The sequence below is a fragment of the Momordica charantia genome (assembly GCF_013281855.1).
Source record: "Momordica charantia cultivar OHB3-1 chromosome 7 unlocalized genomic scaffold, Mcharantia_2.0 BLBB01000007.1, whole genome shotgun sequence".
In the NCBI taxonomy this organism is placed as follows: domain Eukaryota; kingdom Viridiplantae; phylum Streptophyta; class Magnoliopsida; order Cucurbitales; family Cucurbitaceae; genus Momordica; species Momordica charantia.
Window position 1 is genome coordinate 7904451 of NW_028275165.1, and position 72089 is coordinate 7976539.

Here is a 72089-nt window from a genome sequence, read left to right on the forward strand (position 1 = left end):
GACCAAAAATATAGAACAAAAACGGTGGATGGAAATTACACCCAACAACAATTCACAAAAATAAAAACTAAAAGAATTTGAAAATAATTTTAAAACTAAAGTCCCCGGCAACGACGCCAAAAACTTGACTGGGTTATGCTGAACGCACGCACTAAGCGTGGTAACAATTCTATAGATGCAAATGCACACCTGTCAGAGTAATATAAAATGGAGTATCCAAGTATCGATCCTCAAGGACTTCTAAATAATTTCCAAACTCTAAAGTTTTAATGAATAGTGAACGTTGAAATGAGTGATTCTCGTAAAATGGGAAGTGGTCACAAATAATGGTTTTGGATTTGGGATTTGGTCTTATAATGGTAAAACCTAGCCCGAATTACTTCAAGTTAGCCAACAAAGAATCAAGGATACGCTAAGGACGATATGTATTTTACTTTAGGAACCAACGACTACCCTTTTCACTTGACTTATGTCTAAGCAAGTTCAAAGTCCTAAGACATTCCCTAATATGTCTATTATGAGAGATATCTTAGTTTTAGAATGGAAATAGTCGCAACCTCGGGTTAAGGTCCTATGTCTAGGCTACTTAACCGGAACCCTTATGTCTAAGGCGCTCCTCTCCTCGGTTTAACCACTCAACAATGCAAATAAGCAACCTTTTCAGTATTGACTTGTTAAGACTTACAGTGGCCTTCTCTAAATCCTAACTTTTTTGGGAAAACATGTTGAGCAATGAGTGGAAAGCAAAAACACTACTTCTCAGCAACCTTTTTTAGAAATAAAAGGTTAACTATCCATAACCGGGCTAGAGACTGGAATTTAGAAAGACATATTGAAGAAAAAATAGCAAGTAAAAAGGTTGAAATTGAAATGCATTTGTGAAAAACAAAAGTTAACTAACGGAGAGTTTTGCTCGGGATTGAGAGCTTCGCCCTTCTCTTTCAAGCAAGGGGGAGTGTCACGTGCTCTTTCCTCCAAAAACACAATTCTCTTAACTAAAAATAAAGTAAAGGCAAAATAAAGATAAGCTAAGTGCTGGATTTTTATAAATTTGAATAGGTAGAAAATAACTAAGTAACAACGGAAACAAAACAAAGCTCAATAAAGGAATGTAAAGTGCTCGGGATTTAAAAACTAAAAGCAACTAATGAAAGCAACTCAAAAGTACTTAGAAAGCAACAAAGAAACACTAAGAATGATCAAGAGAAGGAAGCAAGGCTTGATGAATTTGGTGGAAAAGCTGCTGGAATTTATAGTTGTGCAGAATTGGTTAGGTAGGTCCTAAAACGCTGGTGAATCACCCATTTCCAACTCCTTTGACTGACTAAATCGTGCTCAAACTGATAGTGGAACACTTCTTCTACACGTATGCATCGGTTGGAACCACCAAAACGCATTGGAAGACGCGTTTCATTAAGGGCAAAGTTGGAAGAAAATTAGGAATTCTGCAGCCTCCCAGGCGCCTGTCGCCTCCCATGTGGTTTTTCTGTCTTTTTGTTTCATTTGATTAATTTGCACTCCCAAATGGTCCTAAAATGTCATAAATACAATATAAGCCAACCACAAACCATCATATATGAATTTTAAATGAATTGGAACTCAAACGACCGAGAAAAAGTCCGAAACAAAGTTAAAACATAGTAAAAACAGCATCTAAAACCTTCTTTTTACGCATGTAGACAAGCGTAATCACTCGTCCTCGGAAGTTTGCACTGCCGGACTTGAACGTTTTTCCGCTTTTTCTTGGGCGTAGACTGCTGATCCATTTAAAGGTGAGGTATAACATTCACGGGACGCTTTCTGTTCTTCTTGGTGCAAAGTCGATGGGATGGCATGCAGTGAATGAATTATAGGCCGTCAGAATATGGCGTTGTAGGCAGACTTACCATCTATCACCACGAAATCGGCCATCTTAGTGATTTGAGTATCGCCTTGGCCGATGGTGATGGGAAAATCTGTGCAACCTTCCGGGGTGACAGACTCACCTGCAAATCCCACTAAAAGGGTTGGGCTCTTCTTCAGCTGTGCCCTGGTCCATCCTAATGTCAGGTACGTGGTGAGAGACAAGATGTTGGCAGAGGTGTCCCCATCCACCAGAACCCTTCTGACCTGGACATGGTCTATCATCGGTGAGATCACCAGAGCATCATTGTGGGGCAAGTGTACCCCTTCCAGGTCGGAGTTGGAGAAGGAGATTGTGCAGGTCGGCTTTTCCTCTTCAATGGTGTAGACTTCTCGTCGAGCCTCCCTAGCGAGCTCCTTTTTTTTGTTCCCCAACTGGCCTCCACTAGGGCCACCAAAGATGGTGTTGATGATCGTAGGTCGGTCATCCTTCTGAGGTGGCGTCCTTGAACGCTTTCTCTCTTCTTTCTTCCCTGCTGAGCTTGCACCCAGCTTGCCTACATATTTCTTGAAGTAGCCATCTTGAATCAGGTCTTCAATTTGGCGCTTCAACTCCCAACAATTCGAGGTATCATGACCATGATCGCGATGAAAACGGTAGTACCTCTCTTAGTTGCGTTTTTCTGGGTCTCCTCTAAGCTTATCAGGCCTCTTGAGGAGTTTATCCAAGCCATTCTCCTCGATATTGGTTAGAATCTCGGACCTCCTATAGTTAGTTCGTCCTTGAGAAGATGACCCATTGTCTTTAGGCTTAGAGTCAAACTTCCTTTTTTCTTGGCCTCTTGACTTCTTGTCGGACCTTTTGTCTGCTCGGCCTAGCTTGGTTCTGAGCAGCTCCTGCCCGTCTATAACCTTCTTGGCCTTCTGCAAGACCTCAGCGAAGGTTGATGGCGCTGTCTCGCCCAGCTTGACTGTCAAAGTCTCATCAACCAGGCTGGTGAGAAGTAGCACATGGCCGAGTCATCGGAGCAATGTGCGACCTTGAGTTGCTCCTCCTGGAAGCGAGTCACATACTCGCTTAAAGTCTCGCCTTCTTTCTGTCAGATGGTGGTGAGGTGAGTGACAGTCTTCCTATCATAATGTCGAGAAGAGAATTGGCTAATAAATTCTTTCCTCAACTGGCTGTAGGTCGAGATCGACCTTGCCGGCAACCTTCTGTACCAAAGTCGAGCGCTCCCTGTGAGAGCAATCTGGAAAGCTCGGCACTTTATGGCGTCTGAGGGCGCTTGGAAATCCATGAGGCATTCGAAGACCTCCACATAGTCCTTTGGATCGTTAGACCCATCATAAGGCTTCATGGCAGGTGTTTTGAACTTTGGAGGAATTGGAGCCTCCAAGATGTCCGAGGTAAATGGTGACTCACCCATCTCGTCATCATCGAACGGGCTCTCCTTTTTCTCGCATTTAGCTTTCAATGTCTCGACCTGCTCATCAAACCTATGCTTCATTAGGTCGAACTCCTCCCTCGTAATCACGGCATCCGTGTCAAAGGCGTGTACTTCGACTGAGCGTTGAGGTCGGAGTTTGAGTATCCCTGAGAGCAAGACGAAGAGACCCCGAGGCCTCGTGAGGCCTTCCTCTTTTTGTTGACCAGGTGCTTCCTGAGGTCGTGATCTCTCAGGCTGTAGTCAATCCCTTCGTTATTGGCGATTGACTCGCGATCATCAGGGTGGAGGGGTGGATCTTGATCCTTTCCGTCTTCAGGCATGTCGTCTCCGCCTGGAACTTTGGAGGGAGATCTTGTCTGGTTGGCTCGTGTCTTTTCAGTATACATCTCTTCCATAGTGCGCACTCGATTGTGCATGTCATCTAACTCTCGTTGGAAGGTAGCCAGGACATCAGGGTCCGCGACTGAAGCTGCCCTTCGGGAGGTCTTTCTTGAGGTCTCACCTCGACCTCGGTTGGTTTTAGCAGGTCTGGGGTGGGTAGGAGGTAACTCCTGGTTCACGTGACGAGTAGATCTCCGTGGTAGATCTTCCTCCTGTCCGGCTCGGGCTTGGTCTTCGACAGTTTTGACCTCGACCTCACGTTGAGTGCCGTTGTTACCACTCAGACCTCTCCGTCCTATCGTATTAGCAGAGTTCGCTGGTTGCACCATTCTTGGATCAAATTCTAACTACTGGGACGACTTGAAATGTCCTTTCCCATAGACGGCGTCAAATGTTTATGCAAAAATTTGTACAACGATTCTTTAGCTCGAACCAAGTCCTCACTCCGACCCGAAAGACGATGGGAAGACCTGCACAAGAGGGCAAAATCTCTTACGCTTTAGTTAGTAAGCAGCTCAGACTCAATATTAAGTTCGAGGAGAAAATCGATACCTGATGGTGAAATGAAGCCCTATATTTATAGGTTTATGTCCCGACAGGGGTCACGACAGGTGGTTATCCTGGTCGGTTTTGAGATCAGACATGTCGGGTTAAAGTAAATCGAACTCGGATACTTTCGAGGTTTGTAGTTCAATTAGGAGTAATGAACTTCCGTCCTCGGAAGGTTCCGAGGAGGAGCTTTGCTGAACAATTCTTTCAAACAATCTTTTCTGACAGCCAATCCTTGTTCTCCACGTGGCAATCAGATATTTTATCCCCGAACAAACCTAAATAAAATAGGAAACCTTTAAAATAAAATAAACTATAATTTTTAACACTCCCCCTCAAGCTGGTGAATGAATATTTTTCATTCCCAGCTTGTTAACCAAATGCTCAAAGTTGTTGTTCAATCCTTTTGTAAGAATATCGGCTATTTGATTGTTTCTTGGTACAAATGGAGTACATATGAGGCCGCTATCTAACTTCTCTTTAATGAAGTGTCTATCAACTTCAACATGCTTGGTTCTATCATGTTGAACCGGATTATGTGCAATACTGATGGCAGACTTGTTATCACAATAAAGTTTCATAGGCCCTTCCCATGGAATCTTCAAATCTTCTCAAATAATCTTTATCTAGAGTAATTCACATATACCTAATGCCATTGCTCTAAATTCTGCTTCTGAACTTGATCTTGCAACTACATTCTGCTTTTTGCTTCTCCATGTCACTAAGTTTCCATCTAAGAAAGTACAGTAGTCAGAAGTTGATTTTCTATCATCTATCGATCCTGAATAATTTGTATCTGTATAAACTTCTAGATTGAGTTTATCGCTTTTCTTAAGTAGTAATCCTCTTCCAATAGAGTTTTTCAAATAGTGAATTATTCGTTATACTGCTTGAAGGTGGACTTCTTTTGGATTATGCATAAATTGACTCACCATTCCTACAACTATGCAATATTTGGTATTGTATGAGAAAGATGTATTATTCCAACTAATCTCTGGTAAGTTTCCTTATTTACTTTGGAGCTCTGTTTAGTTGCACACAGTCTATGGTTTTGATCAATTGGTGTTCCCATTGGTCTGCTGCCAAGCTTTCCTGTTTCATAAAGTAAGTCAATCACATATTTCTATTGTGATAAGAATATGCCTTGTTTAGAATAGGCTACTTCTATCCCAAGAAAATATTTCAATCTTCCCAGTTCTTTAACTTCAAACTCTTAGATTAAACAATTTCTCAGTTTATCTTGCTCATTATTATCATTGCCAGTGACGATAATATCGTCCACATAAACAATCAATGTTGTCACTCCCCTTGTAGCATAATGTTTTATAAACAATGTATGATCTCCTTGACCTTTTTTATAGCCCATCTTTCTCATAACCTGAGAAAATCTACCAAATCATTCAATGGAAGATTGTTTTAATCCATACAACGCTTTTCTCAATTTACAAACTTTATTTCCTGCTTGCTCATACCCCAGTGGAATGTCCATATAAATTTCTTCTTCTAGATCGTCATGCAAAAAAGCATTTTTAACATCATATTGTAACATGTCTCATCCATGATTGATAGCAAGAGATAGAAGTATTCACACTGTGTTCATCTTGGCACCAGGTGCAAATGTTTCATTATAATCAACTCCATATGTTTGAGTATATCCTTTAGCAACTAACTGTGCTTTATACCTCTCAAGTGTTCCATCTGCTTTATACTTCACAGTAAATACCCATCGACAACCTACTGCTTTCTTATCTTTAGACATAGTAACCAACTCCCATATTCTATTTTTCTCTAAGGCCTGCATTTCAAGATTCATTGTCTGTCTCCATTCTTCATGTTGTATTGCCTCCATATATGTTTTTGGAATATTTACCTGAGTAAGATTTACCATAAAACTTCTATACTGACTTGAGAGTTTGTCATAGGATACAAAGTGAGATAATGGATATTGAGTACAAGTTCGTTTTTCGTTCCTTAAAGCAATAGGCAAATTCATATATGATTCATCATTAGTGGATACTATTATGTCAGACTCATTACTGACATTTTTCTCCTCAATTTCAGTTCCAGAGATATATTCAGACTCTTGGACTTGCTTATCTTTTTCAGTGTTCCTTCTTGAATAAACCTGTAATGGCATAGTAGTACGAGGATTAGATGATCTGTCTACAGATGAAGAAGGTTGGTTGGGGTCAATTCCAGAAGGGTTTGGTATAGGTGATGGTAAAGAGTTTGAAGGAAAAATGAGATTAGGGATAGGTAAATTCTTATCTTCCAACAATATTTCCTCCCCCTTAAGATAAGGTGAATTAAAGAAGCTAGCATCTTCATAAAAGGTAACATCGGCGGAGATGAAATACCTTTTAGAAAAAGGATGGTAGCATTTATATCCCTTTTGAGTGTTCGAGTATCCAACAAAAATACATTTTGAGTGCTCGTGGATCAAGTTTACCTCGTTGATGACTATGAACGTGAACAAAAACTACACAACCAAATACTCTAGGAATCAAGTTATTTGTTATGGGCGGAAGTTAGGGTAAAATTTTGATAGGATATTCATGGGAGTTTTTTGATCTAGATTAGCAGATGGTAACCGATTGATTAAGTAAGTGGCTGTTAATACAGCTTCCCCCGAGAAGGATTTTGGAACATTTCTTTGAAAAAGAAGGGCACGGGTCACAGAAAGGATGTGACCAATTTTTCTTTTGGCCACCCCATTTTGTTGAGGAGTTTCCACACAAGACGACTCATGAATAACTCCATGTTTTTTAAAGAATGATGCTAAGGCTTGGTTGAAGTAATCTCGAGCATTGTCAGAACGAAATCGTTTGGGTTGGATTCCAAATTGATTTTTGATCATATGGAAGAATGTTTGAATGGTAGAACCAACATCAGATTTTTGTTTTAAAAGATAAACCCATGAAACTCTAGTACAGTCATCGATGAATACAATAAACCAACGAAATTTGGAAGTATTTGGCACGTTGGAGGGGCCCCAAACATCACTATGAAAAAGAGAGAAATGAACTAAAATTCGTTTATTATTGCTAGGAAATGGAACACGCTTGTGTTTAGCAAATTCACAAATGTCACACTGAATTGAATCAAAATTAAAATTCCGAAACAAATCTGGAAATAAACTCTTAAGAGATCTAAATGAGGGATGTCCTTTATTTGCACTACCTTTATTCGACCAATTCTTGGAATTTGAATTCTGATAGTTTGCAGGTTTTCCATGTAGCTTCCAACATTTATCCTTGGTGTAGATTTCTTCCAATAAGTGCATATTACACAGTCTCTATTTCCTGATTTTCGTCCATCCCAATTGTTAGCTCCTGTATGGTACTATTTTCTACCTCAGTCATTTTAGTACCTCCTGTTTTCATGACCGATCCTTCTGTTTGTGGTTCCAGCATAGTACTAGACGAGATTCTTCACTTCTAATTATGCCAATAACCTCATTTAGGGATGAGGGATCTTTGCCCAAAATTTGTATTCGAACAGCATCAAATTCTACATTGAGACCTGCAAGAAAAGTATAAATTCGGTCTTTTTTCGACAAACTTTTTTATAGTAGCAGCATCCTCAGTACATTTCATGTCAATACATTGATAGTGATCCAGTTCTTGCCATAAGCTTTGAAGAATTGTAGAATATTCTGTCACTATTAGATTACTTTGTTTTGTTCCAAAGATACGAGTTTTGATATCAAATATTTGTGCATCGTCTTTTACTTTGGAATAAGTTTGTTTCATTGTTTCCCATATGTCCTTTGCAGTCTTACGAAACATACATGTATCACTAACAGTCAGAGTCATCAAATTCCATAACCAAGACATGATCATTGAATCTTCTTCATCCCACACATCGAACTTTGGATCTTCTGGTTTGGGTCCATTCCCAGTAATGTGGTTCAATTTTCCTTTTCCTTTTAAGAACGTTTGAACAAGTTGTGACCATTTTAAATAATATTTTCCATCCAACCAATAACTAGGGTGGATGTATTGTAGGTCTCCCGTAGAAGATTTATAATTTTCTTCCATAATAGTTTCCTCTTAGACTATGATTTTAGGAAAAACTAAGCAAAACCAAACCAAACTAAGCAAAATCGGACCACACCAAGTAGAATCAGACTAGAAAAAGGCTAAACCGGACCAAAATTAGATCAAATCGGGCTGAAACTGAACCAATACGAATCGGATCGAGCAAAACCGAATCGAACCAAAAATCCGTGTAACGCCCCGCGTTACTCAGGTTAGCTTGCCTCGAGTTCCGGGAAATATTTATTTATTTATTTTATTTTATTTTATTTTATTTTATTTGATTCATCAGTTATCTTTATTTGATTTAAGTGTGGCATCTCGGTTACTGTGTATTGCTATAGAATTAGTGGTGAATTAGTGGTGAGTTAGCAGCAGGTGCGGCATCGGATGCAGCTGGCGGGAGCGTCAGGCAGCAGCAGGAGGCGGCGGCGCGTGGCGGCTGTTCGCGGTGTTTTCCTTCGATCCGACAAACTCCAACGACTCGAATAGCTTAGATCCGGGAAGCCGATAATTTTCTTTGACCCACTTTTGTTCGAAGTTAGATTTGGATTACCCACACCTAAACGAAATCGATTTGGAATACCCACACCTAAGCGAAATTGTTTTGTAGTAACGGACATCAAATCGAAGCCGTTCGAGGTCGTTTTGGGCGTTTTTCGCTGATGTAAAAACGTGGACAGCAGTGTTTTGGGTGGTGTCCGGCGATTATCTTCATCCGTTCGAAGCCCGATTTACGTTACCCACCCCTTTGCAAGCTAGATCAAATTTACCCACACCTACACGAAGTCGTTTTGCGGTAATGAGACCCTTTGAACCCTCTTAGAGTTGTTTTCGAAGGCTGGACAATATATTTATATTGCTGTATTTTTCTGTTTTTATGCTTAGGTGTGACTTCGACGCAAACTTAAAGACGTGGTCGTGTAAGTAGCACCGGGGGCGACTGTGTGCGTTATTTAGCGTTAACAGAATGGTTTTGATGCTGATTTTTAGTTAAAATAATTTAATTGTCCATGTAGGGATTGTTAGTTTTGATTTGTGAACTTCTAGTGATTTTGTTGCCGTCTTTCTATTATTGAACACTTATGAGGAAACATGCTTTCTATTCTTATTGTTGGATGTGACTAGTAGATTCTGAATTGTTGTGGTTAAAAGTAACTGGCTCATGACGTTTTGCAAACATGTTGTAAATGAAATGCTCGCGTTGTTAAACTGATAATTAGTTTATATTGTTTTAGTTGTGAGTTGTTGGGTGGTGACTTGCTTATTACAAAGAAAAGTATGCTTGTGAACTGTGCAGTGAATTAGAATGTGGGAAATACAGTTATAGGTGGTCTTGGGAGTACTAGTGGGAGTGGTGAAGGGTGAAGGGACAGGTTGGCAGTCCGTTAAACTATGGGTGGTCTGAACTGAAAATGCATATAAATCGCTTGGAGGTTCAAAGCCTTGAGTAGTTGCCTTGGGAATAAATGACAAGGCCCAACGTCAAATTTCTGTAAATGAGTATTGGGGTCTTGGGGATAAATGTCAAGGACCAATACGCTGGGAAGTCATCGGTACCTTGGGGATAAACGGCAAGGACCGGTGCACAGTTCAGGCCTTGGGAATAAATGGCAAGGCCGAACATCAAGTTTCTGTAGAGGAGTATTGAGGCCTTGGGGATAAATGTCAAGGGCCAATGCGACTCGAGGAGTTAGGCTTGAAGGACTAAAGTAGAGTGGTGCTTGCGAAGTAGTAGTGCTAGGCCTTGGGAATAAATGGCAAGGTCGAACATCAAGTACTGTAAAAGGAGGGGGGCGGTATCTTGGGAATAAATGTCAAGAGTCGTCATGCCTCGAGAAGTTAAACGAGGAGTATCACAGGGGGGTGTAGAGGGAGGTTTAGTACTGTGGGACAAGGGCTAGTGAATCATATGGTTGTAGTCTTGGTAGTTCCGACGCATGGTTGTTATATGTAAATGTCAAGTTATTGTTTTTATCTTTCGCTATTTATTTAATTGTCTTGCCATCGTTTTATTTTATATGCCGTGACTGTGAGCATGATTTTTGTGTTAGTAGGAAGGGCTACTTACGGAGTACCTTATGTACTCACCCCCCTTTTTTATCCTTATTTGTTTTCAGGTGTGAACAGGGCAAACCGTGGTGATGACGTGGAGGGGGCTTGACCGAGGAGGGATCACCAGTCGAGTTAGTGAGGATAGAGGGAAGGGTCGTTTGGTACGAGTAGCGTTGGGATTTATATTATTGCTAGGTGTGGGCCCGAGGAGCGATTTTGTTTTCTTTAGAACTATTTTTTTTATGGATGTTATTGTTAAACGCATCATTGTTGTCGTTGGAGTTTAGGTGTACTATTGTTTTATTTATTTAAGAATTTTAGCCACTGAGGCGGACATGAGATGTCTTATTTTGAAATTGCCCACGGAGGGCGAAGTTTTGACAGTTTATAAAATTGATATTTTTGGTGGAATTATGGGAGTCGAAGCTTTATTTTATTTAAATTATTTCCCAGGGAGTTGGTTATCTCGTGTTCAGAGTTAAGGTTAGACAGGTGGATTATTTAGCATTACCTAGGATGGTATATAACATCTTGGGGCGTCACAATCCGTGAACTGAACCAAGCAATGTTTAGTTCTCTTTTAAACCCTAGCCGCCACTCTTTGAGAGAGAAATACCTAGCAGGCACGAACACAGAAAATTCGATGACCACGAACGGCACACCCAGAACCCGACGACGGCTGCTTCTGATGACAACTCCAACTACTGAACAACCGGCGGCGAATAAGACCTTGGCGGAAAAACAGTGATCGAATAGCTGCAGCGATGCAGACTTCGAACGGTGGTGACGGCGGTGTATGAATAGCGACGGCAACGACGGCTGGAAGAAACCCACGAACAGGAAAGAAACGGGTCCAAAAAAATAACGGAAGAAACCCGCGAACAAGAAAATAGTCGAGATGAATCAACAAAAAAGCCTCACGGCTCTGATACCATGTTAATTTGATAAGGGAAAAATAATTGTCACTTAATTACCACAAATGAGTGATACAATGCTATATAAATAGCAGTCACAAAGAAGAAACTAAAAAGAAATTCTTGTCTATTAGGTTAACGAAACACTTATCTATTAGAACGAGAAAAACCTAACCTAAATAAAATAGGAAACCTTTAAAATAAAATAAACTATAATTTAACACTAACTCATCATCTCCACGAGAGGCACAACCATCTATTTTCTATTTTCCTTCTATTTTTCACCTCACCACCAATACTTGTTCGCCACTATCTCCACCATCTCCACCATTCTTGCAATAGAGTAGCATTCTAGTGAGCACTCCTTCTTTAACATCCTTGCCAGTGGCATCCTCCTCAACAACCTTAACTTCACAGCATGACAAGGTATGTATTTAATTCTTCCCTCTCCTTCTCTTCTCCCCACTAGTCATCATACCTCATCTATTCCCACACTACAAACCCAAACCATACCTTTACCACAACCTACAGTACCCAATCCATCTCCATCCTTAATTTCGCCAATCTCCAAACATCATATGCAAACTAGGAGTATTAGTGGCATCTTTAAGCCCAAAACCTATTCTGCCACTGCCATTACTCTACCCACCATCACATACTCGCAGTTCCTACCGGTCCCATTTCTATCAAAGTAGCTCTTAAATTTCCAGAATGGCAGTTCACTATAGACAGCGAATTTAATGCCTTACAAACTAATGAAACATGGAGTTTAGTTCCCTTACAGGACTATATGCATGTTGTTGGTTACAGATGGGTTTTCAAAACTAAACTCAATTCCGACAGCAGCATTCAACGGTATAAGGCGTGCTTTGTTGCCAAAGGTTTTCACCAACAGTTGGGAATTGACTTTAGTGAGACATTTAGTCCTTTTTTGAAGGCTTCCACAATTCAAATTATTCTCACAATTGCGGTTCATTTCAACTGGCCTATCCGACAATGTAGACGTTAACAACACATTCTTACATGGATTTCTTCAAGATGACGTATATATGCAACAACCAGAGGGGTATATTAATCCCAAGTTTCCTCACCATGTGTGTGAACTACATAAGGCAATCTATGGCCTTAAACAAGCTCCGCGAGCGTGGTATGATCAGTTGAAGCATTTTCTTATTGGTTGGGGTTTTCATAACTCTAAGGCTGATACATCATTGTTCTTTCATCACAATGGTCCCAACACTTTGCTCGTTCTTGTCGATGTTGATGATTTTCTACTAACTGGCAGCAACACCAAGCTCATGTCCTCTTTTTTTTTCAGGTTCTCAGTGGTCAGTTCTCTCTAAATGTGTAACGCCCCATGTTACTCAGGTTAGTTTATCTCGAGTCTCCGGACCTCTTTTCTTAGAAATTTCTTTTTTATTTAATTTCATTGTTCATTTCATTTTATTACGAGCTGCTGTGGTAATTGTTATGAGTGTTGAAGTGTACTCACGTGTCCAATTATTGTGTAAGGAGGAAATTGTTTTCTCTTTAATTGTTCGGGTTAGTTGGGCCCAAATTAAGTATCTAAGCAAGTGGGCCTTTCTTGTTTTAAAACAAGAGGGAAAAAGAGAAAGACCTAGCCCAAGTGGATCCCTTCTTGTAAAAACAAAAGGAAGGTAAGGAGAAAACCCTAGCCCCCAAAAACCCCTCCCATTTCGTGAACCTCTTCTTCCCCTCCCCGTTTTAGTTTTCGTTTTCTTTCTTTTATCGGCGCCTCAACCCTCCCCGAAACACTCGACGGACGGCGACCACCGGGCAGTGCGGTGTGCGGCGTTGGGCAGCAACGAGCAGGTGTGCGTGGGTGACGGGCAGCAGCAGTTCGCGGACGTCGGGCAGCAGCGGTGCGCGGGCGTCGGCAGCAGCGGTGCACCGGCGTCGGGTAGCAGCGGTGGTGCGTGGATTCCGATAGCAGCAGGTCGTGGCACGGGTTCTTGCTGCACACCGCGTCGTGAGCATCGTTTTGGTGAATTTTTACTACTAAAATAGTCCGGACAGCAGCAGTTTTTGATCCCGGCATCTACCCATAACCATTAGAGGCTCGATTTACGCAACCCACAACCATTAGAGTTAGGTCTGAGTTACCCGCACCTAGACGAAGTCGATTTTTGCGGTAATGGACATTGCAATATCTCTTAGAATAAATTTAGACGGCTGGAAATTTTGTATTAATTATTTCATTGTCTATTGTTGTTTAGGTGGTGAGTTGACGCAGGATATAGGAGCATAGCAGTGTGTAAGTAGCACCAAGGGGCGAGTGCGTGCGTTATTTAGTGTTAACGAAATGGTTTTGGTGCTCCTTTTTAATTAGAATAAATTATTTCGTGCATTAGAAAATTGTTAGCCGTGGTTGGTGAACTCTTATTGATTATCGTTGTGTTACTTGTTGTTGTTTCATTGCTAGACATTATGAAAATGCATGATTTCTTGTTGTTGGTTGTGATGAGTCAGTTCTGATTACTGTAGTTGGAAGAAGTTAACCCATGACGTTTGTAAACATGTCAGAGACGAATTGCATGTGTTGTTAGCTTGTTATATAGTTTTATATCATTTTGTTGGAAGCTGCTGAGTTAGTGTATTTGTTTGGTACTAGGAAAAGCATGCTGGTAAAAATTGAGTTGTGAATTGAAATGTGGAAGACTTACTTATAGGTTGTCTTTGTAAGATTAGTGGGAATTGTCACGACTAATGGGTCGGGTTAGTGGTTCGTTAACCTGTGGGGTGTCTGAATTGAAAATGCATACTAGACGCTTGGATTATTCAAAGCTTTGAGTGGGTGCCTTGGGAATAAATGGCAAGGCCGAACATCAGGTTTCTATGGAGAAGTATTGGGGTCTTGGGAATAAATGTCAAGAACCAATACACCGGGTAGTCATCAGTACCTTGGGGATAAATGTCAAGGACTGGTGCACCGTTCTAGACCTTGGGGATAAACGGCAAGGTCGAACTTCAAGTTTCTGTAGAGAAGTATTGAGACCATGGGAATAAATGTCAAGGGCCAATACGACTCGAGGAATTAGACTCGGAGGACTAACGTGAAGGGGTGCTTACGAGTAACAGTTCTAGACCTTGGGAATAAATGGCAAGGTCGAACACCAAGCGTTGTAGAGGGAGGTCGGTATCTTGGGAATAAATGTTAAGAGCCGTTACGCCTCGAAAAGTTAGACTTGGAGTATTAACATAGGGTGGGAGTGAGTGTTAGTTCAAGTATGGACAGAGGCGAGTGAGTCGTGTGGTTGGAGTCCCAGAAGTCTAGGCGTTGGGTTGCTTGTATGGAAATGTTAATTTATTATTATTATCCCGTGCTGCCTATCTGTTTGTTCTACTATTATTCTTTTGATGTGGCTGTGATTACGAGCGTGTTGTGGTGTTTAGTTAGGGTGGGCTACTTACTGAGTATTTATGTACTCACCTCCCCCCCCCCTCTACCTTATTTGTTTCAGGTGTGAACCGGGCCGACCGTGGTGATGACGTGGAGGAGGTCTGACTGAGGCAGGATCACTAGTTGTGTCGGTTAGGCTAGGGAATAATGTCGTGCAATGCAGGCATCGTTAAAATCTTACTGCTATGGAATAAAATGGGGAATTAGACATTGGGATAACTCAAAGAACACTTTCTCTTATTGCTTTATGGATATTTTTCTTTTACTATTCAAATTACTCATGTATTTGGGATTACGAGACAAAACGATTATTTTCTTGAATGGATTCCTGATCACTGAGGCGGGTATTATCTCCTGGATATTCCATTATTGTGTGCCTCCATTTTGTATGTTGCATTAGGAGAACATTACTGTTTCGTTACCTTAAATGGGAGGGTTCAGTAAGCATTATAGGGTCGTTACTTCGTTAAACATGTCAGAAATTTGGGTCTTTACAAAAAGATTTGGGTCATGTTCACTATTTCATCGGCATTCAAATCTCTCGCACATCTGGTGGCCTCTTTCTTAATCAAAGCAAATGTATATCAAAACTTCTTACTCAGTTTGAATTTCATAATCTCAAACCATGCACCACCTATGCCAATGTCAGCACCCCTCTATCAGCATTCTCTCGTGAGCCACTTTCAAATCCTACAGTTTACAGACATGCCATTGGGGCTCTTCAATATCTTACTCAAACACGCCTCAACATCTCCTTGATCAATAATCGGTTGAGTTAATTTCTTCAATGGCCAACTAACATTCATTGGCAGGCTGTCAAAAAATTCATCTGGTATCTCAAGGGAACAATATACCATGGCCTACATATTAAACCAGGGGATTCTCTTGCCATCACCACATATTGTGATGCAGATTGGGCCTCTAATCCAAATGATAGACAATCTGTGTCCGCCTACTGTGTGTTTCTTGGTTCCTCCTTGGTGTCATGGTCTTCCAAACGCCAGTCTACTATATCTTGATCAAGCACTGAAGCCGAATATCGCTCTCTTGCAAATGCCACTGCCGAAGTCTATGGATACAATCTCTTCTTAAAGAAATTAAATTTTCTCACTCTCAGTGTCTGGTTATCTAGTGTGACAATCAGAGTGCTATCTCACTTGCAAAAAATCCAGTTTTTCATTCCCACTTCAAGCATATTGAGCTTGATGTACATTTTATTCGCGACAAGATTTCAAGCAACCAATTTGACGTTCACTATGTTCCTTCACGTGACCAACTTGCAGATTGCCTTACCAAGAGACTTCCCAATTCTCGTCTCTGTGAATTGCAGTCCAAACTTGGGGTTATCTCGTCACCCCTACGTTTGCGTGGGGATGTTAGAACAAAAGGATACAAATCAAGTCAATGATTCTGCCTTTTGTTATTTCCTTCTTAGTACTTTCCAAATGTATCAATTGTATGTTTTTCCTTGTATAGATTATTCTGTAGCTGGCTTATTTACCCTAATTATTGACCTTAATTCTTGGGCCAGATTGAGGACTTGTGTCATGCGTATGTGCTCCATATCTGTAATTCCTCTATAAATCAAATCTCTTCCTCTCTTGCCTCTATCAAGTCGGCAAAGAACTTTTTACTGTGAAATATAAATCTTGGCTTATTATATAATATTATAATTATTTTCCTTAAAAAAAAAAGCAATGTTCTCGTCTTTTGAAGGGATGACAAAAAATGTGCGCCTAATTGGTCGTCAATTTGTTGTCTCTTCAAGAGACAATTATATTTTGATTTAATTAAAAAAAGTCAAACGTGGCGCCAATCAAACGCTACGTCTGAAATTGTCTCTCCAAAGATGACATGTTGTTGACTATTCATAGATCATCTTTTCTAAAAACCACCAACCTTAAAAATAATTTGGTGGAGAATATATTTCTAGAAATAATTTTAGAAAAAGTAGTATTAAAAAAAGAAAAAAAAAAGTCGTAGTGCTTCAAAAATATTAGTTGGAGCGTTCGTGTCTCTATTATTGGATTACACACGTGTATATTAACCTCCTTTTAATATTTTAATTAGAAAAAATTTGTAACAATTCATTTCCTGTTTCTAATTTTACCGAGAAATTTAAGTATTTGACAACTATTTATATTTATTGTTTCACAATTTTAAAAACAACAAAATTGTATAGAAATTTTTTAAAGAAAAAAAAATTCGTTTAGTAAGGCCCATTTGGTAACTTTTCTATTTCTTTTTCTGTTTCTTATTTTTTGAGAAACAGACATAGTAACCATTCTCGTTTCTTGTTTCTAAATTTTGAGAAACATTTAAAAAAAGGGACCAATTTTTAGAAACTACAAAAAGTAGTTTCATTTATGGTGTTCCTTTATTGGTCTCAAGGAGTTGGGTAATAAAGTATATTACAAGCAAAATGTAGCTATTGCTCTGTTGGTGTGGACGCATGCATATAGCTTCAGGGTGATAAATTCGATCGTCAAGGCAAACAAGTTAAATTATATAGATATATATATCTTTTCTTTTCTTTTTTTTAATAAAAATTATTTTAAAAATTTATTCTTTATTTAAGTCTAATAATTTAGACTACTATATATAAATTATAAATTATATTTACTTTAATGAATTATATTTCTCAAATATATGTTGTTACATCTTTTTAAATTATATCTACTAAATTTTATTTTAACTAAGAATTAAAAAAAAAAATTGTTCAGATATATATCCCTGATCAAGATGTCATAAGTTCAAATCACCACTTCAACAAGTCGTTGTACTAACAAAAAAAATAGTTATCAAACATGTTTTTGTTTCTATTTCTTTTTCCAAGAAACAAACAATATAAATGGTTACCTAAAGTATTTATGTTTCTAATTCTAAAAAAATTAGAAACAAGAAACACGAAAAAGGAGACACGAAACAAAAACGTTACCAAAAAGAATTGAATTACATGAACCTAAACGCCCATAGATTCAACAAGGATAAAACAAAATTTGAAACAAATTGGAAACTAGAACAAGAGTTTTCAAAATTTCTATACATGTTTTAGAATGTTATTTCTAAAAAATAGAAACAAAAAACATAAGTAGTTATCTGTTTATGCAAAGGTCTGCACAACGATGCTTTATGAACCAAGCTCCAACCCGGTCCCCGGCTCGACCTGAACTCAAGAGTGGACCTGCACAAGAGGATAAACTCTCTAACACTCAAGTCAGTAGAGGTCGGACTCAGTATTTAGTTCGAGGTGAGATTCGATACCTGAGCGTGAAATGAGGCCTTCTATTTATAGGTGGTGGATCCGACAGTACTCACGACCGGTGGTTACATGTTTTTTCTCATGTCGGACCTGTCGGGTTCTGAGTAGATTGAACCACAATCAGATCGAACTTCGACATGTATACTTAACCTTTTTCCTATGGGTGAACCCGACCTCTTCGGTAGGTTCGAGGTGGACCTGGGATATTTTCATTCTTGAACACCAACAAGCGTCCTCCACGTGTCCAAGGTATTTTTACCCCCAAACATTGACCCTCTCTCTGTCAGGTTTGATCTCGACCTTGTAGAGAAGTTGATTCGATTCGATTTTGGACACGTGGCGACTTCTTAATCGTAGAGGGAATATGACCGTTGCGGAAGATGTTTCGATTTGCCAGGTTGTCGGAGTACTTAAGTATTCCGTCGTTACGAATTTCGAGATGATCCTGGCCACTCGTTCATTACACGTGTACGGCTAAGAGGTTTTTCCGATTGGCTATAAATAGCTCCGAGACTTCAGGTCAAACCTTACGTTCCCTGAATTTTTGAAGTTCGATCTGAAACCAGCTCGAACCCGTCGTAGGTCAGTCACTTTCCCTGTTTTAATCTTGTTTACAAATATGGTAGTTTTTTTTGTCTTCCCCTTCCAATAGTGATAGCCTAGGTAGCGTAGGTCGGACAATAAGTAGTTCGCCGCCCAAACCAAGTGACTCGGGGGAGGACTTAGCTCATAGGTTAGAGTCCGAACTAGAAGAGATTGAGAACTTTAGATTTTCTGATGTTGGGGAGGATAGTGATGCTTCCGTCTCGGGTCAGGGTTTGGAATACCCTTCAAAAATGCCCGAGCACTATCTCGGACCCCTCCGTAGGGGGTTTAAAATTCCAAACGACATCCTCCTTAGGATTCCGGAGGAAGAGGAAAGAGCTGACAATCCTCCAGAGGGATGGGTCACTCTTTACTTGAAAATGTTTGAGTACGGGCTCAGACTTCCCCTTCACCCTTTTGCCCAAGAGTTCCTCAACCGAACTGGGTTGGCTCCTGCTCAAGTGGCCCCCAACGGATGGGGTGTCATTTTTGTGTTAGCCATCATTTTCTGGTTGAGAGCTCGGGATGAAGAAGCCTGGTCGGTACTATATGTGCGCAAGGAAAGGCGCAGGTGGTATAGTCAAGGGGCCGACTTCCATCAAAGGATGGGTGGGGAAGTGGTTCTTTGCCTCTGAGGAATGGCTGGTAAAGGACGAGTCAGGTTGTACCTTCTTTGACGTTCCCACTAGGTTCAGGAACTTAGGTATGGAGTCGTCCTTGCTTTTTTTTTATGTACCTCAAATCCTTTTTGGCTTCTTGCTTCTTGCATCTAACTTGATCCTTCTTTTGCCTTGTGCAGTATCAATCAGGCTAATCCCCGAACTCACTCAAGCATCCTTTGATACGGTTAAGTTTTACAAGGATCGTTTTCCGAAGGGTAGGAAGATCGGAACTCTAGTAACCGACAAGCTGCTCCTCGATGGTCCGTACTGCAGAGGACCATTGACCACGCTGCCGAGGTAAGATCTGTTCCTGTACTCATTTTGTTTTCCAAACTTGTGGTTTTAGTTTGAATCTTGTGTGCTTTGTGTTCGCAGGAGTTCATTGCTTCTATCCATTCGACAGTCATGATAAAGGCCGAACTGGATGGAATGGAGGCTTTGACAGCAAAAGAGAAGGAGAACTCCTCTGCTGCCTTAGAGGCTGCCACCACAATGAAGGGCGAGCTACTGAAGGCTCGCTCCGAAGTGGATATCCTGAGGCCCGAGGTGGAAGCTAAGGCCGAACTGCTGAAGAGGGAGGACAAGAGGCATAAGGCCCACCTCCGAGCTGCCCATGCGATCACTAAAGGGCTGGAGAAGAAGAAGTTCCAACTCCTAAAGGAAAAGGACGACATGCTCCAGGCCCTCGAGGCGAAGGACGCTGCGATAGAGCGTCTCACTGCTGAGCTCAAAATGGAGAAGGAACGTCTTGCCAACGGAGCTCTTCTAGAAGCAGCCTTCAGGCAACACCCAGACTTTGATGGGTTTGCTAAGGACTTTAGCGACGCAGGCTTCAAGTTTTTGATGAAGGGTATTGCTGCCAACATGCCCCATCTTCAGATCGACCTCAGCGAACTGAAGAAGAAGTATGTTGAAAAATGAGCCTCTGGGCCCGACTGCACTCCGGGCCCCCAGTCTTTGGTGGAAAAGTACGTCAGAGAGCTGGACTCTGACTACTCCGATCTCGAGGAAGAAGATGCTCTTAGTCAAGAGCAAGTCGAGGTCGGCACCACCCAAGAGGAGGTCCCTTCGCAGCAGGACGAGTTCAAGGAGGCCAACTGATTACGCTTGTTTACATGCGTAAAAAGAAGGTTTTAGATGCTATTTTTACAATGTTTCAACTTTGTTTCGGATTTTTCTCGGTCGTTTGAGTTCCAATTCATGCAAAATTCATATATTATGGTTTGTGGTTGGCTTATATTGTATTTATGACATTTTAGGACCATTTGGGAGTGCAAATTAATCAAAAGAAGCAAAAAGACGGAAAAACCATCATGGGAGGCGCCAGGCGCCTGGGAAGCCTGCAGAAAAACTGGTTTTCTTCCAACTTTGCCCTTAATGAAACGCGTCTTCCAATGCGTTTTGGTGGTTCCAACCGATGCATACGTGTAGAAGAAGTGTTCCACTATCAGTTTGAGTACGATTTGGTCAGTCAAAAGAGTTGGAAATGGGTGATTCACCATCGTTTTAGGACCTACCTAACCAATTCTGCACAGCTATAAATTCCAGCAACTTCTCCACCAAATTCATCAAGCCTTGCTTCCTTCTCTTGATCATTTTTAGTGTTTCTTTGTTGCTTTCTAAGTACTTTTGAGTTGCTTTCATTAGTTGCTTTTCGTTTTTAAATCCCGAGCACTTTACATTCTTTTATTGAGCTTTGTTTTGTTTCCATTTGTACTTAGTTATTTTCTACTTATTCAAATATATAAAAATCTAGCACTTTGCTTATCTTCCCTTTGCCTTTACTTTATTTTTAGTTAAGAGAGTTGTGTTTTTGGAGGAAAGAGCATGTGACACTCTCCCTTTCTTGAAAGAGAAGGGCGAAGCTCTCAATCCCGATAAAAACTCTCCGTTAGTTAACTTTTGTTTTTCACACATGCATTCCACATTCAACCGTTTTACTTGCTGTATTTTCTTCAATATGTCTTTCTAAATTCCCGTCTCTAGCCCGGTTATGGATAGTTAGCCTTTTATGTCTAAAAAGGGTTGCTAAGAAGTAGTGTTTTTGCTTTCCGTTCATTGCTCAACATGTTTTCCCAAAAAGTTAGGATTTAGAGAAGGCCACTGTAAGTCTTAACAAGTCAATACTGAAAAGGTTGCTTATTTGCATTGTTGAGTGGTTAAACCGAGGAGAGGAGCGCCTTAGACATAAGAGTTCCGCTTAAGTAGCCTAGACATAGGACCTTAACCCGAGGTTGCGACTATTTCCATCCTAAAACTAAGATATATCTCATAATAGACATATTAGGGAATGTCTTAGGACTTTGAACTTGCTTAGACATAAGTCAAGTGAGAAGCGTAGTCGTTGGTTTCTAAAGTAAAAAGCATATTGTCCTTAGCATGTCCTTGATTCTTTGTTGGCTAACTTGAAGTAGTTCGGGCTAGGTTTTATCATTATAAGTCCAAATCCCAAATCCAAAACCATTATTTGTGACCACTTCCCATTTTACAAGAATCACTCATTTCAACATTCACTATTCTTTAAAACTTTAGAGTTTGGAAATTATTTAGAAGTCCTTGAGGATCGATACTTGGATACTCCATCCATTTTATATTACTATGACAGGTGTGCGCTTGCATCTATATAATTGTTACCACGCTTAGTGCGTGCGTTCAGCATAAACGCCCAGTCAAGTTTTTGGCGTCGTTGCCGGGGACTTTAGTTTTAAAATTATTTTCAAATTCTTTTAGTTTTTATTTTTGTGAATTGTTGTTGGGTGTAATTTCCATCCACCGTTTTTGTTCTATATTTTTGGTCGTTTATCTCACAAGGGTAAGTTAAAGTGCATGAACACAAGATCTTTTCTTCTACCCCTCGACCCTGAGATTGAGCGGACCCTTCGAAAACCTCGAAAGGAGCAAAGACTTCGAAAACAACTAGAAAAGCAAAAAGAGAGAGAAGGTGAAATCAGTCCTGAAAGTGAGGTAGAGAGTACGAGCACATCAATGGCAGATATTCCACCTCGTGATCCGGTTGATCCACCTGCTGTTAACGGTAATATGAGGGATCATGCAAGAAATGATGAATTCAACCATATCCAGATGGCGGACAACAGAGACGTGGCAATGCGAGAATATGCCGCCACGGCTTTTCAGAACTTTGATTCAGGGATTGTCAACCCTATTCCAGCCCACGCAAACTTTGAGCGTAAACCAATGATGTTCTAAATGTTGCAGACAATTGGACATTTTAGAGGGCAGGAACATGAGGATCCACATGATCATCTGAAATCATTCATTCAAATTGCAAATGCATTTCGATTACCTGGTATAACAGACGATGCTCTTAGACTAACACTTTTTCCATTTTCTTTGAAGGACCAAGCTAGAGCACGGCTCAATGCATTTCCACCGGGATCCATCACCACATGGGGGTCGTTAGTGGAGAAGTTCTTAACAAAATTCTTCCCACCTACTCGCCACGCTGATATCAGAGAGGAGATCATCTCCTTTAGACAGTATGATCGTGAACCTGTTCACGAGGCGTGGAAAAGATTTAAAGAACTAATCAGGAAATGTCCGAACCATGGCTTGCCGGCATGCATCCAGATAGAACATTTCTTTAGAGGTTTAGATCATCCTACTAAGATGATGCTAAACAATGCTGCCAATGGAGCCTTTACAAAGAAGACATTCAACGAGATAGTCGACATCCTAAATGACTTAGCTTCACACAACGAACTATGGTGTTCGCAAAGATCTAGGGCAGCACCAAAGAAGCAAGATCCAGCTGGAGTTTTGGCTCTGGACATTGCGACCTCGATGCAAAAAGAGATGGTTACAATGAACCAGAGGCTGAAAGAGATGGCATTGGGAATAAAAAATCCATTAGCCACGCCGATACAACCTGTGCAGTCGGATTATTGCACTCCTGCCCCTGTTTGCCAAGTCAACGATCTCATTTGTTCATTTTGCAATGAAAACCATATTTATGATAATTGTCCACATAACCCTGCTTCCGTTTTTTATGTAGGACATGGGAACAATAGGAACTTTAACCCATATTCGAACACCTACAACCCAGGTTGGAGGCACCACCCTAATTTCTCATGGGGAGGACAAGGAGGTTCGAGCGGTTTTAATCAAGGGCAGAGCCAACAGAACAAGCAGCCCTATGTTCCACCTACACAGCAATACATCCCACCACCGCAACAGCAGTACAATCAGAGAACACAGACTCCACCAGTTCAAAATAACAACTCAAATCTTGAGAATATGATGAAGGAGTACATGGCCCGAACCGACGCAGTGATACAATCCCAAGCGGCATCAATGAGGAATTTCGAGACCCAATTGGGACAGCTCGCCAATGAATTGAAGAATAGACCACAAGGTTCTTTTCCAGGCCATACTGAATTACCAAAACGAGAAGGGAAAGAACAGTGCAAAGCTATCACCCTCAGGAGTGGACTGGCATATGATGGACCAACAATGCCAACAACAGATGTACAGATTCCGTCCACTGAACCAATTGTAAAGATACCAGAAAATCCAACAACACCAGAAAAAGAAAATATTAGAAAAGGTAATGAGGACACCCCGAGTGTTCCTCCACAGGTACAGCCTTCTTTTACCCCTAGTCCCCCGTTTCCACAAAGATTAGTTAAGAAAAATAATGATTCCCAGTTTAGAAAATTTGTAGATATTTTAAAACAACTGCATATAAATATACCATTAGTAGATGCTCTAGAACAGATGCCAAATTATGCTAAGTTTTTGAAAGATATAGTTTCTAGGAAGAAAAAAATAGGAGAGCATGAACTGGTAGCCATGACAAAATGTAGTAGTGAAGCTGTAGGCAACCCGCTACCCATGAAATGTAATGATCCTGGCAGTTTTACCATTCCATGTTCCATAGGAGGAAAAAACTTAGGTAGGGCATTATGTGATCTAGGCGCTAGCATTAATCTTATGCCATTATCAGTTTTCAAATCTTTAGGCATAGGAGAAGCTAGACCTACTACGGTTACCCTCCAACTAGCAGATAGATCTATCATAAGACCTGAGGGAAAGATAGAAGATGTTTTAGTCCAGGTGGACAAATTCATTTTCCTTGCGGACTTTATCATTCTAGATTGCGAGGCAGACTTAGACGTTCCCATTATTTTGGGAAGACCATTTCTAGCCACTGGGGATACAGTTTTTAATGTGAGGAAGGGAGAAATTACAATGAGGGTAAATAATGAAGAAGTTAAATTTAACGTTCTAGACGCCATGAAATTACCAGGAGACTTTGAAGAGTGCTCTGCTATAAATAGCTTGAATCCTATTATGTTTGATGAGTTTTATGACTTATTAGTTACAGAGATTGAAGAAGAGCTTGATAAGATAGCAGAAGGACCAGAAGATGTGGCTAATCCTATTGAAAAAATACAAAAAGAAGAATGCAAGTCATTACTTCCGTCCATAGTGGAACCACCCACGTTGGAGCAGAAGCCATTGCCGTCGCATTTGAAATATGCGTATCTAGGGGATAACGACACTTTACCAGTTATTATAGCTTCCAATTTATCACCTACTAATGAATATTCTTTATTGCAGATTTTGGAGAAGCACAAAAAGGCCATTGGATGGACGATAGCAGATATCCGAGGGATAAGCCCGGCCTTTTGCATGCACAAAATTCTATTGGAAGAAGATGCTAAGAACTCTATTGAGAGTCAAAGGCGGTTGAACCTGAAGATGAAAGAGGTTGTAAGGAAAGAAATTCTTAAATGGCTTGACGCCGGTGTTATATACCCAATATCCGACAGCAGCTGGGTAAGCCCAGTACAGTGTGTACCAAAGAAAGGGGGTATAACCGTGGTGGCCAACGAGGAGAATGAGCTCATCTCAACTTGAACTGTGAGCGGGTGGAGAGTTTGCATTGATTATCGCAAACTCAACAAGGTAACAAAGAAAGACCATTTTCCTCTCCCGTTTATTGACCAGATGCTCGACCGTCTGGCAGGTAAGGATTTCTATTATTTTTTAGATGGATATTCGGGTTATAATCAAATTACTATTGCTCCAGAAGACCAAGAGAAAACAACATTTACGTGTCCGTATGGTACGTTCGCTTTTAGGCGAATGCCCTTTGGACTATGCAATGCACCCGCGACTTTTCAGAGGTGTATGATGGCCATCTTCTCTGACATGGTAGAAAATATTCTAGAAGTTTTTATGGATGACTTTTCTGTTTTTGGAAATTCTTTCGACGCTTGTTTAGTTAATTTGGAGAGAGTATTGGAGAGATGTGAACAAACAAACCTAGTCCTAAATTGGGAGAAGTGTCATTTCATGGTACAAGAGGGTATTGTTTTGGGTCACAAAATTTCCAAGCAAGGAATAGAGGTAGACCACGCTAAGATAGACATCATTTCAAAGCTACCTCCTCCTACAAATGTCAAAGGGATTAGAAGTTTTTTAGGGCATGGGGGATTTTACCGCCGCTTTATAAAAGACTTTGCTAAAATTTCTAAACCCTTGTGTCAATTGTTAGAACATGATAGACCATTTGTTTTTGATGATGACTGTTTAAAATCATTTGAAATGTTGAAAGTTGCTCTAAGTTCAGCTCCTATAACTATCGAACCTAATTGGGATTTACCTTTTGAGCTCATGTGTGATGCCAGTGATTATGCAATAGGAGCTATGTTAGGACAACGAAAAAACAAGATCTTGCATCCTGTGTATTATGCTAGTAAGACTCTGACCGGTGCACAACTCAATTACACTACTACTGAAAAGGAACTGTTAGCAGTTGTGTTCGCCTTTGATAAGTTTAGGTCTTACTTGATAGGCACAAAAGTCATTGTTTTTACTGACCATTCTGCTTTAAAATATTTATTTGCTAAAAAAGATGCTAAACCACGTTTGATACGATGGATTTTGTTACTTCAAGAGTTTGATATTGAAGTTAGGGACAGGAAGGGTACTGAAAACCAAGTTGCTGATCACCTGTCTAGATTGGAATCCCCGCTCTGTGATGATGGAATTGTTATACGTGAACAGTTTATTGACGAGCAACTCTTGCGAGTTGATTTAGTTCCGTGGTATGCCGATATAGCAAATTATTTGGTAAGTCGAATAGTTCCTTATGAGTTCAACAAGCAACAGGTAAAGAAATTTCTAAATGAAGTTCGATGTTATCGTTGGGATGAGCCTTTTTTATATAAGCTAGGACCTGACAATATCTTACGCAGGTGTGTCGCAGAAGAAGAGCACGAGGCGATATTAGACGCTTGTCATATGTCTCCATATGGAGGACATTTTGCAGGACACAAAACCGCAGCCAAAGTTTTGCAAAGTGGGTTCTTTTGGCCCACTCTGTTGAAAGATGCACATAAGTTTGCCCAGGTTTGTGACAAATGCCAACGGACAGGTAATATATCTAAACGCCACGAAATGCCTCAAACCCCGATCCTGGAGATTGAAATATTTGATGTGTGGGGTATAGATTTTATGGGTCCATTTCCATCCTCTAATGGTAAGCTTTATATATTGTTAGCAGTAGATTATGTTTCGAAATGGATAGAAGCCATTGCAACTGCTACCAATGATTCCAAAGTTGTCATTCGTTTTCTGCAAAAGCACATTTTTACGCGTTATGGAACCCCGCGTTGTCTGATAAGCGATGGGGGGGCTCATTTTGTGAATACGTCTATGCAAAAGTTGCTGACTAAATACAATGTGCGTCATAGGGTTGCAACAGCATATCATCCTCAGTCGAATGGGTTAGCCGAAATATCTAATAGGGAGATAAAAAACATTTTAGAAAAAACTGTAAATCTTAACCGTAGGGATTGGTCTTTTAAGCTTGATGATTCACTTTGGGCATATAGGACAGCATTTAAGACTCCCCTCGGCATGTCCCCCTATAGGCTAGTTTTTGGAAAAGCATGTCATTTGCCTCTTGAGCTAGAATATAAAGCATTTTGGGCTACTAAGAAATTAAATTTTGATTTGTTGGCTGCAGGTGAAGCGAGGAAGTTACAATTGTTGGAATTAGAAGAACACAGGCACTTTTCTTATGAGAATGCTAAGTTGTTTAAGGAAAAAACTAAACAGTGGCATGATAGGCGTCTTCGGCCGAACAATCTTCAAGAAGGTGATCTGGTTCTGTTATTCAACTCTAGGTTGAAACTTTTCCCTGGAAAACTTAAGTCTAGATGGTCTGGTCCCTTTCAAATTTTTAAACTCTACCCATATGGGGCAGTGGATCTAGTTGACTCTAAGGGAAATGTTTTTAAAGTAAATGGGCAGAGACTTAAGCCGTATTTTGGAGAACCAGTGGATAGAGGAAAAACCTCTATTCAACTTTCAGGTCAATAAATTTTTGCGAAAAATGTTTTTTCCTTCTTATCCGTTTTTGAAAGAACAAAAGTAAAGGAAGGAAGTCTTTGTATCTTGTATTTTCTCTTTATTTCATTATAAAGTTTTTCTTATTAAGAGAATGTTTTTGAAAACGTTGAAAAAAAGAAACAAAAAAAAGAAAGAAAAAACAAACGTTGAAAAAAAAAAAAAAAGAAGTACGCAGGCGCTTGGCGCCTGCCCTTTGCGAAAATAAATCACGCAGGCGCCTGGCGCCTGCCCTGTTTTCCAGCAGTTCGAATTTCGTTTTCCTTCACGGTTTGGGTTTTAATTTTCGATAACATGGGCTTTATTTTGGGTCAAACATTAATCCTCTATGATTTAGCTTTAAAAACTTCTCTTCAAACTCAAATTTTGTTTCCCTAATCCTATTTTGTATTCAAATTTGTTTTCTTTTCCTTTTAGGTTTAGGAAACTTAGTTGAACTTAAATGTCAATCCCTTTCCATTTAGGATTTAGTTTGGGGAAAGCTTTAAATAGACCCATTGCCTAAGCTTTACAACTCCACCAAAACCCACACAACTCTCTTCTTCCCCTTGTTTTTTCGGCAAAAAAACCCACTCCCTTCATCACCCTTCTTTTCGATTTTCAGCCACCAAAGAGAAGAAGAAATTTCCAGCATTTGCTTACATCTATGGCTTCCTCTTCTCAACATACTTCACTTCCTACCTCTTCTACTCAAGCTCCAAATGCCACAAGCATTCCTTTTTCACCATTCGAGAACTTCCAACACCACATAGGTTCAGATTCTAGGCTAGCTGCTGTTAGGGGAGGAAACCCGCTTCAAACATTTGAATGTCCTCCATCCCAAGCTCCTACACAACGTCCTATAATGAGCCCACATGGTTATGTTAATTTTCAGCAACTACCCACCCTTAATATACCTCAAAACAGTGAGTTTAGGGCTGAAAATCCTCAACAACTTCCTCCAATGATCAATCCGGGTATGTACCAACCGTTTATGTTTAACCCGGTTCCTTCCTATCATTTTCCCTTGTCGCAAATGCAAATTCCAGCTAGTGTTCATCCTTATGGAATGCCAAACCCATCTACTCTATTTCCTAGCCTTCCACCTTATTATGGAATGGGTCATTGGGTACCTCCACATAATTATGGTATGATTTCACCTAGAGTTTCCCCACCACCTCAACTTCCATTCCTAGAAAGAGGACCTCAAGCACCCCAATTGAACCCTAACATATCGAGTACCTTCAACATGGGACAACTAAAACCCTTAGAGCCTCCTAGGATGCCAACCCCAACCAATATGCCAATGGATGCAGGAGATGAGCATGAAGGAGAGCAAGAGAAGAGCCATAGCCATAGACTAGAGCCCGGGGTTTCGATAGGGCAAAAGAGGAAGGGCAAGGAGGTGATGATAGACCTAGAAATTGAGGAAGATGGGAGTAGTAGGCGTCTGACGCCTAAGGATTCATCTATGGAGAACAGGGACGAGGAGCAGTTTTATTCATCTCCATTGATTATTACACCGGAACATGGTAATGATGATTTTCTACTGGTTTCACGAGGACATTGTTCAAATATGCCGGAAACAGAGGATACCGAGAACGAAGTGGTGAGAACAGATACTCAGGAACCTTCCCCATTGGATACACCTACAGAAGGAGCGTTTTGTAGTCACCAAGAGTTGCCTACTGGGGCAACTGGATCTACTCCGTTGGCAACGGATGAGTATGTCACACCGATGGCCACTCTACCAGGGGTAAGGGATGCTCACACTATTCCTTCTAATACAGTTAACCCGCTTGGGTGTGATACAGGTAGACCCAAGGTTGGGGAGAATAGTACTCAAGAACCTACCAGCGAAGAAGATCTTGAGGACACGCAGACGATAAGGGAAATGTTCCAATACAAAAGGCGGGAGAGAAAGAGTTCAAAACATCGTGCAGTTCAGGCTAAGAAGCCAACAGTGCCCGTGAATGAACCTAAAACGAGAGCTGCGAAAGCTAAAGTAGCTGAAGCTAAGAAGAAGGTAGTGGCACCTGGGCCAGCTGATACAATTGAACTGGACTTGTCTGAGGGAGAGGAGGTCGAGACGAAATGGAACGCGGCAAATTTAGCCACTCGAACTTCATTAATGAAATCCCGTAAGATTATGACAGAATTGGGATTCGATCTCACTCTAGGAGATGTGCCTGATGATTGGAGGGAGACCACTAGAGACAAAGAGTGGAGACCACTCATTCAGCCCATACAATGTGAGGCTTTGGAGTTAGTCAGAGAGTTCTATGCTGCTGTCCATCCCCAGTCACATATAGCCATAGTGCGCGGGAAGGAAGTACGGTTTGATGCCAGTCAGATCAACTACACCTTCAACATCTTATTGCTGTGGGCAATAAGATGTTAGTGACTCCGACTCTAGCACAGCTTGATGAGGCTCTAGCATGTGTTGGGAAGCCCTCGGCTACTTGGGATTTGACTACTCATGGCAAGGTACGACTAAAACCCGAGGATGTTTCCCTAGCTGCTGCAGGATGGTTATACATAGTCAAAAATAGAATTCTACCAACGGAGCATGATGAGCATGTCACTCAGGATAGGGCACTGCTGGTTTATGCCATGCTAAAGGGCATAGATGTGAATTATAGAGAATTGATCAATACTAGTATCCATGAATGTGCCCACCGAACACGTGGTAAGCTTTATCACCCACGTTTGGTCACTTCTTTATGCTTGCGACAAGGTGTACAGCTCCCTGAGGATCAAATTAAGAGAGATGCCCCAATTGTGGAAGAGAAGAATATTCGGCGTATTATCGCCCATGCGTTACAAAGAAGGGAAGGTACTGAGATGTCTCCTACATCGGAGATCCGTCGTCTTCGAGAGGAGAACCAACAGCTGCGAGATCAGGTTCGAGAAGTCGTGCAACATATCTACAACTTAAGGGCTTCATTGGATTTTGCGGTTTTACCTTCATGGCCTCAAGCGCTAGCTGCTATCCTTGGTCATCCATCTCCCAGCACTGACACTGATCCTAGTCCACAACCTCCGACTTCATGAAGGGGAGGTTTCTTCTTTGCTATTTTTTGTGTTTTATTCTTTTGGTTAATGACGTAGTTGCATATTCTAGCATTACTACGCATGTTTTTTTTGTATTGATTATGTTTCGAGCTCAGTTGAAGCATGAATAAATTAGTATCGTTTATCTTCTGATCACTTAAAGTATGCCTTCACTTAACCTTAGTTTAGCTTTTCACATGCCTATTTTGAAGCATCTGTGCTGTGCATGTGATTTCATGTCGATGATGATTATAAGAGATTGTTGAGTTTTCTGTTCTATGCCTGACTAAGCTTTGAGCTATTTCCTTTGTTTATGTGATAAACTCATTTTCTTTTATGTCTTTTTGATCTTTACAGACTTTAAGCTTTTTCTTTGCCCCTATATAGGAAGTCCTTGTCCTTTTTACTGTTAAGCTTTTTTCAATCTGATGCAAAAGTCTTTTCCCAGTGAGGACACTGTCTCTCTTAAGTTTGGGGGGGACAGTCGTTGTGTCAGTCGTTGTTTCAGAAAGATAAGGTGTTATTTATATTTGAAAAATCATGCTATTTTCTTTTGAAAAAGAGTCAGTTGGAAAAACAAATGCTATTAAAAAAAGAAAGTGTTGAAAAGAAAAAAAAAACACAAAAAAAAAAAAATTGCAAAAGAGTAAAAAGAGTCTTGTTGAGAGAAAATAAGAGTGGGGAAAAGACTTGTGTTAGAAAGAAAAGAGTGGTAAAAACAATGAGAGTTAAAGAAAATGTATTTATGATTCCCGAGTCCTACTGTAGACACCCATTTAGTTTTAGGTTGGGTGTTGACTTTGAAAATAGCAGTAAAGATGGTGATAAGTGACTTCGTGTTTCTCATTGTCGTCGTTTTATGACCTAGCTGTTAGTTCAAAGTCTTTCTACGAGTAGCTGTGGTTGAAACCGATGTTAGTGTGTGGAAACCTCAGGGGCTAGTAGCCGGTCTTTCAGATGTAAAAGTCTTAGTGTAAGGAGGGAGTGTGCAGATTCCTTAGGGGTATTTGAAAACGTTTTCTGTTTGAAAGAGAAAAAAGATTTTGAAAGAGAAAGTTTTTATCATTTCAAACTTGGTTTATAGTGACTAAGTTTACAAAGGCAATAGAATGGTAGGCTTTGATATCTTTTCCCTGAGACAATTTATGATTGAACATCTCGGTTGCTTTTGCTTTTCCTTGTCCATGTGTTAGAAACCTGATTAAAGTTGCTAAGTTTTGCTTGAGGACAAGCAAAAAGTTAAGTTTGGGGGTGTGATTACGCTTGTTTACATGCGTAAAAAGAAGGTTTTAGATGCTGTTTTTACAATATTTCAGCTTTGCTTCGGATTTTTCTCGGTCGTTTGAGTTCCAATTCATGCAAAATTCATATATTATGGTTTGTGGTTGGCTTATATTGTATTTATGACATTTTAGGACCATTTGGGAGTGCAAATTAATCAAAAGAAGCAAAAAGACGGAAAAACCATCATGGGAGGCGCCAGGCGCCTGGGAAGCCTGCAGAAAAACTGGTTTTCTTCCAACTTTGCCCTTAATGAAACGCGTCTTCCAATGCGTTTTGGTGGTTCCAACCGATGCATACGTGTAGAAGAAGTGTTCCACTATCAGTTTGAGTACGATTTGGTCAGTCAAAAGAGTTGGAAATGGGTGATTCACCATCGTTTTAGGACCTACCTAACCAATTCTTCACAGCTATAAATTCCAGCAACTTCTCCACCAAATTCATCAAGCCTTGCTTCCTTCTCTTGATCATTTTTAGTGTTTCTTTGTTGCTTTCTAAGTACTTTTGAGTTGCTTTCATTAGTTGCTTTTCGTTTTTAAATCCCGAGCACTTTACATTCTTTTATTGAGCTTTGTTTTGTTTCCATTTGTACTTAGTTATTTTCTACTTATTCAAATATATAAAAATCTAGCACTTTGCTTATCTTCCCTTTGCCTTTACTTTATTTTTAGTTAAGAGAGTTGTGTTTTTGGAGGAAAGAGCACGTGACACTCTCCCTTGCTTGAAAGAGAAGGGCGAAGCTCTCAATCCCGATAAAAACTCTCTGTTAGTTAACTTTTGTTTTTCACACATGCATTCCACATTCAACCGTTTTACTTGCTGTATTTTCTTCAATATGTCTTTCTAAATTCCCGTCTCTAGCCCGGTTATGGATAGTTAGCCTTTTATGTCTAAAAAGGGTTGCTAAGAAGTAGTGTTTTTGCTTTCCGTTCATTGCTCAACATGTTTTCCCAAAAAGTTAGGATTTAGAGAAGGCCACTGTAAGTCTTAACAAGTCAATACTGAAAAGGTTGCTTATTTGCATTGTTGAGTGGTTAAACCGAGGAGAGGAGCGCCTTAGACATAAGGGTTCCGCTTAAGTAGCCTAGACATAGGACCTTAACCCGAGGTTGCGACTATTTCCATCCTAAAACTAAGATATATCTCATAATAGACATATTAGGGAATGTCTTAGGACTTTGAACTTGCTTAGACATAAGTCAAGTGAGAAGCGTAGTCGTTGGTTTCTAAAGTAAAAAGCATATTGTCCTTAGCATGTCCTTGATTCTTTGTTGGCTAACTTGAAGTAGTTCGGGCTAGGTTTTATCATTATAAGTCCAAATCCCAAATCCAAAACCATTATTTGTGACCGCTTCCCATTTTACAAGAATCACTCATTTCAACATTCACTATTCTTTAAAACTTTAGAGTTTGGAAATTATTTAGAAGTCCTTGAGGATCGATACTTGGATACTCCATCCATTTTATATTACTCTGACAGGTGTGCGCTTGCATCTATATAATTGTTACCACGCTTAGTGCGTGCGTTCAGCATAAACGCCCAGTCACCAACCTTCTACGTTCTCAAGGAGAGCTATCCTCCCACCTCGGAAGTAGCTAAAACCTGCCTATTTTGCTTGTTTTTTGTTGTTGTGTGGTTTTTTTTTTTGTAAGTCTTCGGGCAAAGCTGCAAGGTCTACAAGCCTTGGCTCTGTTCATTAATCAATGAAATCTTCTTTTCTCCACCTCTGCACCCCAAGCTCTGTCTTTTCTTTTATTGCTTTTTCCTTAAGCTTTTAAACTTACCTTTGTAAATTCGAACTCCTATATGCATAATTTAATCTCGCACCTCTAACTCGTGAGCTTAAAGGATTGAATTTGGGATGAACTCTTTTCACATCGCCCCTTTTACTTGTATTTGACTTTAGGGTTTGAATTTGAGAGTTTCCTTCTATGGTCTTTAATATTTCTCTTCGAACTCGGAAGTCCAAAAGATTGAACTTTTAACATCGCACCTTTAACTTAAACGTTCAAATGGTTGAATTTTGAGTCCCTAATTAATATTCACATCGCACCTCGAACCCGTAGGTTTTGAGGTTTCAATTTAATCAATTTTTACATTTACCTTACCGGTTTATAAGTCTTATGGGAGTCCGTGGCCCCCATTTAATTTCTGATCGAACTCGGAGTCACGAAATTAAATAACTCCGTTTATTAAAGTTCTGCCCCTTGAAAATTTTTACAAGTCCATTTTAGGACCATTTTGACATTTCATGGATGCGCAAGCACATTTCCTTCCAGATCGGCCAGCATATACGTTCCAAGTCGGACTATGCCTTTAACCTCGAACGGTCCCTCCCAAGTTGGGTCAAGGGTGCCCACATGACCCTGAATCTTCCTTAAGACCAAATGTCCGACCTGAACATTTCGAGGTCGAACTCGGGTGTTGTAATATCTGGTCATTCTGTTCTGATACTCTACTAAGCGTAACTGAGCCATTTCCCTTTTTTCTTCTAATAAATCAAGGTTAAGGAGTAGTTCTTCCTCATTCCTTGTTGACTTGTACTACTCTACCTTGTCCGTGGTATGCCGATCTCGACTGGGACGACAGCTTCAGAGCCAAAGGCCAGGGAGAATGGGGTTTCACTAGTTGACTCTCTAGGGGTAGTCCGATATGACCACAATACTTCGGGTAGCTCCTCGGGCCATCTTCCTTTTCTGGAGTCCAATCTCAGCTTGAGTCCTCGTTTTATAATTTTGTTTATCGCATCAACCTGCCCATTTGCTTTCGGATGTGTAGAGGACGAATGGAGATGACTTATGCCCAACTTCCTGTAGAAGTCTTTGAACTTTGCATTGTCGAATTGTTTTCCGTTGTCTGTCACAATAGCGTTTGGTATACCTAAACGGCATACAATGTTTGACCATATGAAAGATGTGACTCTGGACTCCGTGATGTGAGATAGCGCCTCGGCCTCGGGCCACTTGGTGAAGTAGTCCACAGCGACAACGGCGAACTTGGTTTGCCCTTTGCCCAGAGAAAAATGACCTATGATATCTACTTCCCATTGTGCGAATGGCCATGGGGCCGAGATGGGGGTGAGCAGTTCGGGAGGTTGATGGATGATATTTGTGAAGCGCTGGCAGTTATCGCAGGTTTTCACAAATTGCTTTGCGTCCTGCTCGACAGTGGGCCAATAATACCCTTGTTGAACCACCTTGGCCAACAGCGACCTGGCGCCAGAGTGGTTTCCAGACACTCCTTCATGGATTTCCCTAAGGATGTAAAGCCCTTCTTCAGGAGTTACACACTTAAGCAGAGGCAGGGAGAAGCCACGTCGGTACAACGCTCCATCTCGGAGTATGAACCAAGCTGCTTTCCGAGCCATCTTCTTTTGCTCCTTTGAATCTTGCGGCGGATTTCCTTTGATAAACTCCACGATTGGATCCATCCACGAGGGTGCTGCAGTGTCAACCTCCATCACATCTGGCTCCAAGATTGAGGGATTGTCCAAGATCTCAATCGATCTGGCCAGGTCGGTTTGATATGTTGACGCCAATTTGGCTAAGGCATTCGCATTGGAATTTTCCGATCTTGGAACTTGATTCACCTCGTAAGTCTTGAACTGGGCGAGGTGCGATCTGACTTTACTTAAATAATTTTCCATCCGAAAGTTTTTCGCTTGATACTCCTCCCTAATCTGGTTTACGACCAACTAGGAGTCACTAAAGACCTTGATGTGGACGACCCCCAGCCCTTTGGCGACACGTAGGCCTGCCAAAAGTGCTTCGTACTCAGCCTCATTGTTCGAAGTTCGAAAGTTGAACCGCAGGGCGTACTCGAACCGCATGCCACTTGGTGCGAGCAAGAGAATTCTTGCTCTGCACCCCCTCTCATTGGAAGATCCGTCAACGTAGATCGTCCACGGGAGGTCAGATTCGACCGACTGAGATGGTGGGATGAGCTCTGCGATGAAGTCTGCCACTGCTTGCCCCTTCAACACAGTTCTGGGTTCCAACTGGATGTCGTACTCGCTCAACTCCATTGCCCACTTCATCAGGCGCCCTGATGTTTCTGGCTTATGGAAAATGTTCTTCAGGGGCAAATTGGTAAGTACCACGACGGTATGCACTTGGAAGTACGGCCTAATTCTTCGGTCCGAGGTAACTAAGGTGAGGGCCAGCTTCTTCATTTGAGGCTATCTGGTCTCGGCTTCGGTCATGGCTTTGCTGGTGTAATAAATGGGACTCTAGCGTACTCCCTCTTGTTTGACTAGAGCCGAGCTGACAGAGCTGTCGGACACAGCCAGGTACAAGTGGAGCTTGTCTCCTAGCAACAGCTTGGCTAGCAGAGGTGTCGAGCAAATATAGTTTTTCAACTGCCGCAGTGCTTGCTCGTACTCTGCCGTCCACTCGAACGGTCCCTTCTTTCTTAAAACTTTGAAGAAAGGAAGGAACTTATCTGTTGACCTCGAAACGAATCTATTCAGGGCTGCAATCCTGCCATTGAGGCACTGAAGCTGCTTGAGAGTCTTGGGTGCCTCCATCTCGAGCACGGCCTTTATCTTCTCTGGGTTCGCTTCGATCCCCCGGTTGTTTACCATAAAACCAAGGAACTTTCCCGAGGAGACTCCAAAGGCACACTTGGCTGGATTGAGCTTCATTTGATATTTCCGGAGAACTTCAAACGCCTCGGCCAGATCGAAAAGATGCGACTTTGACTACTTGCTCTTGACAAGCATGTCGTCCACATATACTTTCATATTCCGGGCGATCTGCTTGACGAACATTTTGTTCACCAATTTTTGGTAGGTCGCCCCTGCATTGTTTAGGCCGAAGGGCATAACCTTGTAACAATGTCGTATGATCTTGATCTGGGACATGCATTTTGATTTGGTTGTATCCGGAGTAGGCATCCATGAAGATGAGCAGCTCGTGCCCGACCGTTGCGTCTACGAGCTGGTCAATCCTCGGTAGTGGGAAGCAGTCTTTTGGGCATGCCTTATTTAAATTTGTAAAATCTACGCACATCCTCTACTTCCCGTTAGCTTTTTTAATTAATACAACATTAGAGAGCCACTCGGGATACATAATTTCTCTTATATATTCAGCTTTTAAAAGTTTGTTTACTTCCTTAACAATTACATCACTTCTCTCCCTATTTACAGGTCTTCTTTTTTGCTTTACAGGTCGGAATGACGGGTCTACATTGAGGCGATGCACCATGATCTTTGGGTCGATGCCTGGCATGTCCTCGTGAGACCATGCGAAGACATCCGAGTTGGACCTGAGGAAGTTGATCAGTTCTTCCCTCTCAATGGCCCATAGCTTGGTTCCTATACTTACTCGCTTCTCAGGACTAAGTAAAGGAACAAGCTCAAGCTCCTCTGTTGGTGCAGAAAACTCCCTTCCTCCTTTCCTTGGTAGGTTGGCTTCTAGGCTTTGCTCTCCAACTCGTTCAACTTGTTTCTCGAGGATGCATACCGATGACCCTTTAAGTGCTGAGGCATAGCACTCCCTTGACATCCTTTGCTCTCCTCAGACTATGCCTACCTCATTAGGAGTTGAGTACTTCAGGACTTGATGAAGTGTTGAGGGAACGGCCTAGAACGAATGGATGATGGGTCTCCTGAAGATGGCGTTGTAGGCCGACCTCCCGTCGATCACTACAAACTCGCCCATCTGAGTTACTTGTGTATCATCTTGCCCAATCGTAACCGGCAAGTCGATACACCCTTCTAGAGAGACCGATTCTCTAGAGAATCCAACCAATGGTGTTGGACTCTTCTTCAACTGAGACATGGTCCATCCCAAGGCCAGATATGTCGGAAGGGACAAGATGTTGGCAGACGCGCCTCCATCTACCAATACTCTTCTGACCAGGACATGATCGATAAGAGGGGTGATCACAAGTGCATCATTATGGGGCAAGTGGACCCCCTCCAGATCGGCGTCGCTGAAGGTAATGGAGCAAGTCGGTTTTTGCTCCCTGATGATGCATACCTCACGCTTGGCTTCGCGAGCTAGGTCTTTCCTTTTATTTCCAGACTGGCCCCCACTAGGGCCCCCGAAGATAGTGTTGATGACCATAGGTCGGTCATCTCGACGAGGCGGCGTCCTTGAACGCTTCCTCTCTTCTTTCTTCTCCACTGAGTTGGACCTCGGTTTTCCAACGAATTTTTTGAAGTAGCCATCTTGAATGAGGTCTTCAATCTGGCACTTCAATTCCCAGCAATTTGATGTATTATGGCAGTGATCGCGATGAAAACGACAATATTTATCTTTATTACGCTTTTTTGGGTCTCCTCGGAGCTTGTCAGGACGCTTGATGAGCTTTTCCATCCCGCTTTCCTCGATGTTTGTAAGTATCTAAGAGATGGGGATGGTGGTTGGAGTATAACGTTCGTAAAGTCGGCTTCGGTTAGGGCCGATTTCCGACCTACGATACTCAGTTCGGCTGCCGGAAGAGGGCGATCCCTTGTCCTTAGATTTGGAATCAACCTTCATCTTCTCTTGGTTTGGCTTCTTCTGGTCGATCTGCTTCTCAGGTCGGCCAGTCTTGGTTCGGAGGAGCTCTTGTCCATCAATGACCTTCTTCGCCTTTTACAAAACTTCGACGAAGGTTGCTGGAGCCTCCTCTCCAAGCTTCACGGCGAGGGTTTCATCGGCCAGGCCGGTGAGGAAGTAGCACATGGCCGAGTCATCGGAGATGTGCGCGACCTTCAACTGCTCCTCCTGGAACCTTGTGACATACTCTCTCAGCGTCTCACCTTCTTTCTGCGTAATGGTGGCGAGGTGAGTTGCTGTCTTCCTATCGTAGTGCCGAAAAGAGAATTGGCTAATAAATTCTTTCCTCAACTGGGAGTAGGTCGAGATCGACCTGGCCGGCAGTCTCCGATACCATAGGCGCGCGCTGTCGGTAAGCGCGATCTGGAAGGCGCAGCACTTGATTGCATCTGCTTCCACCTGAAAATCCATGAGGCCTTCGAAGACCTCAACATAGTCTTTTGGGTCCTTAGACCCGTCATAAGGCTTCATGGTGGGAGTCTTGAACTTCGGAGGGATTGGAGCCTCCAAGATTTCTGAGGTGAATGGCGATTCCCCCAAGTCGCCATCATCGAACGGACTCTCTTTCTTTTCGCACGTAGCCTTCAAGGCTTCAACCTGAGCATCAAACTTGCTCTTCAACTGGTCGAACTTCTCCCTTGTGATTACTCCCGCGGGAGTTATTGGGTTGTAGGAGGACTCAGCCTGCTAGTTGGAGCTCTTATGCGAGCAGGTCGGAGATCGTCCCTTTCGGAGGGACGAGCTTCTCTTTCTGTTGAGATGCTCGCGGAGATCGCCTCTCTGATGAGTGTACTCTTCGTCATCGTCTCCTCCAGAGCGCTCTTCCTCGACTGGTCCGAGGTGCAGACCCCTTTGCTCGCGCATCTCATCGCACGCCACCGGGTTCTTAGATCGAGACCCAGCACCCGCGGCTTGCACCATCTCGTTGTACATCTCTTCCATGGTGAGAATCTGAGTGCGCATTGCCTCCATTTCTTTCTGGAGTGCATCAAAATTCTCCCTTGTAGAAGCTGGGGCTGGTCCTCGAGTGGTTCTCCTCGAGGCACCACCTTGGCCGCGATTGGCCTTAAACGGCTTTGGATGTGCCGGTGGCAGGACAGACGTGGTTATGCGTGCCGACCTGCAGAGAGGCTCGGTCCCAAGGCCTGCATGAACCTGTCCCTCTACCACTTCTGCCCCGACCTCACTCTAGTGACCATCATTGGGTGCCAGAGCTCTTCGGCCGGCCGTGTTGGTTGAGTTTGCTGGCTGAACCATTTTTGTTCATGCTTTTAGATCGGGATGACTTAGATCGTCCTTCCCCACAGACGACGCCAAATGTTTATGCAAAGGTCTGCACAACGATGCTTTACGAACCAAGCTCCAACCCGGTCCCTGGCTCGACCTGAACTCAAGAGTGGACCTGCACAAGAGGGTAAACTCTCCGACGCTCAAGTAAGTATAGATCGGACTCAGTATTTAGTTCAAGGTGAGATTCGATACCTAAGCGTGAAATGAGGCCCTCTGTTTATAGGTGGTGGATCCGACAGTACTCACGACCGGCAGTTACATGTTTTTTCTCATGTCGGACCTGTCGGGTTTTGAGCAGATCGAACCCCAACTAGATCGAACTTCGGCATGTATACTTAGCCTTTTTCCTATGGGCGAACCCGACCTCTTCGGCAGGTTCGAGGTGGACCTGGGATATTTTAATTCTTGAACACCAATAAGCGTCCTCCACGTGTCCAAGGTATTTTTACCCCCAAACATTATCAAATTGTTATATATCTAAACAAAATTGAAAACGAGAAACAATAAATAAAAAAATTACCAAACAAGCCCTTAAATTTCTTGCTTTTTATTTCGGTTTCTAACAAAATAAAGTTTTCTTATTTTTTCAATAAAAGAAATGAAGAATAAGAAATAGTTAACAAATGGAGGAATATTTTATTGAAAAAAAGTAAAAAAAAAAACAAAAACAAAAACAAAAAGAGGGCGATGGTTGCAAAACTGGTCGTAACGATTTTTTTTTTCTTTTTTCCATTTGATTTTCTGTAAAAGGCTAATCCCAAAAGTTTTATTTTATTATTTTTTTAATATCCCAAAAATTTTATTTAAAAGGTAATAGTTAGCCCTACACAACTGTAAACTCTTCCTTTATAAAATAATTGGGAAAACAAAAGGTAAAAAAATTACTCTATTTATCTCTAATTGTGGTGTCCACCATCATCATGTGAGAAGGGAGGCAGAAAACTTTCTCAACTAATACTTATATTTTCCTGAAAGATAAATAGAAAAATATAACAACTTTAAAAAAATGAAAAAAAAAATCTCTTTTTTCGAGTTAAATAGGGAATTCAAACCTCATGCTCTAATATTTAGGAAAATATGTAATATCCTAACCAATTAAGGTATTTTCATGTAGACTATTCTCATCATTTAATTGTTGGTGTCCATTTGTAATGAGTTAAATTTCAAGTCAGTATTAGATTGGTTATAATTTATTCCCTCTATTGAGATCTATTAACAAATTCAATTCATGAAAAACAAAGTCATAAATTTGAATTTTAAAATTTTTCTTCTAAGAGATTTCGTGAGCTAGTGATCGGGAGACCATAATCTTAATGAAGGTACTAATTATTATCTTCAATGATCATAAAGTAATTAATTAACTAATTTATATTCATTTTAGCCTAAAGTTGTGTTATACCAAAATTTTTAAGAGAAATTTTAAAACTGTAAATAATTTTATATCCACAAAATATAATAATTCAATGTTTGTGGGTTGTGGTTTGTACATATTTTGTCTCAAACATTTAGATGTTTTTTCAATATTGTCGTCCCTAATTTTTTGAAAGTTTCAATTTCATCTCTAGTGTATCGAAAATTTTCAATGAAGTTCTTAATTGTCTGGTTAAAATTAATTGACAAAGTGATAATATAATATAAAAATATATTTTATTTTTTTTAGTACAACACGTGGGAGTGAGGATCGAACTCACAATCTCTTGATTCGTGATATGTACTAATTAGCTATGATCGTTTTAGCATAAAAATACACTTTATTAATTATAACAAAAAAACTTTATGCTTTAATGGGATGAAATAGGATAATTGATGGAAATTTTTTGAATTAGTAAATAAAACTTGAATTGACGCTTAATTAGCCTATAATTCATCAACTTTAACCATTAAATGTAAGAATATGACCATTTTACTTATGAAAATGTCAACGTTGATGGAAATATCCAAAAAAATAAAATTTCTTAAATGAAGATTGATGAAAATTATTTGAATACGTAAAGTAAACTTTAATTGTAGCTTAATTTGTCTATAATTGTTCACTTTTGACCACGATACATATTGGAACAAAATCCTGTATACATACCTGGAAATTATTTGAATTATTAAATTAAAGTTCATTGTTACTTGATTATGTTTTATTGATAATTTCCAATACAATCTGGTCTTTAGTTACGCAACTGAACAATATATGTGAAATATTGACACATATAAAGATTGAAATAATTGTAGAAATTTTAAATGAGTTTGAAAATGTGTATGAAAAATGTGTAAATTCAAATTTGAAAAAAGAAGTAGGTATGAATTAATTAGAATTTAGAAATGCGTTTGGAAACCGAGTAGGTAATTATCTCATTTCCAAGTGAATTCCTATTATGAAAGACCTGAAGAAGTAGTCAACTACTCTTTGCAAAAAAAAAAAAAGTAGTCAACTACTTCTAATAGAACAGAAAGTAAATTTCGAATCTTATATTTATAATGATCTTAGTAGTTATACTTGTTATTAAATCTTTATATTAAAATGCGAACGTTGCATTAAACATATTAAGATTAAAATCATCAAGGTTGTGAGAAATTATAGATTGTAGTAGGAAGAAGTTGAAAATAAAATAACCTAAATTAAAAAAAAACGACATTTGAATTGACATGTTGACATTTCGTCGACATGTTGACGACATTGGGGGAAGAACAATTTGTTCCTATGTCAATAATGAATTTTCATCCTACATGAAAATTTATTTATTGTAGATTGAAAATGGAAATTAAAGATTTTTTAAATTTTTTTTCATAGTGAGGTTTATTTAATTCTCGCAAATACATAGACAATGAAAGTTTTTTTTTTTTCAAAATAATATTGCACCCAAATATGAGGTAGGATATAATGACTTGTTTGTAGATACTGTAATTGGTTTGGCTTAATTTCGGTCATTATTTATTTATTTATTTCTTACTTTATTAAGTTTAATTTTAATGTTTGGTTAAAAATAACCTAAATTTTAATTAAATTAAATTAAAAAAATAGATTTGTTTTAAAAAAGAATTTGATTTGATTTTCTATTTTCTATTTTTATTTTATAAATTAGGATTTTTATTTAAATGAATGTTTTTCCTTTTAAGAAAAAGTTTTTTCCCCTTTGATTTTTTATTCGTCAAAGCTCTATAGGTGGCATCATTCCTTATGCTTTTCCGTCCCTCTTTTTCTTTGGTTTTACTTGACTCACAGGGTTACCGTTATGTTTTTGGAGTATTTAAGAGGGTTGTAGTGCATAGAGGGAGACGTACAGGGAGCACAAATAGAGAACAAGGACAGAATGGAGCAAGGAAGAATCAAAGAAGATTTTTTTTATCCTAAAAGCCCTAATCTCCTTCTTCGTCTCATTCCCTCCCTAGAATTTGGCTAATTCCACTCTAGCCTTCACTCTTCCCCCATTAACCTCGCCATCACACCCTTTTTCCTTTCCCCTAGCCTTATATATATATATATATTCTTTTTATTTGCAAATCCGACAAGGCACCACCATAAATTCCGGGTCCATTTGACAAACCACGCAAAAGACACGAAAGGGCAGTAAACCCAAGCAGCACAGCAAATCCGATGCACCATTCCAACGAACTCCGACTGAGCGAGCAGCAATAAACCGACAACGGCAAAGAGTCCAGCGATCCACTCTGACACCCATGAGCTACTGCTACTTTTTAGCAAAAGTTCGATAGTAGAAATCTCTATGCAAAAACAGTATACTCCTTCTCTTAATATTAACAAAAATAAAGTTTCTTTTTAACAAAAGAAACTAAAATTTTCTTTTTAAAGAAAATAAACATTTTCAAGTTTTAGAAAATAATGTAAAGGATTTCACAATACAATTTGTCTTTAAAGTAAAATAAAAATGGTTTTTTAAATGAAGTAAATAAAAATTTAATTTCGTTCAAATAAAAGATTTTGCTTTAAAATTTTGGTCAAAATAAGTTGGAAAAAAAAGAATAAAAGTTTTTATAAAATAAATTTTGTTTAAAAAATAAATTGGTTTCATTTAAATTTCAATTCAAAGTTTAAAAGTTGCGTTTTTTTAAATATTTTAATAAGATTTACTCTTTTTGTTTTCTGCCTTTCTAATGAGTTTTGTTTTTTATTTTAAAAAGAATTTTTTCTGTAGAGACTTAAAAGGAGGAAATAAAATGAGTAGATTTAAAGAAAGTCTTTTAAAAAAAATTGTTTTAGAATAAAATTTTATCTTTTTAAAATTTCGAATTTACAAAAACATAAAAAAATAAGTTCATATAAATAGAGGAATGAAATCTTTTTAAACAAATTTGGTGGTTATGGTTTGGAAAATAATCTTAGCAAAAAAAAAATTAATTAAAAAATTCAGTTTTTAGCCAATAAATTTTGTTTTAAGTAAATTTGATTTTTTTTTGTTCAATTATGAAATAAAAGTTTTTGTTTTAAAGAATCTCTTTAATTTCAAAATAAATAAGAAGTTGTTTTTTTTAATTTTAATTTAACAAAATTCATAAGTTTTTTTTAGTTTTAAAAAATAAATTAAAAGTTTTGTTTTTTAAAAGAAAACAAAATTTGCATCTAGGGTGTTGACATAGTGGTATGATTCTTGGGGACTAATATCTATGATCCAAATTTGAGTCTTTGTGTGCCCCAAAATAGAAATTATTGTTTTGTTTATTTTTTTAATTATTATTTCAAAAACCCCAATGATGGAGATTTGAATTCTCCAATACTCTCGAGGTACTTAATTTTTTTAATGGTCTTTCTACCACTCATAACTGTTAATTCACATTTTATCAGAAAATGTGACTTAATAAATATGGGACATTTAAATAAAAACAAAAAAAATATTTTCTTTGGACCAAATAGGATAATTTGTGACAAAATTTGGTAACAGTTTTCGAACAGGTGTCGTAGGGTGCTAACACCTTCCCTACGTTCAATCAACTCCCAAACCAAAAAACTATTTTTCGCAGACCAAGTATTTTAAAGTAGGTGACCAATCACACCTTATTGATGGTTGGTGGCGACTCCAAACCCTTATCTCGAAAGATACCCTTCAGGAGATGACGTCGGCCGCTCCGTGTTGCGATGATGTTACGACAGGGGGACTTGATAGTCAAGCCATTATTTTTGTCATTTGTTATCCTATTATATTTCTTTTTGGTCCGCTTTGTTTTTTTATGTTGTATTATTTTAATTAATCTATTGTATAAGGTAATATTATTTTTACATCACCATGCATTTCACACACGTTCACGAGCCTCCTACCCGGGCTCTACCTTTAGGATTAGATCGGAGACTAAGTAGTGTAACGAGGGGACGCGATCGTCACGAAGATCGTTTCGGAGCATAACATTGCTGATCCGTTTAGAAAGGTTCTTACAGCTAAAGTGTTCGAGGGCCATCTAAATAGTCTAGGCCTACGAGATATGTACAATATAGTCTAGGGTAAGTGGGAGACTTGTAAAGGGTATAGTATATGCCATAGTTTATTGTATTAGTACTTTATTGTACAACCCACTGTTGCTTTTAGCTTTTGTACACCCCACTAGAGTTTAGTTCAAGTGGAAATTTGTTAGGTTTTATGTCCTAACTCGTGGTTTGTAAACATATAACAAATATTCATTCAATAAAGTATTATTGATAGAATTGCATTAACCCAAATCCAATAAACTAACATCCTAGGTTATGTGATGTAACTGAAACGGTATATAACATATATACAGTATATATTTAATATACAGCATATATATTTGATTTACAGTGTATATATATACAGTATATATTCGATATACAGGTGGATAATGTTCCATTAATACCTTAAGGGTCTATGGATACAGCTCACTGTGTAATAGTTACAAATGACTTGATCCAGGTCGTTTGTGTGGAGACATGCGAGTGAGGGTATCCTATACAATGAGTTTGTATAAGACTGGACCACGAAATAATCACTCTTTAGCTATAACACCGTTAGTTAATAGATTAATATTTCAATAGGATGACCAGGTAACTCGATCTCAATCCTGAGTGAGTTATGGACTCCGTCTGTTAAGGCTCGTCCTTTGATTTGTATGGGTGAGAGTGGCTCGAGTCGCCGACTCAATATGCCTACCATTTTGGGGACGAGACTGAGTGGGGAGCTGGGAACATAACTACACAAGATGGAATTCACTCATTCCCGACTTCAGGGTAACTAGATGAGTGTTCTCTTGAGTGCTGACTCCAGGACTTGAACAAGGGGCTCCACCCTCTCACTGGCCTGAGAGGGACTTACGGTTATTGGTTGGACCATAACCGGGTTGTTCATTAGAGGATCAGTGGTACTTAAGGTACAAGATGTAACACAGGGGTAAAACGGTAATTTGACCCAGATGTGGTTACAAATACTCGTGAAGGATTAACTTACCGTCAATAGTCAAAATCCATGGACGCAAAATATTCTACAGTGAGAAGAGTGCAACTGTAGGTCTTTAGTAGAGTGAATGATAGTTATCGAATGTTGATTAATATGATTAATGAGTTTAATCAATTAATCTCGTATCGTTGGAGCTTCTGATCTGTAGGTCCATTAGGTTCCTTTGCTAGTTCATAAATGATAGTTAAGAACAGTTAGTCTTGAAAGTAATTTGAATTGTTCAAATTAGTTAAAGGGAATTAAGGTTAATTGTATGAGATGCAATTAATATAATATATGTTGATACATTATAATATAAAGTTAATTTTGAATTGGATTCAAAATTATGAGAGAGATGGATATTAGAATTTGATTCTAATATAGTTGATTAATTTAAGTTTAATTTAATTGAATATGATTTAATTAAATTAATTAAATTAATGTGATATATTAATTTGGTTAAATTAAATAAGATTTAGTTTAATGAAATTAATAATTCTTTTTCTTTTTATTTAATTAAATTAGATTTAATTAATTATTATTTTAATTAAAATTGTTTTAATTAAAATAAAAGAAAAAAATAGAAAAAAAAAAGAAAAGGAAAATGAGAGGTAACCTCCCACCTTCCACCATGAATGGTGGAAGAAGTGAGTGAGGAAGTGGTGACTTCCCCCTCACTCCTCTTTCCCTATAAAAGAGAGGCTCTCCCAATTACTTTGAAGGCTTCCCCGAACGTCGGTTTATAGAGTTTTCAAAACTCTAACGAAAAATCTCTCTCTCGATTTCTCAATTTCTCTTTTAATTATAAGACGGTTCCCACAAACCGAGTTCTTAACATCCAGAGGATAGCGAGGAAGACTTTGTGGTGGCGTTGGTGTCTACATTGAAGAGGTGTCTTCAAAGGTATGTATCACTAACTTCCTTTTATTCATGCTTATATGTCTTTTCTTTGTTGTAATTCTAAGACAAGATCGAAGCACACGCTTCCGCTGTGGGATCCGATCGCTTCAATTATATCATTCATGGTCCTATTGTTGTTGTTTTTTTTTAATAAAAAATAGGATCATTTGAAGTTTTAATCATAACGTTTTAAAATCAACCACTTTTAAAAATATATATAAAAAAATCATTTGACTTTTTATTCTTGCATTTGTAAAAAAAATCATTTGCCTTTTATTCTTGCATTTGTTCTATTATTTATTTGGTTTCAACATGCATCTACATCATATTTATTTTATATTTTGTTTGGGTCCCATATTTGGCCTAGCTCTAAGTTGAGTTTAGAAGTCCATTCACTTCTATCCAAAATTTAGGAGTTCGGTCTTTAATTTCATGTGCCTATTCATATTTCTCTCTCTTAAGGTGAGTTAGAAACTAGCATTCCATTTACATGTGCATTTAGAATTTACTAACTGCAAGAAGGATTTATCATACATTTGGGGCAGTTGTTTAGCATGTTTAGAGAAATTTTAAAAAAATATATCTATCTTTTGCATGCATAAACGTCACACGTCCATATCATTCTTTTCCTATGTCTACATAAATTAAAGGAAAATTACCTCAGATGCATCATTCTGCATATCCATACCATAAAGTAAATAAAAAAGATATCTATCATTTCCATGCATCGTCATTTCATATGTCCATGATTCCACATGTTCATATCATCTTTTGCATGCATAATTTCATATGTTCATAAGAATTTAAAAAAAAAATCCCCTAATTTGTATCCAACATTTACATAACATCATCTCATGCACATCAATTTCTATTTAAAAAATCGAATTTTTTGTATATTCTCCATTACATCATCAACAATAACTCTCATTTCTTTCTCTAAAAATAAATATATCTCAATAACCACATATTTATCATTCTTATTGTACAAGGTACATAGAGCCGCAAAACATGGAAGAAGTGAATGCTGAGTAAAGAGAATAAGGGATGAGATTCAAGAATAGGTCATGGAGATGCATAATGTTGAGCTAAAGAAGATGAGACAAGACATCGATAAGATTTAGGGGCAAGTCACAGAAATTTTCAATGTCTTAAAGAATATTGTTACAGTTGGGGACATTTTTCAACCTAACAATTTAGTCGAACCTCATAATAATTCATCATCACCTAGGGTGGACCCACCTCTTTGCTACCAACAGAAGGCTTCCCTCAGCATAATATTCAACTATACCAACTTTCCAAGAAAGGCCAACAAGTTCCTACAAACTGTCAGGCTGGACAAACATCCAAGGTCAATTACTCAGATAATTTAAAAGGTAAAGAAAAAGAGAATGTTGAAGAAACTGAGGAAATTTTTGTTCTAAATTGATCTAAACATGACATGGGTATGACTCACGCTCAACAGGAAATGTAAAAAGAAACTGCAAGGAAAGAATGTGCTCAAAGATGGAGAGAAGCAACCGAACAACTGCCAGTGCCTTCAATTGATAAAGAGCCAAAAGTTCATCCAGAAAAGAATAGAAGCTCTATTAAAAGGAAAAATAAAGTCCAGACAGTAATCTCAAAGCACAAGTGGAGGCACCAACAAGGATCTGTGGTATACAATCCTTCTACGGTACCTATAAATTTGTTGTCTCTACAGTATGGCCCACAACTAAGATTGCCAATCGTCAGAGGCAACTAAAGCGAGAGAGCTTTCGTCCAATCCCAATATCCTATACCGAGCTGTTATCTCAATTATTTCAAAGTCATTTATTAGCTCTGATACCCATGGAACCATTGCAACCGGCTTATCCGAAGTGGTACAACCCGCAAGTCCGCTGCGATTACCATTCAGGAGCTGTAGGTCATTCAATTTAGAACTGTACTTCGCTGAAGCATAAAGCGCAAGTTCTAATGAAGGCAGGATGACTTACGTTTTCAAAGGAATATGACCCACACATGAAAGACTAAAATCATGAGTTCACAAGACTATGAAAATTAATGTGGATATAATATTTTTTCCATTATCAATAAAATCTATTTCTTCTTTGAAGTCATCTTTTGAGAATGCAAAGATTGAAAGATAGTGAGTGACTCATAGCTTGCTAATGTTAAAACGGCAATGAAGTTTTATTTATTCATGATTTAGCTAAGTACTTGTAAAAAACAATGTGAGTATGTGGAAATTGAGCTATTTTTCTTAAAAAAAAATCAACGTCATACATTCATTCATTCGTCACTCAGATCATATCATTGGTTGAAAAACAAAAAACAAAAAAATGTTTTCTTTGAAAATGTTGTCGATAAAAAGAAAATTACATGTTTTAGAATTTTTCAATAATAATTTAATATGGTCTACCTTATCATTCTTGTTAGATGAGATCTTAGCAAGAATCATAAACCAACCATAGTAAGTCACTTGGAGGAAACAAAAAAAAAGTGAAAATAAAAAGAAAATGAAAAAAGAAAAATTTGTGAAAAAAGAAATGGAAAATGTGAAAAAAGAAAATGAAAAAATGTGAAGATATTTCTTTAAAAGATATTTCTCCAAGCTTTGTTGTCGGGCCAAACCTCTAACTCAAACAACTTTATCTTGGCCTCCCTATATTTTTTCTTATGTGCATCCAGAAAACCGCCAAAATTTTATATTGGGGCAAAAATGTTTTTTGAGGTAAGAATCCAAAATTACTCACTCCCTGTGAAACCTTGAGCATAGCCCACTTTGAGCCTAACCATTTGAGCTAGCCTATTAGATATGTGGTGAATACGGTAAATATCGAGAGTTGACTGTTTACTGCATAAAAATCATTTGCTCAGCTCATCAAATACATTTTCATGATGAATATCCATATTTGTTTACCTACCGTAAAAAAGCCATTTGTTAAACCTGCCACATCTAATAGTGTTGTAAACATTCGAAGTTATCCACCTAATTTTACACTAAGAACTTTGAAGGTAATAAAATAACATTGGACTCTTATGATTTACTGCTTCATGAATTGGTACTTGTAGTTGCACAGACATTTCCCTACTTTGACTTCCTTCTTTTACTTTTTATTTCATCTTGTTCTTCTAACTCAATCCTTTGTCTCTTCTCTTCTTTTTAGTAAAAAGTGATTCCAAGATTGAGAATAGTAATTTTGAGAATTGGAAAGTTCGAGACCTGACAAATAGTCTCAAGATCTCAATCTCCTTTGATGAGTTTCGCTTGAGAACAATTTCATCATGATACTGAAGCAGCAATAATAAAGAAATAATTTAGAGCAACGGTCAAGATTGTAAAGGGTGACTTGGGCATGATCAATGCTTTATATGTGATTGCACCATATTTTGCTTGTAAAAGAAGTATGTTTGGCAAATAAATAAAAGGAAAAAAAAGGAAAAAAGGAAAAAGATTAAAAAAAGAGAGAAAATATGAAATGTCTAAGGCCATGACAATTCTAATTCAATGATTGGGGCAATCAAAATAGATCAACAACAGTAGTAGGGGTCTAAGTGACCAAACCGAACCGAACTGATTTAATTCGGGTCGGTTCAGTTCGGTTATATTTGACGTCGGTTAGGTTCGGTTCGGTTCATATAAACCGAATAAAAAGTTGCCCTAATCTTATACAATGTTGCGCCATCCCCAATCTCTACCATTTCCCCCTCTCTCAACAACCCACAATTTTCCTCTCTCTCTCCGTCTCTCTCAACAAACCCATTATTTTTCACCATTCCCTCGCTCTCTCTACCAACCCATGATTTCTCACCATTTTTTCCCTCTCTATAAACCCATTCCTCAACAAACCTTCCAATTCTTTCTCAACAAACCCACGCTGGCCGACTTTCCGACAAAATCCAAAAAACCCAACCCACACCGACCGACTTTTCGGTGAAATCCAAACAAACCCACACCCGCCAACCTTTCGATGAAACCTAAACAAACCTACTGGCCCTCTCTCGACAAACCCACTCTCTCAAGAAACCCACAACGGCAATTCCAACTTTGAACAACCATTCAACCTTTCAATCAAAGGATTTTTTTTTTTGTTTTTGACATTCGATCGAAGGATTTGGATCTGCACCTTTTGTTGTCATGAAGTGTAACGCCCCGCGTTACTCAGGTTAGGTTACCCTCGAGTCTCGGGGCCTCTTTTCTTAGAAATTTCTTTTTTTATTTAATTTAATTGTTCCATTTCATTTTATTTCGAGCTGTTGCGGTAAATGTTATGAGTTTTGACGTGTACGTACGTATCTAATTATTGTTTAACGAGAAGTTTGCTTTCTCTGGCAATTGTCCGGGGTCGTTGGGCCCAAATTAAGTATCTGGGTAAGTGGGCTTTTCTTGTTTTAAAACAAGAAGGAAGTAAAGGGAAAACCCTAGCCCAAGTGGGTCCCTTCTTTTTAAAAACAAAAGAAAAGTAAAGAGAAAACCCTAGCCCCAAACCCATCCTATTCGTGAAACACCTCCCCCCCCCCCCCCCGTTTTACTTTTTCGTTATTTCTTCTACCAGCACCTCATCCCTCCTCAAAGCGCTCAACGGAAGACGACCTCCGACGCAGCGGCTCACCTTCTCCGGTTGACAGCAGCAGACGGCGCGGCAGGCAGCAGCGGTGCGCGGAGTCGGGCAGCAACGGACGCGAGGATTCCGGCAGCAGCGGGCTTCGGGCAGCAGCAGGCGGCGGCAGCACGCGTGGGTGCTGTCTTCGGGGTGTTTTCTGGCGGCGCAGCCCTTCCCTCGAAAGCGGGTTCGGTCTCCCTTGGGGGTCGAAAGTCGTGGCGCGGGTCCTTGCTGCACACAGTGTTGTGGGTATCGATTTGGTGGGTTTTTCTGATAAAAATAGTTCGGACAGCTGACTGGGGTTATGCTGAACGCACGCACTAAGCGTGGTAACAATTCTATAGATGCAAGTGCACACCTGTCAGAGTAATATAAAATGGATGGAGTATCCAAGTATCGATCCTCAAGGACTTCTAAATAATTTTCAAACTCTGAAGTTTTAATGAATAGTGAACGTTGAAATGAGTGATTCTCGTAAAATGGGAAGTGGTCACAAATAATGGTTTTGGATTTGGGATTTGGTCTTATAATGGTAAAACCTAGCCCGAATTACTTCAAGTTAGCCAACAAAGAATCAAGAATACGCTAAGGACGATATGCATTTTACTTTAGGAACCAACGACTACGCTTTTCACTTGACTTATGTCTAAGCAAGTTCAAAGTCCTAAGACATTCCCTAATATGTCTATTATGAGAGATATCTTAGTTTTAGGATGGAAATGGTCACAACCTCGGGTTAAGGTCCTATGTCTAGGCTACTTAACCGGAACCCTTATGTCTAAGGCGCTCCTCTCCTCGGTTTAACCACTCAACAATGCAAATAAGCAACCTTTTCAGTATTGACTCGTTAAGACTTACAGTGGCCTTCTATAAATTCTAACTTTTTGGGAAAACATGTTGAGCAATGAGTGGAAAGCAAAAACACTACTTCTTAGCAACCCTTTTTAGAAATAAAAGGCTAAATATCCATAACCGGGCTAGAGACGGGAATTTAGAAAGACATATTGAAGAAAATACAGCAAGTAAAATGGTTGAAATTGAAATGCATGTGTGAAAAACAAAAGTTAACTAACGGAGAGTTTTGCTCGGGATTGAGAGCTTCGCCCTTCTCTTTCAAGCAAGGGGGAGTGTCACCATGCTCTGTCCTCCAAAAACACAATTCTCTTAAAAAAAAATAAAGGCAAAGTAAAGATAAGCTAAGTGCTGGATTTTTATAAATTTGAATAGGTAGAAAATAACTAAGTAACAACGGAAACAAAAAAAAGCTTAGTAAAGGAATGTAAACTGCTCGGGATTTAAAAACTAAAAGCAACTCAAAAGTACTTAGAAAGCAACAAAGAAACACTAAGAATGATCAAGAGAAGGAAGCAAGGCTTCATCCTTTTGGTGGAGCAGCTGCAGGAATTTATAGTTGTGCATAATTGGTTAGGTAGGTCCTAAAACGCTGGTGGATCACCCATTTCCAACTCCTTTGACTGACCAAATCATGCTCAAACTGATAGTGGAACACTTCTTCTACACGTATGCATCGGTTGGAACCACCAAAACGCACTGGAAGACGCGTTTCATTAAGGGTAAAGTTGGAAGAAAACCACGTTTTCTGCAGTAGCCTAGGCGCCTGGCGCCTCCTGAGGTATTTTTTAGTCTTTTTGCTTCTTTTGATTCATTTCCACTCCCAAATGGTCCTAAAATGTCATAAATATAATATAAGCCAACCACAAACCATCATATATGAATTTTTCATGAATTGGAACTCAAATGACTGAGAAAAGTCCAAAACAAAGCTAAAACATAATCAAAACAGCATCTAAAACCTTCTTTTTACGCATGTAAACAAGCGTAATCAACAGCAGCAGTTTCCGATTTTGGCGCCTACCCATAACCATTAGAGGCTCGATATACGCAACCCACATTTATTCGAGTTAGGCCTGAGTTACCCGCACCTAGACGAAGTCGATTTTTGCGGTAATGGACATTGCAAGATCTCTTATAATGAATTTAGATGGTTGGAAATTTTTTATTAATTATTTCGTTTGTCTATTGTTGATTAGGTGGTGAATTGACGCAAGATATAGGAGCATAGCAGTGTGTAAGTAGCACCAGGGGGCGAGTGCGTGTGTTATTTAGTGTTAACGGAGTAGTTTTGTGCTCATTTTTAGTTGAAATAATTTATTTCATGCATGTAGGGATTGTTAGTCTTGGTTTTTAGGGCTTCTAGTGATTGTGTCGAGTTTCATGTTACTATTTTTATTGTTGGACATTATAAAAATGCATGGCTTAGTATCGTTGGAGGGGACTGGTCTTTTCTGATTATTGTGGTTGGGAGTAATTGGCCTATGACGTTTGTGAACAGGTCGAAGATGAAATACACGTGCTGATAGTCTGTTATATAGTTTTTTTTTATCGTTTTATTTTTTTGTTGGAAGCTGTTGTGTTAGTGTTTTGTTTGGTATAATGAAAAGCAGGCTGGTAAATTGTGCTGTGAATTGAAATGTGGCAGACGTGCTTATAGGTTGTCTTGGGAGGATTAGTGGAAATTGTCAAGAATGATGTGATGGGTTAGTGGTTCGTTAAACAGTGGGTCGTCTGAAGATAAATTGCATACTAGTCGCTTGTTTACGCAAAGCCTTGAGTGGATGCCTTGGGGATAAATGGCAAGGCCGAATCTCAGGTTTCTGTATAGGAGTATTGGGGTCTTGGGGATAAATGTCAAGAACCAATACGTCGGGTTGTCATCGGTACCTTGGGGATAAATTTCAAGGACTGGTGCACAGTTCAAGGCCTTGGGGATAAATGGCAAGGCCGAACGTCAAGTTTCTGTAGAGAAGTATTGGGGTCTTGGGGATAAATGTCAAGGGCCAATACAACTCAAACAGTTAGACTTGGAGGACTAACGTAAAGTGATGCTTATGAGTAACAGTTCAAGACCTTGGGGATAAATGGCAAGGTCGAACACCAAGCGTGGTAGAGGGAGGTCGATATCTTGGGGATAAATGTCAAGAGTCGTTACGCCTCGAAGATGTAGACCTGGAGTACCAACATAGGGGGTAGAACGAGTGTTAGCTCAAGTAGGGCAGGGGCTAGTGAGTCGTGTGGTTGGAATCCCGGAAACCCCGGCGTTAGGCTGCTTGTATGGTAAGGTTAATCTACTGTTATTATCCCTTGTTGCCTATCTGTTGTTTCTGCTATTGTTTTGATGAGGTTATGATTACGAGCATGTCGTTGTGTTTAATTAGGGAGGGCTACTTACGGAGTATGTTATGTACTCACCCCCTCTACCTTATTTGTTTCAAGTGTGAACAGGGCCGACCGTGGTGATGACGTGGAGGAGGTTTGATTGAGGAGGGATCACTAGCTGTGTTGATTAGGGTAGTTGATAATGTCGTGCATTGCGAACAGCGTTAACATCTTATTGCTAGGGGAAAAACTAGACATTGGGGTTAACTCACGGGACATTTTCTTTTTCGATTCCCGCATCTTAGGTGGATTATTGTTTTGCAGATATTATTACTATTCGAATTACTAGTGTATGCTGGATTACTAGACAAAACGATTATTTCATTTTGATTGGATTCCTAGCCACGGAGGCGGGCATTATTTTCTTTTGGACATTACATTATTGTGTACCTCTATATTTCAGGTGGCATTATGAGGACATTACATTTTACGTTACCTTAAATAGGAGGGTTTAGGAAGTATTATAGGACCATTACCTCGTTAAACGTATCGAAAATTCGGGTCTTTACATGAAGGATTTGGATCTAGGTGTTCTATGGTTCAAGAAGAAGAAGAGAGAGAAGAAGAAGAAGAAGAGAGAGAGAAAGAGAGAGAAAAAATCGAAACCGACCCAACCCAACCCGAAGCGACCCGACCCGAACTTTAACCAACAACCTTCCGGTCGGTTCAGTTTCATCCGAAAACCGACTATTTACACCACTAAAGAGTAGTTTCAAATGCTTCAAGGTCCTCTTTACAAATTTTCAAACTGGGGCGAAGTTGAGGATTACTACACTGGAGCCAAGTTGTCGTTGTTTTGTCATTTATACAAAGGCATTAAGAAGATTGCATTTCTAGCACATTAAATCTTTTAGTCTTTTCACACTCACATGATTGGATTGCAGCAACATTCCATAAAGCACTTAGAAGTTGAAGGCTAAAAAGAGAGGTCATTTGCATTCAAAAGTGAACTGTATCAACTGCACGTCCAAGCTAAGGCTAAAAAGACGGTCTTTACATTCAAAATGGACCACAACAACATTTCCGTGAAGAATAACATGTGGCTAGAAAGATGATTTTATCAAATGTCTTCAGCTAAGCTCAAAGAAGGAGTGAAGTACAGAGATGAACTCTTGGGAGAGGTACGCAACCATTTTTCATGGTTATCTATCCAAACAAATTGAATCATTTTAACTATTCTTTTTACCAAAGCTAAAAAAAATTCAGTCTCTTTTTGTCCAAGAGATTTGACAAAATATCTTTGAACTCTTGGTTTCCCTTTCTCTAAAAAAGGAAGTCTGTTAACTTTTATTCATCGTTGAGCTTTATGATTTCCACTCTCACTTGTTCCTAATGTCAAATTCATGTTCTCGAATCCAATATTCTTGTCAATTACGAGGTTAAGGTTATGACGCAGTTTAATCAAACAAGATGTGCAATGTTATGAATCACTTTTGATAGTTCTCTAAACTATCACATGAGATACATCTACATAAAAGCATCTCCCAGCAAACCTATATGGTTGAGAAATGGCCTTTATGCGTATATCTTTTATCAAGTGAAGGCACTCATTAAAGGAAAAAACAAGCAAAAGCAAAAGAAAAGGAAAAAGAAAAAGAGTTGACAGGTTTCCTCCAATGTTGACATTGTTTTTTTTTTTCCATTTGATTCTTTGTTAAATATTTGCTAATAAGAAGGATAATAGTAGACAAAGAACAATATATTTACCAAATATGGAAAAACTTATTGTTCTCTCAACCGTATTTTCAGAAATCATGCATTCACATCACTTGCATATATATTCTTCAAAAAATAAATCGTTTTCATATCATGGTTAAATATTGAAAATATGAATATCATGTATTCATCTAGCACTAGCGTATGTGCTATGTATTCGAAGTTACATTCATTGGTTGTGCCAAAGCAAATATGGATATCATGCATAAATATGCATTGTGCATTCATAGTCACATTCAATTGTTTAAGCCAAAACAAAAATGAGTATCATGCATACATATTGCATCCATCTAGCTTTTAGTAGGTATATACAATATTGCATCATGCATTGAGGGTCAAATTCATTGGTTAAGCTAAATAAAAAACATATCATATGCTGTCACACATTGTCAATGAGTTATCATTTTTCAAGTGATAAAAAAATAATAAATGAAAAATAAAATTGAGCATCATTTGTCATTCATGACATTGGGGCAGTGCACATTTGTAGATGCACACATTATTCTTGTAAACATAATTTAAGATAAATACTAAATATTACCATTGGAAGTTCGCATTCACATGAACACATGGTTTTCGTTAGTCTAATCGTCATGCGTCAAGTGCGCATCTCATGCATTTAGGCAAGTTTAGGAGGATTTCTAAATTAACCTACACTCAGATCAAGAACTTCCTATTAAATAAAATAACTTCAGCTTTTTTTGGGAAATTGCATTTTAATCCGTTGGAGGTGGTTTTCTACCTCACACGTGGCACATCCTTATTGGAAGAGAAAAACATGCGTGGCTTTAAGTTTGTGAAGCAAAGTTTTATCACCTCGGTATTTCGACTGTCTACCGAGTCCACGCCCTTATGGCCGAGCCGGCCAAGATCTCCTTTGGTCCCATTCCAATTCTTTGTTTGAACCAACCTAGATGTGTCTTGCTCAGCCATATATTCTGGCAAACTCCACGACAGCACTGTTGGTTTGATGTCTGTTTACCAATTCTTGTATATGTACGTGTACACAATCGTCGCAGCAAGTAATAAAACGTTCGAATCCACAGTGACTAAGTACCAAACAATCAATAATTACCAAAGAAATCATTGCACTAAGCTAAACAATTGTTAACCACAAAAGCATAAATAAAAGTCAGTTCAGGGATTTAAGAGAACGTATAAACAAACTTAATAATCACCAAAAATATCAAACAAGAACAACCAAACAAATAACTTCTTCTAAAAGAAAAGTGCAAGGGGCAGAAGAATCGTGACTTCTTTTGGACTACTCTAACGATGCTGCAGCATTAACAAAGTGAAATAGTGGTCAACTAGACAAGACACCTTTCTAGACATCCCAAATTTTCTACTATTAGGGTTCTTAGACAAACATTAACAGCATATTCCAAAAGTTTATAACCAAGCTAGAGGGATCTTATCCCTAAGTACCCACTTTTTAATTCAAGTAGAATCTAGATTGAAATGAAGTTTTTCGCTCCCTATTACAATTTTCCAAAAGTTAACAAGGAGATATTCCAACATGGTGATCAAACATTGTAATGCCCCAGGCCCAGGATTCGGAATCCGAATTCGGCACCTCTTTGCCCGTGCATTCCCCTACGACTTGGCCGTGCCATCGTCCTACAGACTAACACAAGTCCTTTCAACATGCTTTATTCTCATTCACATGCTCCCTAGTAAAGTAACTAAGAGGTCACCCAATCGAATATTGCTCCAAGTCAAGCACGCTTAACTTTGGAGTTCTTATGATTGAGCCACCGAAAAGGAAGGTGCACCTTGTTGGTATAGGTAGTGACTATCAATTCTTTTAAGTCTTTCTTGACCATTCCTCCATGATCTCAGGATCCCTCTCATTTAGATGTGGTATCCGTTCATTCATGTATGCCAAATGATGACCCAACTTAGTACTACTCTCGCCCAAAGTGAATGAGAGGGATGTCCAGCTTGAGAGGAGGGGTACATGAATGAACCGATACCACATCCGAATGAGAGGGATTCTAAGATCATGGAAGAATGGTCAAGAAAGGCTTAAAAGAATTGATAGTCATTACCTATACCAACAAAATGCAACTTCCTTTTCGGTGGCTCAATCATAAGAACTTCAAAGTTAAGCGTGCTTGGCTTGGAGCACCACTCTTCTAAATGGCTCAGAACTTGACGGTGACGTGGCCAGGTCACAGGGGAATGCTAGGGCAAAGAGGTGTCGAATCCGGATTTCGAATTTTGGGCCTGAGGCGTTACAGATGGTATCAGAGTAGAACCTGCTTAGAACTTAACGGTGGCACAGCCAGGTCGTAGGAGAATGTCGGGGCAAAGAGGTGCTGAATCTGGATTCCAAATCCTGGGCCTGGGGCGTTACAAACATATTGAAAATGGATTAATAAAATAACTTCAAATCAATATTCACTACTATTAATAAAGAACAGCAAAGTTACAGCCCTTTAAATGAGTTTAATACATCTCCTTCTTACATAGGGTGATTAGCTACGAATGCCATAAGGGCAGTCGAGAAATATGGGAATCAAAATTAATACAAAGAGTTTAAAAGATGAAAAGAGGGAGTTGAAGGTCAGCTCCCAACAAGTGTTCTTGGTTTCTGTTCAGCAACGGTCTTCTAAGTTTTCTCCTCTTCTTTTCTTCTTCTAACAGTTGGAGAGGTTTTCTTCAAGTAAGGATTGAGTGATTGCAAGTGAGGTGTGTTGTGTGTGGAGGCTCTTCTTTCTTGTTGGCATTTATACCTCCTTCCGTTTTTAGGGCAACAAAACAACCCTGTGGGGTCCAGCTCTCACTTCCAGGTGAAACCTCTATTTATTGTGGTAATTCCCATTGAGAAGTCTTTTCACTGCCAGCTTGTCGCTTTCTGCCTCTTTTTGGACCCGATGTTGTAGCATCATCAAGATGCAGCAAAATGCATCAAAATTAGATCATTTTAAACATTGTAGCATTATAAAGGAAGACTTTGCTTTATATGATCTTTTAAGCACAAACTCAGTGAATGTGGGGTGCAGATGAGGCTATCTTTAGCGAACTTATATGGAAATTAAACACAAATAACTCTCTTTTGGAGAGTTATCAAGCACGTCGTGATTCACGCTTACCTTAAAGAGTCGTTGAGGCTTTGTCGGAAATCCTGTCAGAGACCTTGCCTATATATAGAAACATTTTGCATTTATCCTACGTACGCGAACATTGTATTTTCTCTCGAATGCAGCTCGAATTCTTCTTGACTGGGCGTCAGAGTGTTTTCTCTTGCAGGTCTCCTGTGCAGCACATTTCAACTCATCCTCAAGGTAATCCTTTCGTTCGAGCCGAGTTCGCAAGCTTTGTCATTTTTGTGATCAAACCTTTATCTTTGGTTAAATCGAACCTGATCTAAGTCAAGGTCCCAGCCTGTATTAAAGCCACGTCTGTTGCATTTTCTCTTTTGGTTAAATCGAATGCGATCCAAGTTGAGGTTGAAGCCTGTGTTAATGCCATGTCCGTTGCATTTTATCATTCGGTTAAATCGAACCCGATCCAAACTCGAGGTCAAAGCTTGTATTAATACTAGGTTCGTTGCATTTTTATCTTATCAGTTAAATTGAATCTGATCCAAGTCGAGGTCGAAGACTGTGTTAAAGTCGGGTCCGTTGCATTTTTTCTTTCGGTTAAATCGAACCTGATCCAAGCCGAGGTCGAAGTCTGTGTTAAAGTCATGTCCGTTGCATTTTATCTTTTAGTTAAATTGAACCTGATCCAAGCTCGAGGTCTAAGCCTGTGTTAAAGCTAGGTCTATTGCATTTTTATCTTATCGATTAAATTGAATCTGATTCAAGTCGATGTTGAAGCCTGTGTTAAAGCCAGGTCCGTTGCATTTTTTCTTTCGGTTAAATCGAACCCGATCAAAGTCGAGGTCGAAGCTTGTGTTTAAGCCAGGTCCGTTGCATTTTATCTTTCGGTTAAAATCGAACCTGATCCAAGTCGAGGCTGAAGCCTGTGTTAAAACCAGGTCCGTTGCATTTTTATCTTATAAGTTAAATCGAACCTAATCGAAGTCGTAGGTCGAAGCCTATGTTAAAGCTAGGTCCGTTATCTTTCGGTTAAATTGAACCCGATCCAAGTCAAGGTTGAAGCCTATGCTAAAGCCAGGTCCGTTGCATTCTATCTTTTGGTTAAATCGAACCCGATCCAAGATCGAGGTCGAAGCCTGTGTTAAAGCCAAGTCTGTTGCATTATATCTTTCAGTTAAATCGAACTTCATCCATGATCGAGCTCGAAGCCTGCATTAAATTCATGTCTTTTGAATCTTATCTTCGGTTAAATCGAACCCAATCCAAATCGAGGTCGAAGTCTGTGTTAAAGCCAAGTCCATCATTTTATCTTTCAGTTAAATCGAACCCAATCCATGGTCGAGGTCGAAGCCTATGTTAAAGCCAGGTCCGTCATTTTATATTTTGGTTAAATCGAACCCAATCCATAGTCGAGGTCGAAGCCTGCGTTAAAGTCAGGTCCGTTGCATCATATCTTCGGTTAAATCGAACCCGATCCAAATCAGGTCGAAGCATGTGTTAAAGTCAGGTCCATTTCATTTTATCTTTTGGTTAAATCGAACTCGATCCAAGTTGAGGTCGAAGCCTATGTTAAAGCTAGGTCCGTTGCATTTTTATCTTATCTTCGATTAAATCTAACCTGATCCAGGATTGAGGTCGAAGCCTGTGTTGAAGCCATGTCCTTCGGGTTGAGATTCGACTTGGTGTTGGGCTAGGTCCATCTCTTTCTTGCCTTATTTGAACAAAAATTTCATCTTCCCAATACTTTGTCTACTCTTTTATTTCTGCAATAATAGACAAAGGGGGCAAGCTGCCGATACTGAAATTGGTTCGGCTTAATTTTGATATTTATTTTTTTTCTTACTTTATTAAGTTTAATTTTAATTGTTCGTTAAAAATAACATAAGTTTTAATGTAAAGTTATAATTAAATTAAATTTAAAAAATATTTATTTGTATTTTATAAATTAGGATTTTTATTTAAATGAATGATTTTTCTTTTAAGAAACAATTTTTTTCCCTTTGATTTTTTCTTCGTCAAAGCTCCATAGGTGGCATCATTCTTTATGCTTTCCCTCCCCTCTTTTTCTGATCTGATTTAACTTGACTCACAGGTTACTGTTTTTTTTTTTTTTTTTGCGTATTTAAGAGGGCATGTAGTGCACAGAGGGAGACGGATAGGGAGCACAGATAAAGAACAAGAACATAATGTAGCACGAAAGAATCAAAGAAGATTTTTTTTTCTAAAGGCCCTAGTCTCCTTCTTCTTCATCTCATTCCTCCCTAGAATTTGGCCACTTCCACTCTAACGTTCACTCTGGCCACTTCCACTCTAGTGTTCACTCTTCCCCCATTAACCTCGCCACCACACCTTTTTCCTTTCCCCAAACCTTTCATATATATATATATATATATATATATATCTTCTTTTTTTCTTTTTCCTTTGCAAATTCGACGAGGCACCACCATAAATTTCGGGTCCATCTGACAGAATCTGGTGACCACGCAAATAGGCACGAATGGGCAGTAGACCCAAGCAGCACAACAGATCGATTTGGTGCACCTTTCCAGTGAACTTCGACGGTGCGAGCTGCGATTGATCGATGACGGCGAAGAGTCTGACGACCCACTCTGATACCCACGAGCTCGTGCTACTTTCTGGCAAAAGCCTGGCAGTAGAAATCTCTGCGCAAAACAGTATACCCCTTCTCTTAATAATAACAAAAATAAAGTTTCTTTTTAACAAAAGAAACTATCCTTTAAAAGAAAATAAACATTTTTAAAATATGTTTTAGGAAAATAATGTAAATAATTTCACAATAAAATTTGTCTTTCAAATAAAATAAAAATAGTTGTAGACCCCTAAATTTATCGGATATTCCATTTTATCATTCTTTTTTTACTTAATTTGTAGTAATTTTCCAATAGAATTTTTGTTTATATTTTGTGGGAAATATTTTTTTTATCAAAAAATAAAAATAAAAAATATGAAAAATATTTCGTTTAAATGTCGATTTTCTTATATTTTTTTTAATCAAAATCATTTTTAATAAAAAAACGTAACAAAATCATAAATTTTTTTTATTAAATATAAATTTTCATGTTTTCTCAAAATAAAATATTTTCAATAAAAAGAAAACAAAATCTTACTCATATGGAAAATTTTAAATTTTATTTAACATAATTTGGGTAAAAATCAAAATTTGTAATAAAATGATAAGATTTGATTGATTGTGCAATGAATGAAAATATTTTTTCCATTTGTAAATTAGAATTTTGAAACACTATAAATAGGAGCTTGGTGTCTACGTTTAGGGGGACGGAAGAACTACATCACAAAAGAGGTCTACTAGTTAGTGATTTTTATTTTTTGCTCTCTTCTAAAGTTTGCTTCCTTTTGTTTTAATCTCGATTGATCACTTTAGCATTCTCCCACAAACTCCGATCTCACCCCACCTCACTCGTTTTTCATATTCCACAACGCAGTCTCTCTCTCGTTTTCTATTTTTATTTATTTATTTTCTCTCTTCCACTTACCATAACTTTTTCATCATCTTCCTTTCTTTTTTTGGTTACTACTTTTGTTTTATTTTTTCCCCTCTCCTTATTCACTTTCTCTCAATTTTTGCTCTATCACTATTTTCTCCACAATTTTCTTCTTCATCTTTTGACTCGCACCGCATTTGAAGGAGGAAGTAAGAATCGGAGTTTGCTTGCAAAATGGTAAGTTTTCATGCTCTTGCCGAGTAAAGTAGGTTGATATACTTCATCATATATATTTTTTTGCCTACATATGTTCCAAGTACAAGTTTAATTCTTTCGACATTATTTTCGGGATATATTTCTTGTCTAGTTTTATTTCATCTTGTTTTTCCTTTTCCCTATTGCCAATTTCATATTATGGTTGCTTGAACTATTTGTAAGATGATATTTTATTGATTATATTTCTAACATGTTCTTGATAAGCACCAAGGTTGCTCGTGTTTACAAAGCTAGAGGTCCTTCTAGGATCCTTGCAAACATTCACAAAAACGACTAACTTACCGAATGATTCCAACCAAGAGTAAGGTTAGAAGATGAATCACTCTTAGATCGGACTTAGAATCTACGATAGACACTCCTAGATCCTAAGACGACTCACTCCAGAATTAGCTTGATCGAGACTAATCCAATGAATCGATTTAACATCAAACCTAAAGCAAGATTTGAAAGAAGCAACACCAAAAGTGTTAAGGAACAAAAGTTCTTGAATTTCAATATGTTTTAATCTTCCAAAACAAGGTGATTACAAGCCTTTAAATAGGCCAAAGGGTCGTTCAACATGAGGAACACCAAAAGTCTTTCAAATCCTATTTAATGCAAATTGTAGAAAATAGAACATGCAAATTAAAACATGATTGCACATCAAACTAGACAACTAAATGTAAATCCAAAAATGTAAAATTGCTTGAAATTGTCTTGGAAATCACATGTAGGAGGCGCTTTACTTTTGGATGAGATTTGACAAGCTTTGACATCACAAACTCCCAAGAGGTGCAATCTGCAAAGGCACCTGTTCACCATTCTGCACACTTTTTTTGTCCTCTGTGCCATCTCTCAAAATAGACAACTTTTCCCGTGCCATCTTTGCTCCATTCTCTTCTTGACTCATTAAATCAACATTGTAAAGAATTTTTGCCTCAGAAATCTTTGTCTCCTCGTGTGCATTAGCTAGCCTTTGAAGATGTATTATGAAAACCTCTTGAATCTTCTTTGCTTTGCTTCTTGTAATTGGTCCCCCGGGTACAGTCAATGGATCTGTGGTTGGATTTGCATCATCCCCCCTTTCTTTAAAAGGATTTGTCCCCAAATCAAGGTCTTCATTTCCTACATCAAAAGGAGTCAAATCAGCCACATTAAAAGTAGAACTTACATTATACTCACCTCGAAGATCCAATTTGTACGCATTGTCATTGATCTGTTCAAGCACTTGAAAAGGACCATCTCCTCTTGGTTGAAGTTTTGACTTCCTCTGATCTGGAAACCGTTCCTTTCGTAGATGAACCCAAACCCAATCACCTGGGTTAAAAATAACTTTCTTTCTCCCTTGGTTCTTGCGACTTACTAGCTTTCGATTCTTGTTCTCAATCCGTCCTTGATCTCTTTGTGTAACGTTTTGATGTATTCGGCTTTAGACAAAGCTGCATCACTTGTAAACATATTAGGTGGCAAAGGTTTTAAATCTAAAGGAGTTAGAGGATTAAAGTCATAAACAACCTCAAATGGTGAACAATGGGTGGTGCTATGTACAGCTCTATTATATGCAAACTCCACAAAAGGTAGAGTCTCTTCCCAAGACTTAAGATTTTTAGAAATGAGTGACCTAAGCAAGGCCCCTAATGTTCTATTAACCACCTCAGTTTGACCATCGGTTTGTGGGTGACAAGTTGTAGAAAACAAAAGCTTGGTACCCAATTTGCCCCATAAAACTTTCCAAAAATGACTTAAAAACTTAGCATCTCGATCACTAACAATGGTTTTAGGAACGCCATGTAGTCTAACCACTTCCCTAAAGAAAATATTAGCTATATTAGTAGCATCATCTGTTTTGTTACATGGAATGAAATGTGCCATTTTACTAAACCTATCAACCACCACAAAAATGCTATCATGATGTCTTCTAGTTTTTGGTAACCCCAAAACGAAATCCATGCTAATGTCAACCCACGGTTCACTAGAAACTTCTAAAGGTGTGTAAAGACCATGTGGTTGAGTCTTAGACTTAGCCTCCTTACATTTGAAACATTGCTTGCACACTTTGTTCACATCTTTCCTCATTTGTAACCAATAAAAGTGTTCACACAACATGCTATATGTTTTAAATTCTCCAAAATGTCCCATAAGTCCTCCCCCATGAGCCTCCTTTACAAGCAACTCCCGAATGGAACACTTAGGAATACAAAGCTTACCTTTCCTAAAAAGCATACCGTCAAACACAAGATAATCATGTATATTTTTCCCTTCCAAACATTGCTCATACACATCATAAAATTCCGATTTCTCAACTTTGTACAACTCAATCATATGCTTAAAACCAAGAATTTTTGCACTAAGTGAAGAAAATAGAGCATACCTCCTCGATAATGCATCGGCCACTACATTGTCCTTACCTCTTTTGTAATGAATGACATAAGGAAATGTCTCGATGAACTCCACCCATTTAGCAGGCCTCCGATTTAACTTTGTTTGGCCTTTGAGGTGCTTCAAACTTTCATGATCGGTATGGATAACAAACTCTTTTGGCCATAAGTAGTGTTGTCAAACTTGTAAAGCCCTCACAAGTGCATGGAGTTCCTTGTCATAAGTTGGGTAGTTAAGCTGTGCTCCATTTAGCTTCTCACTAAAGAACATGATCGGCCTTTTTTCTTGCATCAAAACAGCTCCTATACCTATCCCACTTGCATCACATTCAATCTCAAAAGATTTGTCAAAGTCAGGCAAAACAAGACAAGGTGCATTGCTCAATTTATCTTTCAATTCATTGAATGCATTTTCTTGCTTTTCTTTCCACTCAAATTTAGCATGCTTCTTAACAAGTTCATTTAATGGTGAGGCTATGCTACTGAAATCTTTAATAAACCTCCTATAAAAACTAGCCAACCCATGAAAAGACCTTACCTCGGTTGCATTGGTGGGTGTTGGCCACTCTCGAATAGCATTTACCTTTTCCTCATCAACTTTCACCCCATCCTTTCCAACAATGAACCCTAAGAAGTTGACTTGGTCTTGACAAAAACTACACTTTTTGAAGTTGGCATAAAGCTTTTCTTCTCTAAGTTTTAGTAAAATTGTCTTGACATGCAAAATATGATCATTCAAGCTTTTTGACTAAACAAGAATATCATCAAAGTATACAATAATAAATTTTCCAATGTATTCTCTTAAAACATGATTCATTAGCCTCATAAAAGTACTTGGTGCATTAGTAAGGCCAAATGGCATAACAATCCATTTATACAACCCAAACTTTGTTTTGAAAGCTGTTTTCCACTCATCTCCCACATGCATTCGAATTTGATGGTAACCACTTTTAAGATCTATTTTTGAAAACAGATTAGCACCATGTAATTCATCTAACGTGTCATCCAATCTAGGAATAGGATGTCGATACTTTACCGTGATTTTGTTGATGGCTCGACAATCAACACACATCCTCCATGTGCCATCTTTCTTGGGTACCAAAATTACCAGAACCGAGCAAGGACTCATACTTTCTCTAACATAACCTTTCTCCATGAGTTCTTCCACTTGCCTTTGAATCTCCTTGGTTTCGGTGGGATTGGTCCTATAGGCAGCCATGTTTGGGAGAGTTGCACCTGGTATAAAGTCAATTTGATGTTCAATCCCTCTAAGAGGAGGTAAACCCATAGGTGCATCTTCATAGGGAAACATGTCATTAAATTCCTGCAAAAGAGACTTAAATGCACTTGGCAAAACATCATGAGATTTTGTTTCAACTGCTAAACACATACCTTTGCACATAAGCACAAAATGTGGCTCTTGGGTTAACAACACATTTCTCAATGCACTCTTTCTTACAATCAAACTCACATTCTTTCTTTTCAACTCATCTTTTTTTTCTTCTTGATTTTTACTCTCATTTTGCCTTTCACTCTTCTCTTTTTTTTCACTAGTCTCACTTTTGCTCTCTTCTCTCTTCTCTTTTTCTTCAAATTCTTTTCTTTTCTTCTCTAATTTCAAGTGGTCACAATGTACTTCAAATGGAGACAACGGAAGTAAGTAAATTTCTTTCCTTTCAAAGTAAAACTATACTTGTTCAACAGTCCATCATATGTGACCTCTCTATCATATTGCCATGGTCGGCCCAATAGTATATCCCCCGCATTCATAGGGACAACATCACAAAGGACTTCATCTTTGTATCTTCCCAATGTAAAAGGAATAAGAGCTTGGGAGTTTACCTTTAGTTCTCCTTTGTTTGTCAACCATTGAAGTTTGTATGGTTTTGGATGTGGACGTGTAGCAAGTTGAAGTCTCTTAACAAGAAAACTACTTACCACATTTGTGCAACTTCCACTATCAATCACCAAGCTACACGGATTTCCTTCAATTAAGCATCTTGTGTGAAACAAGTTTTCCTTTTGATCTTCAACTTTCTCTTCCTTGATTTGTACACTAAGTACCCTTCTTGTTATCAAGGATATGAAGTTACCTTCTTCAATATACTCTTCATCACGTTCTTCAAATTCTTCATCATGTTCCTCACAATCATCATCCGAGTCAACTACACCATTTCTTATCACCATAACTCTTTTATTGACACAATCTTTACTCATGTGTCCAAACCCTTTGCACTTCCAACATTGAATAGAACTAGTCTTTTCCCTTACCTCCTTTGGAGCTTCATTCCTTTTAGTATTGGAACTTTCTCCCTCCATTCTTTTGGCAGCTACGAACTTTTCTTTTGGTTGCAATGATTCATTCCTATTCACAAAACCAGCCTTGTTCCAAGCATTAGAATTGGAATATGTATTAGCTTTAGATGTGTACCTTTTTGAATACTCCTTTTCTTCCTTCAATTGATCTTCAATTTTGACAACATAATGGTACATATCTTCTAGGTAAGGCGGTGGATTTCTATCAACAGCATGAGCAATTTCTCGATTCAAACCTCCAAGGAATCTAGACATGGTGTCTTCCTCTTCTTCTCGGATTTGGGTTTTTAGCATTAAGGTCTCCATCTCTTGATAATACTCAGCAACACTTTTCGTTCCCTGCCTCAAAGCTTGCAGTTTAGTTTTCAAATCTCTTTCATAGTGTTTTGGAACGTACCTCCTTCTCATGGCTTCTTTGAGTTCTTCCCAAGTGTCTAATGGATCCTTCTCCTTCCTTCTTCTTTCTAATTTGAGATTTTGATACCATTCACCGACATGATTGGTGAATTCAGCAATGGCGAGTCTCATCTTCGTATTCTCACTATATGTATAGCAATCAAACACATGTTCTATCTTCCTTTCCCATTGCAAGTAAGCATCGGGGTCCGCCGTTCCACTAAAGGGTGGAATTTTGAGTTTAACTCCGTCATCTCTATTTTCATTTAATCTTTCCAATCTTCTAGGTTGCATGACGTTGGCAAAGTTATTTCGTCCTCTTCCTCTCCCATTTCTTCTTCCTCCAACTTGTCTTTCTTGTTCAGCAAGGTCAAACGCATCATCTTCTTGTAAGGCTCGTTCTTCTCTTTGTTGTTGCGCTCTCCTTTCTTGTCTATCTTCCATCATCATTTCCATCATTCCTTGAATTGCTTGAAGAATCACCATGTTAGGATCTTGCGGTACTTGTGGTACTCCATCCTGTGCCATTTTGTTAGAAACAATAATAATGATAATAAGGACCTTACCACTCTTCTCACCAAGATTTCACTCAAGGGTAGGCTTTTGGTACTAGGTCAAAGATGTAAGAGTTGGCTTAAATTTTGGTGCAATCTTGCTTAAAGCTTGATATAACTAATTCAATGATCAACTCTCACAAACTAAGACTAAAGAAACTCAATCTTAGGATAAACAACTTGATAATTTAAACAAAACACAACATAATGAAAAGAACCTTTCGTGTGCCTCGGATCTTCGAATGTTTTTTTTTCTACGGTTTTCTTTCTTTTTGCTACTGTTTTTGTTTCTTTTTGCTACTGTTTTTTCTTTCTTTTGCTTCTGTTTTTTTTCCTTTTTTTTTCTTTTGCTTCTAATTTTTTTTTTCTTTGCTAATGATCCGAGAGCAAAATACAAGAATTTCAAGACAAGTTATGTCTTGTTACACTTTGTAAGAAACTACTTTCGAAAAAGGAAAATAACAGAAAAATAAAATTAAATAAAGTAAAGATATTTCACCTCTAGAACCGGCCAAAGGATGTCGACCAATGCTCTGATACCAAATGATAAGCACCAAGGTTGCTCGTGTTTACAAAGCTAGAGGTCCTTCTAGGATCCTTGCAAACATTCACAAAAACGACTAACTTACCGAATGATTCCAACCAAGAGTAAGGTTAGAAGATGAATCACTCTTAGATCGGACTTAGAATCTACGATAGACACTCCTAGATCCTAAGACGACTCACTCCAGAATTAGCTTGATCGAGACTAATCCAATGAATCGGTTTAACATCAAACCTAAAGCAAGATTTGAAAGAAGCAACACCAAAAGTGTTAAGGAACAAAAGTTCTTGAATTTCAATATGTTTTAATCTTCCAAAACAAGGTGATTACAAGCCTTTAAATAGGCCAAAGGGTCGTTCAACATGAGGAACACCAAAAGTCTTTCAAATCCTATTTAATGCAAATTGTAGAAAATAAGACATGCAAATTAAAACATGATTGCACATCAAACTAGACAACTAAATGTGAATCCAAAAACGTAAAATTGCTTGAAATTGTCTTGGAAATCACATGTAGGAGGTGCTTTACGTTTGGATGAGATTTGACAAGCTTTGACATCACAAACTCCCAAGAGGTGCAATCTGCAAAGGCACCTGTTCACCAATCTGCACACTTTTTTTGTCCTCCGTGCCATCTCTCAAAATAGACAACTTTTCCCGTGCCATCTTTGCTTCATTCTCTTCTTGACTCGTTAAATTAACATTGTAAAGAATTTTTGCCTCAGAAATCTTTGTCTCCTCGTGTGCATTAGCTAGCCTTTGAAGATGTATTATGAAAACCTCTTGAATCTTCTTTGCTTTGCTTCTTGTAATTGGTCCCCCGGGTACAGTCAATGGATCCGTGGTTGGATTTGCATCAGTTCTTTTAGTTATGTGTATGCCCATTCACCGGAGTATGTTGGGCTGGAATGCCTCCATTCCTATCCTTGGCAAATGTATATCTTATGTAATATTATACAATAAATGTTATTTTTCTTGATTTTATTAAATATCTTCAACTCAAATTTTACAAAAGGGAACCTCCCAACGATGGAACCTTGAAATTTTCGGTAGGTCGATGTTCTTGGATTCTTGAGGGTAAAGATCAATATTTCAGGAGGCCAAGATTTGATTTTTAAAATGTTTACTAATTGAATGGTGTATTTTTAGTCGTTTTCTCATTTATCTCTTGTTTGGTTTTAAAAAGTAATTAAAATACTAAGACAAAATTGTTTGCATTTCTTTTTCTTAAAAAAAAATCATATTTTGAAGCAAATAAATATCTTTTCTTTAAAAAATAAAAATATATTTCGTTTTTGTAAATCTTCTTTTATTAGGAAAATTTTGCTAAAAAAACATTTGAATGATAAAAAAAAACATCTTTATAAAGACATTTCGTCCTAAAAAGTTGACATTTTTTAAGCACTCATGATATTTCTAAAAGTCAAAAATAAAATCTTTTTCTAAATCTTATTTTAATATTTTCCTTAAAATTTTCCTATGACGGAGATTGGAGAATTTGAGAGGTCGATTCCCTAATATTCTTGAGGTGATGAATTTATTTTGGGAGGCCAATTTAAATTCAAATAAACAACATTTTCTTAATCGCTTTAGGCCACTCATAATCATTGTCCATTATTTACCTTACGAATAATGATCAATAAAACGTGGGACATTTAAAAATAAAAATAAAATCCTTTTTTTAAGGCCATTTTCTTGAAAATAATATGAAAAATAAATTATCGTTAATGAGTGTTGTGGGGTGCTAATACTTTCCACATACACAAAAGACCACCGAACCTAAATCTTTTTGTGCATATCAATTTATTCATATTCATGCATTTGAGTGCCCAGTCACACCCTATAAATAAAGACTGGTGGCGACTCCATTTTTCTCCTCTCGGAAACAAAGTCGGCCGCTCCACATAGCAAACCGGTAGCAACAATAGTTTTTTAAATGAAGTAAATAAAAAGTTAATTTCGTTTAAATAAAAGATTTTGCTTTAAAATTTTGGTTAAAATAAGTTGAAAAAAAAAAGAATAAAAGTTTTTTATAAAATAAATTTTGTTTCAAAAATAAATTGGATTGTTTTAAATTTCAATTCAAAGTTTAAAAGTTGAGTTTTTTTAGACCTTTTAATAAGATTTACTCTTTTTTTGTCTTTTTAATGAGTTTTTTTTTTTAATTTTAAAAAGAATCTTCTTCTGCATAGATTTAAAAGGAGGAAATAAAATGAGGGGATTTAAAGAAAATCTTTTAAGAAAGTTGTTTTAGAATAAAATTTTATATTTATAAAATTTTGAATTTACAAAAGCATAAAAAAAATATGTTTTTATAAATAGAGGAATGAAATCTTTTTAAACAAGTTTGGTGGTTATATGTTGGAAAAGAATCTTAGCAAGAAAAATAAGTTTTTTTAGCAAAATTTGTTTTAAATAAATTTGATTTTTTTTTTTGTTAAATTATGAAATAAAAGTTTTTCTTTTAAAGAATCTCTTTAATTTCAAAATAAATAAATTTTTTTATTTTAATTTAACAAAATTTGTAAGTTTTTTTTTTTAGTTTTAAAAAAATAAATTAAAAGCTTTGTTTTTTCAAAGAAAATAAAGTTTGCATTTTATGGTGCTGGCATAGTGGTATGAT

General features: G+C 38.6%; 1 protein-coding gene and 1 non-coding gene across 2 annotated transcripts; both read right to left on the reverse strand.

The window, feature by feature from the left end:
• Window positions 1–22621: 22621 nt before the first annotated feature.
• Window positions 22622–22728, reverse strand: LOC148210252 (small nucleolar RNA R71). Its single transcript, XR_015792535.1, has one exon. It is a non-coding gene; the product is annotated as a small nucleolar RNA R71 (small nucleolar RNA).
• A 14704-nt stretch (window positions 22729–37432) lies between these two features.
• On the reverse strand, window positions 37433–37918 carry LOC111020752 (uncharacterized). The gene has a single exon (XM_022297505.2). It carries the CDS (start codon window positions 37916–37918, stop codon window positions 37433–37435), a length of 486 nt encoding a protein of 161 aa, XP_022153197.2.
• Between the last annotated feature and the right edge of the window lie 34171 nt (window positions 37919–72089).

Coding starts and splice junctions, on each gene's coding strand:
- LOC111020752 (XM_022297505.2), bottom strand. CDS start 37,918: ATGGTCATCAACACTATCTTCGGGGGCCCTAGTGGGGGCCAGTCTGGA.